At 38.7% G+C, this 72,089-nt stretch overlaps 1 long non-coding RNA gene and 2 pseudogenes across 1 annotated transcript; 2 read left to right on the top strand and 1 right to left on the bottom strand.

The window, feature by feature from the left end:
• Positions 1 to 16,622: 16,622 nt before the first annotated feature.
• Positions 16,623 to 18,772, top strand: LOC113832888. The gene is made up of 2 exons (XR_003480361.2): positions 16,623 to 16,673; positions 18,107 to 18,772. It is a non-coding gene; the product is annotated as an uncharacterized LOC113832888 (long non-coding RNA).
• A 4,176-nt stretch (positions 18,773 to 22,948) lies between these two features.
• LOC100772854 lies at positions 22,949 to 23,157 on the top strand (annotated as a pseudogene).
• Positions 23,158 to 49,976: 26,819 nt separating this feature from the next.
• LOC100773142 lies at positions 49,977 to 58,235 on the bottom strand (annotated as a pseudogene).
• Between the last annotated feature and the right edge of the window lie 13,854 nt (positions 58,236 to 72,089).

The following is a 72,089-nucleotide window of genomic DNA, read 5'->3' as shown; positions in this document are numbered from 1 at the left end:
AAGTGACTGTTTTTACAGTGCTTATGATTGTTTGAAGGTCTAACACTAATCTTTTCAGTGTCTTGATAGTTTCATAACTGTGCTATTCAATTTAGCTGTATATTAGAGCCATTTCATAGCAGCTTTCAAGAGCCAGTTTGGAAATATTTGGGAATTTTATATATGCTTATAATTAAACATAGCCAGTATACTAATTAGTATTACATAAGATTAATTTCATTAAACCAATACTAGAAATAAAGGTAGTGAACAATTAAAACATAATCGTTTCTAAGTGCCTTATTTAAGTTTTCTCTTCAGGGTTTATATCAATTGCATTGGTATGCAAAAGACTACATGATACAAAAATAGAAACCCACAGAAAAATCTGGCCTGAACAAGGGCTGATCACTGGGAAACCAGCATGGAACTGATCCAGACCCCGTGAATGTGGGTGTCAGTGAGGAGGCCTCGGAAATCTAAGTGGCCTCTTGTAGTAGATCAGTACTTATCCCTAGCATAGGAATGGACTTTGGGAGCCCATTTCATATAGAGGGATACTTCCTCAGCCTAGACACATGGGGAAGGGCCTAGGCCCTATCCCAAAGGATTTGACAGACTCTGATGACCCCCCCCCCAATGGAAGGCCTCACTCTCCCTGAGGAGCAGAAATGGTATGGGATAGGTAGGTTGTTAGTTGAGGGCAGGGAAGGAGGGGAAGGAAAGGGAACTGGGATTGACATGTAAAACAATCTTGTTTCTAATTTAAATAAAAATGGAGAAAAAAGATACATCAGGCTACAGAGATGGGAAAAAAATTGGCCATATAGATGGAGAACTTATGCCATGAAACCTTGCATTAAAATGACAGCTCTTTCCATGAGGAATGGGCATTCTATATTTACCAGGATTTGTGTATCTTCTAATCTTTACAAATGCATTTTTAATCATTTGTATTGCCTCAGAAAATGTCAATAAGGAGATCAGAGTGGAGGCATATCTATATATTTCCCCAACGTAATAATTAAATTCAGACTGTGAACCAGTGGGCACTGTAGAACATAGATGAAGTATTTCTTCTCTACTTAACTTTTACAACATCTTTCACTGTGGCAGTAAGTACTACATAGTCAGTATGCACTAGATATTTTAGGTTTGAGTTGAAGAAGCTTTTTTGTTTGTTTGTTTGCTTATTTTTTTTGTGTGTGTATATATGTGTTCTAAACACCTCAAAGAGATGGCAAATCCTTGGAGAGGTTGTCAAGATAAAGAATTTCTACATGTTTTTCTAGGACTAATATATTTTGTTTACCTTCTCTTGAGCTTCGGGCACTCAGAAAGGAAAAGATAGTAAGAAAAGAAACCAAAATTCTTTACTGCCACAATGTCACTCTTTGGAAAGTCAACGCAAATGAAGCATATTAGGGAAAATATGAAAAGTTAAACAGAAAGTAAACTAGACATTCCTAATATGGTGAAATCATTTTTTACACCCACAAATGTGACTTTTTCTCTCTCTAATGTTTTTAGAGAGCTTCTTGAATCAAAGCTAAATTTACCACCTCCCCCATAGATTCCTTTCTTTTTTTTTCTTTCCCCACAACCTACCTGGGGTTTGAAATGGAGCTGGACAGGTCTATAAGAGAAAGCAGTGTGGCTATGAAATTCTTTGGAGAGGCCATTTCCAAACTGAAGCCAAAAGTCTAGGCAAAGTGGAAACAAAATGGGTAGAGAAGGTGCAAAATGGGTCTGAGTGCCAAATGAAGACAGCAACAAACGAATAAGTCACTCAAACAAAACACAAGCACAGGGTGTTAGGGTAACAATTCACATCTTCAATGCATGTTTAAGTTCACATATGTGAGTATGTTTCTACAGTAGGTTCAAGATGGTTTCTGTATAAAGGCCCCTATGTTTATATCATCACCTAAGGCAAAGAATATATCTGGCCATCATCAAACTCAATCTTTCAATAATTCAGTTACTTAAATATAGCTGAAGCAAATGTATCTTTAGCTATTTAAATACTGCCTTTATTTTACACTGCACAAAATGGTATACAACTTACCTTAGACATATGTCATAGTTTCATTTCCTGTTTCTATAAGAAAATACCCTGACAAAAGCAACCAGTTACAGCTGTTACAGTTCTGTTTGTAGAGAACAGGTTTCCTGTAGCTCATAATTCTAGGTTATTGCCCATTGTAACAGAAAAGTCACATCATCAGGCACTTGAGAGAACTGGTCACAGCACATCCAAAATCAAGGTCAGAGAGCAATACATTTAAGTATGTATGCATCCACTCAGCTCACTTCCTCATTTTTAAATACAGTTTGTGACTCAGTGTTATCTGTCCACATTTAGACTGGATCTCCCACATCCATTTAGATAATCAAGACAAAAATCCTTACACACAACCTGCTCTAGACAATCACTGAGACACATTTTCCAGATGATTGCAGATTATTTTTATTGTCAAGTGGACAATCAAAACTAGCCATTAGAACAGTATATCAGGCAAACATTTGATTATAAAATAACTCAAGTGGTGGTATTCTTTACAACTCTGGCTTAAAATTTACCCTTTCTTGCTGGTGCACAATTTCATCTGGCTATTTAAATTCCTATCCAGGACAAAGTTCATTTCCCCTCTCTTTTTCTGGAGAGTTATTTCTTTAAGATCAGCTGAGAATGACTTCACTTTTCATGCAGCCTATTACAGCGCTGCTCCCTAGAACCAGTTGCTACTGCCTTCCTGTGGTTGTACTTTTTTCCCCCTCCACCATCCTCAAACCCTCTCATTACATTGAGTTCATAAATGGGTAGCTAAACTAACACAAGTAACTGTCTTAGAAATAATTATACAAAAATGATTCCTTTTCATTATTTAATTGGTGTCAAATTATGTTGGCAAGGATGGTCTCCATCTCCTGGTCTGAAAGTTATCTTTCCATCTCAATCTCTGGGGTGGCTAGGATTACATGTGCACATGAACCCATCTGGCTCATGCAGTCCTTAAAATAAACCCATTTTAAGGGGAGAAGTTCTAGTCCCCTCAATGAAAAATTAATGGATTCTCCAAGGCCTGAAGGCCATGATCTAAAGCCATGTTCAAACCACAGGCTTTCAAATTCCAAGTCTTCCTTTGTGCCATCAATGATTCATCTTCACTATCAGCCATTTCATTTCTCTTCCTTGGTGCCATCAATGATTCATCTTCACTATCAGCCATTTCATTTCTCTATCCCTCCATTATTGCCTAATGAATAATATTTATAATTTTGTCTTTGCTCTTAAAGGGGACAAGATCATGATGTTCTTAGAACTTAAAACTTTGATACTTGAAGATTAGCATGCTCGTGAAGAAAAGCATAAATACATTCTAGTAAAGTTATGTAATCATTGGACTAAAAATTAAAATGCCCACTCAATCCTTTACACATGTTGTTCAAACCATACAATACACTTCTTTTTAAATACAAATACTGGCATTTAAAGATGGAAGAAGTCTTTGGGAATAAGAAACAAACAGAATGTCATAACACTAGAAAACCATGTTTTGAATATATCATCAAACCTTGATGTCTCAAAGGAGTAGGAAATAAGATACCAGGATACTCAAAACAAGAATTTGGAATCACTTTCCACTCAAAGCTAACAGCTGTAAATTGTCCCATTATCAGCAAATGATAGAAACTGCTCACCAACTTAAAAAGCAGTAGGATGCTGAATCAGTTTTGGTGGACTCTCTGAATCAAAAGTAATATTTGACTTCTTTTCTTGGGCTATAGAAACCCAAGCTAGACAAATAACTGTGTGTAGCCAAGTAACTGTGCAGTAGTGATGCAGAATAAGTTAGCTATGCAAGTACAAGCACTTTTTTGAAGATGACAGTCTTGAGAGGCCACATTACAAAGTCTAATCTTCTGATTTAAATTCATGATTCTGAAATTTCCAAACATCTGAGGAATAGCAGTAAGAGTCAGGCAAATGAAGAAGAAACCAAATCGGACCACCTGGGGCCTCAGTTATTCAAATTATTGGGTACAGATATACATATATTTAATAGAAAAAATATGGTGGGATTTGACGTTTTCTGAATTGTTTTATGCTGAGTATAAGAAAAAATTGCTGAAGAAGAGATAGCAGCAAAGGTTTTGTCACACACAGCTCTGTTAACTAATTGATCTTTGGCATTTAAAAGCATTAGTGTGAAGGGTGAAAGTATTCACAAAACATATGGAAGTCATCTTCAAAATTGGAAATTATAGTTCTAACCCCAAATATAAATTTAATTTGAAAATTGTCAGTCTGTTAGCTGGTCTCTGGCTTGTCTTGTCTTATTGCCTCTGTCTATAAAATGAATGTTTTACATTATTATGTGGGAAGGAGAAATGCTTTTTTTTTTCTTATGATTTCATTCACAATCTTGAGGAAGAAAGTATTGAAAGTATTCGTATTTCTGAGAATTAAATGAATTTTCAAAGTAGCAATTTGAAAATTTTCAGATAAAGAGAGATAAATCTAGATTTGCTACATTAGTGTGGAATAATCTCCAAGATATATTGTTAAACAAAAACATAAAGATTGGAAACAGTGTTTAAATGCTCAGTTGGGTAGAACTCTCATAAACATATCTACATAAGATTGGTGACTACCTTAAATGCCATCCTAGAGCCTTCATCCAGTAGCTGATGGAAGCAGAAGCAGAGATCCACAGCTAAGCACTGAGCCGAACTCCTGGAATCCAGTTGTAGACAGGGAGGAATGATGATCCCCCATCAAAGGCCTCAGTCTCCCTCATGAGTGGATGGGGGATGGGATGAGGGACATGGGAGGATGGAAGGGAGAGGGAACTGGTATTGATATGCAAAATAGGATTGTTTCTAAATTAAATAAAAATTTATTTAAAAAAGAGTGGACAATTCTTGCAGAAATATGGAAAGATGCTATGGTATTTGTCTTAGTTTCTTGTTACTATAAAAAAATAAAAGGCTGAATAAAGCAACATAAAAGAGAAAGATGTATTTCAGCTCACACTTCAAGGTGATAGTCCAACAAGGCAGAAGTCAAGCCAGTGGGAGCTTGAAGAAGCTGGCCATATTATCTTCATAATCAGAATACAGAACCACGAATGCAAGCTCAGTTCACTTTCTCTACTTGCATAGTCTAGAACACCCTGCCTAAGGTATGGAGCCATTCGGAGTGGTGGCTCTTCCCTCGTCAATTCCTGTAATCTAGGTAACTTCTTACATACATGCCCACAGGTCTGCCTCCCACGTGATTCACTAACCATGACAATATTGCTTTGATGATGAAGTAAAGTGAAGTAAAGTGATGAAGTAAAGGCCACCATTCTAAACCTTGAGGCTGTATTAATTCATTTTTAGAAATCTAGTTACCTGCAAAATAAATGCATTTCCTGTGCTGTCTCCTTTTTGCTGTGCACTTAGGCTCTATAGTATTCAGCATGGATAGACACTGTACAACTGGGCCATGTCTAAATCCTGACTTCATGGCTATGGGTTGGAGGTTTTTTTTCCTTATTGCTTAATGGCCATAATAATAGAGTGATTTTAATAATTAAATGATACAATCCATAGAACTATTTTATATGGTAGAGACAGGGTGGGAGACTACTGAGTCTCTACTCATTTTGAGATTTTAATCTCCTTATCACTATTTAAAGTTCCTACATTTTAAACATATATATGTAATATAAAACTGAAATAAACATAGTCACTAATTAAAGAGGAAAGTTTTAATACATTCTTCTAGTTGATACTTACAAAATCTTCACTTTTCAAATTTTTTGTTGGGAATATTTTGAAAATAATGGCAAAGCCATGCAGAAATATCAGAACAAGACTGATACCTTTGACTGATGGAATATTGTCCCTCAGAAAACCATCTGACAAACACTTTCACAGATAAATTGTATCCCACAGTTTGTCAAATATTTCGTATGATGGCTGGGAGTGAAAATGAAAATAAAATATGTATTTTGCTTATGAAATCATATTCTGACTTCATTTAAAATCACACATATCTGAAAAACCTTAGTGCCAGCTGGAGAAGGCTTGGCTTCCAAAGAATTCCAGATTACTATTTTTCAATGAGAAATATGATTCATTATCAAACAGACCAAAATACCAGACTTTACTGATGCCTGTAATTATCATCCCAGGAGACTGATTGGCATTTGAAGCCATAGTATAAGTAGGATGTTCCACTTGTAAAGTGCATTGCCATGAAACAGGGAGTGGGCTGAGTTTTCATCTGCATGATTGTGATCACTCTGCCCTTAGCCATTCATCAGAGATGGACTGTGAGAATCAAATTTCGTCTGGAGATTTTGTTCCTATTTTGGCATTTGACATTAGTTAAAAACTGATGCTTTTGTACATGGTAAGGTTAGTCACAGGGTACCTCATGACCTTCCCAGCAGAACTTCAATAGATAATTGTTTTAATCAGAAATCTCATTGCTCACAATCCTTTGTTAGCATTGTATAATAAATTAATTGTTGTGTAATTTCTATTCATTAAAGACTGTAGTCTCACCTTAGGCTCAGAGAAAGTCTCTGATCTTTCTGATTCCTATCTTCATTTTCTTCTTTCAAGACTTTTCAAGAAGTCCAAAGCTTTTAAGGGTTTTCCATTCCACACATATCTCTCCACAAGATGGAAGATTGTCACTTTAAGCCATCAGGATAACATCTGTTACTGCTTGGATCCTCTTTCTCCCATCTGTCACTACAGATGCAACTTAAGTTCCAACCAATATAACTTAATCTCAACAAGGAATATCTTACTTTCTATTCATAGGTTCATCCTACCCTCATGGAGAATAGCTGATGCAGGCTCTTACAGGAATGGGAATCTAGGGGTAAATTTAGAATCCTGTCTACTATTTACTATTATGAAGGTGAGAGGCAAGGAGGGGATATTTATCTCCATGTTGGATATTCTGTTGGATTAACTGTGGCCATCTGTGCTAGTCCTCAAATAAAACTACATGAAACCTGTATTTGCAGAGCTAGCATTGAAGCTGTGATTTCACATGAGGCACAGGGCAAGGTGGTCGGGCTCCTAAGATTAGGATGACTTTGACTTGGAATCACTAGTGTCCACATGTCTTCCTCTTTTAGCTTCAGATGAACAAATCGCCATAACTGTGAATCAATGGTAGTTCTCTACATGTGCTCTTATTTTATTTATAAATTTTGGTTCTTCAGCAATTTCATGTATTATATATCTTGCATTGTTCTCCCCCAACTCTCTCTTCTTTCTCTCTACCTCTCAGCCCTCCTTCCTTCTGAATACTTTTCCTATATTTGTTCTTTTCGTTTTGTTTAATGTGGCATAGAGTTTAAAAAGGACCATGTGTGTTTGGAGGTAACCATCAGAGCCTGGTGGGCTGACCAGTAGGTATAGATAGAATGGGATACTGTGCTTTGTCCTCTCCTAGTACATTAGTTGCCAATAGATCATGTATAAGTGATAGGACTCATGAGCCCATTATCCACCCATTTTTGGTTGCTGAGAGGACTCAGACTGTGTGGGCCCAGTGAAAGCAGGCATATATGTTATGAGTTCATGATTGTCATGTTCATGTCATGCTTAAGTGATAACATTTTACAGACCCTCTCCCCATTTTGTACCTGTTCTGTTCTTTCTATTCCCCCTTCTGCAATGTTTCTTGGGCCTCGAGGGAGCAGTGTAAAAGTCATGTTTACTGCTGATCCATCTACTGTCCTTTACTCTCAGCACCTTGTGCAGCTATGGATCTTTGCATTCACCTCTATTCACAGCAAGGAAAGGTTTCTGTGATGAAGGTTGAGAGTAGCCTTAAGAAGATGGTTTTATGTTATGTCAGTTCATCTAAGAAGCTGTCTCTCAGACCTCTTCAGTCTCAGGTTTTGGATCATATCTGCAGTGTTAGGCAAAGTCGGCCTCCTGTTAGGGTGACCCTTGAGATTAATCATGGAACTGTTGGATACCTTCTTAGGAGTCATGACAGTACTGTGCCACTGGGACACATCATGCCTGGTGGTTAGGAACACAGGGTTCCTATCTGCTTAAAAGCATCATTGCTTTAATGACACACATAGCATCATGTAATATTAAGATTACTTGCCACTGGGAAGCATCACACCAGGTGGTTAGCATTATAGTTCACAGGGCTCATATCTGGTTAGTAGCATCAATGATTTAGAGACATGCATAGCATCATCTAACACCAGGAATACTTGCCAAGTATGAAGTATGCAGCCAAGTTTCTGCTTGATTTCTCTATACCTTGCATCCCAGGTACACATTCTTTCCTCCAGTCTTAACTATAGGGACATTGAAACTCAATTAATGTTCATAAAGAATACATGCTGAAAATTCTAAACTAATGAAGTCTCGACAGTGAGTGTGTATCTCAGCCAGGATTTCAAATCTAGTTTCAAAAGAGCATATTCTCTAAACCCTAGAGAGACTAGGAGACTCATATACTCCTATGCACTTGGTCCATAGCAATCACTGCGTATCTGCCATATGTCAGGTACTGTTATAACAACCCCATAGAACACAGGGAACATGACTTTTGCTTCTCAGAACAAAAGCTCAAGTTTCTGCTGGTGTCTGAGATACTATACTAATAAGAAATACCTATACTTGTAGGCTTGTGTTATTAGTATTATTGTTAATGCTGATTAGTAATATTAGCCACATGATTCCATACTAACAATAGATTGGATTTTATCTTTGTTCACAGTAAATCTAAATAGTTTCTTTTTTATAATAGTAGTATAGTACCACAACACCTAATTAATTACTCTGCTTTTACTTTAGTAGTCACTAAATAAAAATGTAACCCTTATTTATTTATTTCTGATGATACAGAATTACATCCCCCATCACTTAGCCCTCCTATTCCCCCTGCCATGTGCATGTGTGAATGAACCTATCCCAATATAAGCAGTCATATATAGGTCAAAGCATTGGGCGGAAGGTTGAGATCAAGAACTAAATTCATCCCGAGTTTTGAAGTATCTATTACTGTGTAAGGGTTTTTTGTTTGTTTGTTTTTGCATTTTTATGTCTTTTGGAACATGGCCTCATGTAGCCAAGTCTGGGCTCAAACCTCCCACTTCAACTCAATAGTTGAGACATCAGGCATTCATTACTTGCCAACCTAAGGCTTTTGTATTTAGTGTTATGTAAGTGTATATAATCAGGTGTAGCATAATAATTTCACTGGTCTAGGCATCTAAAATTTTTTTTTTGAGACAGAGTTTTTCAGTGTGACTTTGGCTGTCCTGGAACTCTCTCTGTAGACCAGGCTGGCCTCAAACTCAGAGATCCACCTGCCTCTGCCTCCTGAGTGCTAGGATTAAAGGCTTGAACCACCACAGCCCAGCTGCATCTAAAATTCTTAAGCCATTCTGTATATTTTAGATCAACTTTGTCACTTTGTAGTATGTCATTGAAACAAAAAAATATTTTTTATCCAGCCACAATAATGCACACATTTAATGCCAACACCTGGAAGGTAAAGGCAAGTAGATCTTGTATTCAAGAACAGCATGGAATTCATTCAGAAATCCAATGTCAAACAAAAGAAAAGGACAGAAGCAAAAACAAAGCTAAATATGGACTTGAGAAGAGGACTGATGCATACCAGGTTTCTCTTTTGTGTAACAGAGACAGTATTGCCACCTAATGGTGAAAATACATACTGAAAAAGAGTTCTCACAGAAAATCCTCTGAACCTCTCATTCTCACAATCCCTCACCCTCTACTTCTGCCATGTCCCCAGAGCCTTAGGTATGGGAATGTTCTGTAGATATTTCCATTGGGACTGGGATTCACAGTTCCGCATTTTGATTGGGTGTAGTTTTCTGAAGTGTTCAGCTTTCTCTACAAATGAGACCCCACTCATATGTTATTCAATCCAAAGTGGTCAACACTAAACCCATATACATATGAATAACACTAAATAGATGTTATATATAACATTATATATATGTATATATGTAGCTGTCTATATGAGTAACAATAATAATTAAATAGAAGATGTCATGAATTTAAGAGGCAGTTTGGGAGGACACTAGAGGAGTAGGGAGGAATGAGAGATAGAAATGATGTAAATACAGTACTTATATATGAAATTCTAAAAAAATTAAGTAAAATGGCATCAACATTATATGCAATTGGAACCCAAATAAAGCAACTGAACAATGACATGTATAAACTATGTATTGGCAATAATATACATATAATAATAAAAAAATGAATCACTTGAGTATAAAACTTAAGGTTTGCTAGTCAGGCTCCCTTCCCTGTGCCCTGATGCAGATGGTGGTTTCTTAAACTATAAGCCAACTGTCTTAGTTAGGGTTTTTCCAGCTGTGAAGAGACACCATGACCGCAGCAAATCTTATAAGGTAAAATATTTGATTCGGGTGGCTTATTTATAGTTTCAGAAGTTCAGTCCATTATCATCATTGCAGAGAGCAGGCAGACTTGGGGCTGGCTACATCTTGACCAGAAGGCAGCAGAGAGTTGACTCATTCACTGGGCAGTATCCTAAGCATTGACAATCGTAAAGTCTGTCCCCACACTGACATACTTCCTCCAACAATGCCAAACCTACTCCAATGAAGGCACACCTCCTAATAGTGCTATCGCTTATGAGACTATGGTCCACCACACCAACTTAAATTACTCCTTGCCAGACATTTGGTCACAGCAATGAGAAAAGTAACTATTCCAGTTGATCTCACAGCCTTTACTCAGTCATTTTTAATTCACCTACACATCTTGCTTTATGTATATAAACAGTGACTATAAAAACATCTGCCTAAGCGTGAACAGTGATAGGGTATGTCATAGATGAGTATTCCCCTTACTTTTATGAGTTAGACCGTAACTAACCTGTATATTGCCACAATGACTAAACTAATTACATTTCACTGTCTTATGTGAAGCCACAATTGGAGAATGACATGGGATGAAGAGAGTTTTTAATTATTTTTCAGGTGGAAACTTGCTGAATAGATGAAAATCTGTTTGCTACCATGTACAAGTTGGCATTGACTCATGTGGCTAAGTAATCCAAAATATAGTAAGCTGGAAAGGGTTTGGTTTATAGTTTCATCTTTTGTTTTTGCCTTTTGAAGCTACATTCTCTCTGCCAGGCTCAGAATATTTATTTGGATTTTGATGCACCTTGACAATCTTGGATAATTGTTGCCCCTTATATACTGGATGTTGTGTACCGGAAGCTGTAGCCATGCCTACTTAGGAGCTGGCTACAGGTGTGCCTGACCACACCCTCACAAGCTTGCGAGGGCGTGGTCAGGGGACGTAGGGTGACTGTGTTTGCTCTTTCACTTTCACTTTGCTTCTTGCTGTACAGACTGCTGCCATGCCGGCTGGCTAGGTGGCTCTGTAAGCAAAGCTTTTCCCTATTAAATACCCTTATATCTCTACCTGACTCTGTATTGGTAATTTCCCACTATATCTGGTGTCAGAAGTGGGATATTGGATACCTACACCCCATTTGGGACAGACTGTGGGTTCCATCGGTCCCGCATCCTAGGCCCGGAAAGCACCCTCTCTCCATAGGCGTTCCCAGCTAGCAGCTGACCTGCTGCAGCTGAGCTGCTCAGAACCATCCACCCAGCTCGGAGACAGTTTCTAGCTGCCTAGAGTTGAGGTAGGCCTCGGCTTTCAGCAGAGGCTTCCCTGGCCGCTGCTGCAGGAGAGCCACATCTGTTTCAGTGGTTGCGGTCACAAGGCTGTATACTCTCTAAGATAAGCGCAGCCGCTTTTGTGACCTCTCTCCACCGATGACCGACTGCTGCCAAATGCCTCAGACTAACTGAACGCCTGTGCTACCTGCTGGTCAAATATATTTACTGCATCTGGAGTAGAAATCAGGTAAAATCATGGTGGAATATTTATCATTTGCTAAAGTTGGTAATATTTTTGCTTATTACGTGGATTCACTGTTTGAGGAGGATGTTAATGTGCCAATTACTGGCCTATATGCCATAATGGCAGTTAGCTTGCTGGTACAAATAGTATTATTAGCCAGAGGACTCAGGAATATGGATAAGGATAACCTCACCACCTACTTACAGGAAATAACAGCTTTATGCAGTGAGGTTTTGGAGAACAGATTAGGTCAAACGACAATTGTGCAGCAAGTGAAACAGAAATTGGATGATAAGCTTGGCTCTGTGTCCAATACACTAAAGACAGAGCTGTCTGATGAGATGCAGCGTATTTATGATAAGATAAACACAGCGAGATCCTCCATGTCTGAAGCCTTAGAGGCTAGGCTGTCAGAAGACCATGGCCAGCTAAAAAATATCTGTAGCCAGCTAGAAACTCAGATAGGCAATGTTACTCATCAACTAGATGCAACGGTGCAAAATACCCAGCATAGGGTTGAAGAATTGGACAATGCCATTCAATCAGTTATTGAAGCATCCAAGGTAGCAGATCAGAAATTTGAGTCTAGATTTGAATGTTTGGAAGATAATTTACAGTACAGGGCTGACAGATTACATAGGTCCATATGGTCGATTGCTGAGGACTCAAAATCAGCAAATCATGACCTCGAATCTAGACTCCAATACCTAGAAGGGAGTTTCCATGCCATCCAGATGCTGCCTAAGGAGGATCGTATTAAAGACCTAGAAAAACATGTAGATGAGCAGTTAGAGCAATTTACAGATTCACTAACGTTCTTGGAATCTTTTATGATTAAGGAGATTGAAACTTTTCAAAAGGATATCATTGCTAGGCTTAAAGATCATTGGAATGCCTCAGAATCAGAATCACTCCAATCCCAGGCACCTACTCCACCTAGGTATCATGACTATTCTTCTAAGGTTGAAACTCGTACAACATTAGTGTACCCAGCTATCATGGTAGAAAAGCCAGCTTCTAAGAAACACCCTCATGGACGGATGGTTCATGAATGGCAACCTATACAGCTGAAGGATCTTAAGAATATTAAAGAATCAGTTGTCTCATATGGTCTCCATAGCCCATACGTAAAACAGCTATTACATTCATGGGCAACCTTTAACAGGGTGACACCCACAGATTGGGAACGATTGGTAGCAGCTGTACTTGAGAATTCATGCAAAATCCAGTGGAAGGCATTAGTAAGGGAAGAGGCAAAGTTCCTTGAGCATCAGGGCATAAAGGAAGGTTTTGAAGCCCCTCTAGATAAGCTTCTTGGTCAGGGTATTTATGCTGACCCACAGGTTCAGGCTGAATATGATGACGATATACTGTCTCTATGCAGGAAAGCAGCATTAAATGCCTGGGATAAGGTTCGTGAGCCAGGAGAATGCCTAGAAGCTTATACCAGAATAGAACAGGGACCTACAGAACAGTTCCAGGATTTCTTACAGAGGTTAACTAGGGCAGTAGAATTACAGGTAACAGATCCAGAAACAAGACAATCAATTATATATACAATAGCTTATGAGAATGCAAACACAATATGCAAAAGAATACTTTTGCCTTTAAAGATCAGATCAGCTCCACTAGAAGAATGGGTTTTGTATGCAGCCAACATTGACTATAATGTACAAGATACTGGAGCTTGGGTAGGAGAAGCCATTTCAAAAGGTTTAAAAAGGCAACAGGAAATTAAAAGTTCTAGAGGTGAGGATGTAAGGGCTTGGCAAGGAGAAGCACCTTACAGAGGTCAACATAGGTACCAAGAGGCTAGAGGTTACTACTACTATGAACCAGAACCTTGGGTAGGAAGAGCCTTCCCCTGGAGACCACGAAGGCTCCAGGAACCAAGATGTTTCAACTGTGGTAAAATGGGACATACTAAGAGAAATTGTAGACAAATGAATTCTAACAATGCCTCATACGGAAAACCACTGCCTTCTAGATTGTGTAGAAGATATGGTAAGGGCAGACACTGGACCAATGAATGTAGATCGACCAGGGACATACAAGGAAACCCGTTAAGGTCGGGAAACCCCAGGGGGGCCTCAAGAAGTCCCCCACATCGAGAAAGGTTGGGTCATTCCCAGTAGCAGTGGGAGACAATCTCTCACAGGAACAATAGATAGTTCTTTGCCTATTGTGAAAAATGATACTGCTTTAGATGGTAGTTTGAATAGTGATGAAGAATCAAGTGTGAATGTACAAAATGAGAAACGCATATTTTGGCAAGCTTCTATTAATGATAAAAGGCCTCAGTTGAAAGTAAAAATTAATAATAAAGTTATTTCTGGCTTAGTGAACACTGGGGCGGATGTAACTATTATTACTCAAAAGTCTTGGCCTCAGAATTGGCCTCTTAAAGAGGCAAATGTACAATTTTTAGGAATTAGAACTCTATCTAGAGTTCGACAGAGTGTAAACTCGGTGGTCTGCATTGGACCGGAAGGACAAAAAGGGATACTGAAACCATACATGACAGATGTAGCTATAAATCTCTGGTGTCATGATCTCTTACAGCAATGGAATACTCAGATTAATATTCCTCCAATGTCAGATACAAATTATGTACAATCTTTAGATAGTAGAAAAGATCTGGTAAGATGCTATGGAAAATGGTTACCAACCATCCATGCTGTACAGAAACTAAGTACAAATGATGGACCTTCAGAGGAGCCAAAGGCCCTGCCATTGAAATGGCTTACAGATGAACAAGTTTGGGTAGGACAATGGCCTATGACCTCCGAAAAGCTAGAAGCTTTAGAAAAGTTAGTACAGGAACAGCTAGACGCTGGACATATAGAGGAATCTACCAGTCCTTGGAATTCTCCTGTACTTGTTATCAAAAAGAAGTCAGGTAAGTGGAGAATGCTGACAGACCTGAGAGCTATAAATAAAGTAATTCAACCAGTGGGCTCTCTGCAACCTGGAATGCCATTACCTTCCTTAATACCTAAAGGATGGCCTATCATAGTCATTGATCTAAAAGACTGTTTTTTCTAGAGGTGATGGCAGTTATAAATAAATAAAAACTGACACAAATAAAAACTGACAATGCTCCAGCATATGTCTCTATAAAATTGAAACAATTTTTCAAATATTATAACATAAAGCATGTTACTGGTATATCACACAATCCTACTGGACAAGCAGTGGTTGAGAGATCTAATAGAACACTTAAGGAGATGCTCAACAAACAAGCTTGGAAGACTAAACCCCCCAAACATAGGTTCCATAATGCTTTATTAACACTAAACTTTCTTAATGCCAATGAAAAAGGACAAACAGCTACAGAAAGACACTGGACTACGGAAAAAACTGCTGAACTCAATCAGCCGGTATACTTCAAAGATGTACTAACCTCTGTATGGAAACCAGGACATGTGTTACATTGGGGTGGGGTTTTGCATTGGTTTCTACAGGAGAAGAAAAACTTTGGATACCATCAAAGTTGATCAAGATTTGAGTGGTAAAGGAAAAACCTCTTGACGAGGACAAATGACAGGTATTCTACTAAGGTATATCTTATAAACTAAATAGATACCCCCCAAAGGAAAGGGAAGTGTTTTGCTTTTATCTTCACAGGAAAACTCATCTCCAGAAGGCAAAGGACACTGCATGGGTAGATACTTGGGAAGAAAAAGTAGCTATAACCATCAAACAAAAGGAACGTGCCATATGGTAAACTTTACAGCTGTCTCTCAGAGAACTATTTTTCTTTATTTCCTAGTCCCTATTCAATTAAACCAATGCTGGGTTTAGAGGCTTTCCTCCTCTAAAATCCAAGCACATTATTTAACTAAACTTTAGTGTTTCTGTGTTGTATCAAGAAGCCAATTGATGTAATACAGAATAAAAGAAGAATTTGGGGACTGTCTTTGTCTTTTCTTGGATCTTTCGCTCAAGGTGTACACCCTCTCACAATTGTTATGCTCTCATGGTTGCATTCCCCAGCATGTGTACATATACAAGCAAACATTTCTCTGCTAACTGTTTATGTTTGAGTCCCACACAGCCAATGAAGACCTGCCTGACAGCAATCCCTGGATGCCCTGGAAAGAAAATGGGCCACACCTCCTCGACTGCACTGGATCCAACTTGCTCCATTTCAACTGACACTACGCCAGAGGTTTGGGTACTGACTTCAATCAAGTTGAGGATTTCAAGGGAGATCTTCAATCAAGTGAATCCCATCTAACATGGACTGGATACTAACATTTTCTTCCTACAGGACCCCACATGACTATCATCGTCCTATTTCAGCAGGAAGTAACTTGGAGAATGCTATGCCCCCTTTCCCCATTGTTGTCACTTAGGATAGTGTATATACCTAATTAGGAATAGCTTCCTATTGTTTATGGTTGTGATTGGAAGGAGGTGTTCTGGCTTGGACAACTCTTTCAGATGACTTTAGGGTTTAGCTAAAATAGATAGTTAGGATGTGACATAAGCAGATTGTTGTATCTTCTTATATTTTACCTTTATGATAATTTGGGTACTTTACACTGTTAAGTTTTAATCCTCTTTTAGACTAAAAGGGGAATTGTAGGGGAACCTGTAGCCATGCCTACTTAGGGGCTGGCTACAGGTGTGCCTGACCACGCCCTCACAAGCTTTCGAGGGCATGGTCAGGGGACGTAGGGTGACTGTGTTTGCTCTTTCACTTTCACTTTGCTTCTTGCTGTACAGACTGCTGCCATGCCGGCTGGCTAGGTCTCTCTGTAAGTAAGGCTTTTCCCTATTAAATACCCTTATATCTCTACCTGACTCTGTATTGGTAATTTCCCACTATAATGTTGTGCATGGGAATTGTGTTTGAGTATGTGGACAGCACAATTTCCCATTTCAAACTGGAAGGTACTTTCTTTTCCATGGGCAACTGTGCAATGATGATGTGCTAAATTAAAAGGCAAAGTTCTCATGAATTTTATTTCTACCTAAGTCATGTTATTGGTGCCTTTCAAAGTATAGGTTGCATGTTTTAAAATATATTTCATGAATTTAATCAGCATATGGGCAGAAAATTGATGAATAAATTCTAAGTGAAAGAGATCATGAAAAATCCCAAGAATGCATTAGTGTAGGGAGCAGATGCTATAATGTATTTGGTCATACTTTCTTAGTGGTCTTATGAGAAATTAGCATGTAGATTTCTAAATATCATCTCATATGTTTATACACAATTTATTTATGTATACTTAAATTGATATTTATATTGTTGTAAGTGTAGTTTTTCCATTTGCTACTTGATTGTAAGAAAACTATTGTATTTTCTAGATTGGTTTTCTAAGCAACCCATGAAAATTTAAGCTGTTGCTAATATTTCAAACCAGTTTTTAAATATCTTTTCAAGTATACGAATAAATCTATCATAGAAACAAAAAATAATCTCATATTTTCAATTTTATGCTTCCCATCTTTCAATGCTATTGTTTGTTGGCTAGTATCTCTATATCCTAGAAAGTTGCTTGTTGCTTGCTTTTTTGTTTCGTTTTGCAGTTGGTAGATTTTAATGCAACGTCTGGAGCATGCAAGCCAAATTCTCTACTAATGAGCTACATGCAGCACTTTGTTTACTTTTGATGTGGTACATATCTCTTTTAAGTCTTTTAGTCCAACAATGGCCTTGTAATGCTAATTAAATATATAAATTTTTGAAAGAACTCACTCCAATTAGTCTGTTTATACTGCTAAGTATAACTTCAGTGTTTGTACAGTTAGAACCTTGAGTATTCATCTATTTGAACTGAACATCAACTCTTTGTTGATAAAAATTGATCTAACCCTAAATTGGTTCTCAACCTGTAGGTCTTGACCCATCTGCAGTTTTGTATCATATATTTACATTGTGATTCATAACAATAGCAAAATTATTTCAGTTGTAAAGTAGCAACAAAATAATTTTATGATTGGGGTCACCACAAGAAAAAGAATTTTATTAAGTGGTCGCAGTATTAGGATGAATGAAAACCACTACTCTAAGCAGTCCTAACTTCCACTTGGATCAAGTCATACTAGCACCCATGCTCAAAATTTTCAATTTTCAAGAAAATTAGACTCATAACTCAAAGATGGTAATCAGAGAGCTATTTTTATTTTACAGTTTACCACATGACATGATGGTTGTGAATTTTCTTCCCATATTATTACTTAGGTGTAACGGTTAATACTTCCAATTTGATTGGAAAGATACCTCCTTGGAGAATAATACACACCCCTGAGTGAGTCTGTGAGGGTGCTTCCTGAAAGAACTGACTGCAGTGGAAAGAATTGCCTGAACATACAAGGCGTGGTCACTTGCAGGCTACAGGCTGGACACAGTAAAATGAAAACAGGAAAAAACCCACAGAGTGGCCACACCCCATCTCTCTCTGCTTCGTGGCTGCTGTGTGAACTGATTCTCTGTCATTCCTTGATGGCTACCATGGACTGAAACATCTGAAATTATGAACCCAACATTTCTTTCTTCCTTTTAAGTTCTTTCTGTCAGATATGTATCACAGTGGCAGTCTTCCTGCTACTGAGGAACTAGCCTACTATTTTGTTTTATATAAAGCCATGAAGATGTTTTTATACTCTGGATTCTGATTTGTTTGAGGTTTTATAGATCACATAGTAAAGGACTACCCTGGGAATGAGGATTTGGCTTCAGTTGGAAGCGTGTCGGTTCTTTTCTGCATTCTTGATCTCTGCTCATCTTCAGATGAATACTTACATTTCTTCCCATGTAGAGTATTGACTCCCTGTCAACATGACACCCTAAATAGGACAGGGAATAATAAGAATTTGGTCTAAAATAAACATCTTTGTTTCTTGGTGAGTGAGTGGAACAATCAATTTTATTGAAAGTTTTTCAATCATGTATGCATACAATGTAAGTTTAAATAGTAGAAATAGAATTAAGGACAACAATGAGTCTGATAGAATGGAGAAGTAAAGCATCGCTATCAGTTAAAGTTTGGTAGAGGAACAGGGATTATAGTAAAATAATAAAATACAGTAATAAATATAATATACATATATAATTTAATAAAATATAATAAATATCTAAATATAATATAATAAAATATAATAAATATAAATATAATATAATCTAATAAATATATAAATATAATAAAATATAAAATATAATAAAGGCGGGGAATATTTAAGTTGGCTTGTAAGAAGAAGCCTGAGTGATCCAACCTTGTGCATGCCGAAGAGACTGAGAACTTTATAATATCTTAGTCCACAAATCTGGATGCCTCAGCAGTGCCAATCTGGCACTGAATAGCTGCAGGACTCCTGGAAACCTTCTATACTTATTATAGTAAAGTATATGGAAGGCTGGTGTACTATGGGGAATGGCGGCTTCGGCAGCAGGAGCATAGATGCCCTCAACAACGAGGAGTGATGGTGGGCTGAAAAAGTAGCACTAATTTTTCTTCAGATCTCTTTATTTCTTGGCAGCTACTGGAAGGTGGCTGCAGATCTGGAGGAAGGTCATCCCTCTCAGTTAATCCTTTGTAGAAATCCTCTAACAGACACACCCAGAGGTTGGTCACTTTGTTGGTCCCAGATCCAATCAAGGTGACAATCAAATAACAGGAATCACACAAGATAAAATAATATTATATTGGTACATCTCTGAAGTAAGTATCATGATAAATGCAGCATAATGAAAATTGCATTGTAGTTATAAGTACACAATCACCTATGCCTTATTGATAAATAAAACATGGCTATCAATTACAGAATTGGCTATTAAATACAGAAATTTAGATAAACATGGATTTACATAAAATTGTTAATATGATTTTGGTATTATATAACCTTAGCAACATACTTGCAATATGCAAAATCAGTAATTAGAATTACAGCTTATGTGTGAGATTTGAATCTCTACTTATTCACTTTTATTTGTATTATTCTTTTTAGTATTTATTTTCACAGTTTAAGTTACATTTATTATAATTTGTGAAAACTCCAACTCCATATTGTTTCTATTATGAATATGTTTTACTGGAATGAATAAATGAAAACATGTTTTAAAAATTTCTTTATTCTTGATAAATTCATTTGTGTATACAATAAAATATGTCCATATTTAACTGCCTTTCTCCTCTCCAGCTTTCCCGGTATGCTCCCAAACACATCCTTCTCCCTACTTCATGTGATTTTATTTTCTTATAATCCACTAAGTCTAGATACTGTTGCATATGTGTGTACATTAATGCCTGTACAACAGCACATGGGAGGAGGTCTGAGGACAACTTGGGGAAGTCGGTTCTCCCTTTCTACCATGAATCCTGAAAATAAATCTCAGGTTGCACAACTTACATAGCAAATGCTTTCATTCATGGAAGCATCTCTCCAGCCCAGAAGATATAGTATTTTAATTTTATCTTTTACAAATATATAATTTTAAAATTGAAATAAAATCATGTTTAAATGTCTGCAAAACAGAAAGAAAAACCCCTACAAACCAAAGAACATGTCCTTATAAGCCAGAGAATTCTTTCTATCCTGACTCCTTCACTAACATGAATATAGAGTACCAGAATATATAATTTCATTGGGCCAGTTTCTTATGACATAGAATTATTCTAATAAATATACATATTTTCTGTATATTGCTTACTCAAAACTATTTCTCCCCCAATTCGATGAATTAAAGAACAAATAAGGAACATTGTCCTTCTGTCCTCAGATAATGATGGGTGAACAATGCACCTTTTCTCCAGGAGTGTGCCTGTTAAAGTAAACAAGAGATATTCATGTTTGGATCTGCCATGAGGTTCATGGTGATGTGACTCTTTTTAGTTTTTGTCCTCTGTCTCTTGGAAGCTACAAGTTCAAGTAAAACCTTACTGTCTCCCACACAAGGGAGCTGTACCTTTGATGGTCATCATGTCTGTTACTTGTTATTGTATAAAGATTTTCCCAGTGTACATGTTAAAGAATAATTCCTATGAAGTCGTTTTGGCAAGATCTATTTCCTTTAGAAATGAAATGCTGCTTAGATTTAGGATGAGGTTTTTCTTTCGAAAACAATGGAAATAGTTATGTTGCAGCATTTTATCCAGTGGTCCTTTCAAAGGATCCATCCACTTCTCACAGTGGCAGGGTCCTGTCAAATCTCTCTGTCCTCAACATTAAACATAATGGAGCAAGAAACTTGTGGGATATATGGTTCCAGAGAACAGAGGGCAAAGGGGAGTAATTCAGCCATTAAGATATGGTGGGATTCTCCAGAAGAATATATACTTAGTTTAAAAAAATAATTGGCCATTTCCCTGGACTGAGCCTCTTTCCAATGAACGTATCAAAACCATCTGTATGTCTAGACACACTGTTCCCAATAGTGTATTAAATAATAAAAATGAACAAATTAGAAAAGGGATAGATTTTAGAGAGTGTTAGTAGTCCTGCTAAAGAACTGAAGGGCTAGTTTAAATTTGCCAACTCCTTAGACTCCCAGCATAGCCACTATTCCAATATAAGTAAGTTATTAAAATATTAATTTCAAAGAAAAAGTTAACAAGATATAAAATTGAATGCCTTTTGATTTATTTAGGTACTCTAAATTTCTTCATTTTTTAATTTTCAGTGTGTAATAATTATATTTTGTCAGTTACACCTAAATTGTTTAATTATTTCTGATTCTTTTAAAACTTTAACTGTGTTCTTTTCTTATTTAGAAAATCATTTTACATATAAACCCACCATTCCCTCTCCCTCCCATCCTCCCAACCCCCTACAACCCCCCCAACTCACTCCCACCAGCTCACCAAGGAAGGTGAGACCTTCCATGGGGATCATCAAAGTCTGTCACATCATTTGGGGGAGGGCCTAGGCCCTCCTCTGTGTATCTGGGCTGAAATAATATCCCTCCACAGGGAATGGGCTTTCAAAGTCCATTTGTGCACTAGGGATAAGTACTGGTTCAACTGTTAGAGGTCCCATAGACTGCCCAGGCCTCCTAACTGGCACCCACATTCAGAGGGTTTGGTTCAGTCCAATGCTGGCTCCTCAGGTTTACAACTGGGGTCTGTGTGCTCTAACTAGGTCCAGTCAGCTGTTTCTGTAGGTTTCTTCAGCAGGGTCTTGACTCCTTTGCTTATCCCTCCTCCCTCTCTACAACTGGATTCCAGGAGTATGGCTCAGTGCTTAACTGTGGGTGTCTGCTTCTGCTTCCATCAGCTACTGGATGAAGGCTCTAGGTTGACAACTATGTTGTTAATTTTGAATCCTCCTTGCCACAATACAGAAACATTGCTATTTTGCATGTTGATACCTTGTGCATTCTTGATAGCCTTTTACTACTTCAAATAGGTTTTAGTCAGTTTCAGTTATTAATTTATTTTCTACAAATTGTCATGGTGCTAATTCTTTCTAGCATTGAGGTGATTATTTTTTCTCACCCAGATAATCCAGCAAGCTCTTGAAGCACAATGTTGACTAGAAGAGGTGAGCTCCATCATCCTCATCTTCCTTATGATCTTAGAAAATGTTCGGAATGCTAGCTCTTCTTAGAATAAGGAGATTCTATTATATCCCAATTTGCTAGGGATTTTCATCTTGAAGGTGTTTTCCATATCTGAGAAGACTGCATAGCTCTTGCTCTTTAACAATTGGCATATTATATAAAATGATTTGGATGTTGCAATAAACTTATACGCCTGGAATAACTTGTTCTAGTTCGTGACAGGTAATTTATTCATATATTGCTAAATCCAGCTTGCTAGTATTTGTTTGGAATTTTTGAGCCTATATTCATAAAATCTCTTGGTGTACAATTTTCTTTTCTAATATTACCTTTTACTTTTTTTTGAAAAAATATGTACTACATTCTGATGACCACTTCCTCTTCCCCAACTCCTCCCGGATCTATTCTACCTTCCTACCAACCAAAACCAAAACCCTTTCCTGTTCTTTCTGATTAGAAAACAAAAAGGCATCTAAAAATAATAAGATAAAGACAAGCAAACAGTTTCTCTGCCAGATCTCTGCCATCATGGACATGAGTAGTGTGTAGCCCATTAAGCTGGCTAGGGTAACCAAAGTGCTGGACAGAACTGGTTCACAGGGACAGTGCACACAAGTGCATGTGGAGTTTATGAATGATGCTAGCCCTCTATCATCTGAATTGTCAAAGGCCCCATTTGAGAGGATGATGTGCTCACCCTATTGGAGTCAGAAAAAGAGGCTCGAAAATTGCACTGACCTTGCTGCTGGGTCCTATATATCCACTGGTTGGCCGATGATGACCTGAAACTATTAAATAAGGATCTGAATTGTTTAAAAACAAACAGACAAACAAACAAACCAGAGTAGGGCAAAACAAGCAATAAATAAACAGCAATGGAAGACAGAAAAAAAGTATAAGAAACACACATAGGCACAGCAACACTCTCATTTTCACACACAAAAATCCCATAAAAACACAAAACTCGAAACCATAACATACAGGCAGGAGATACATAAGGTCGAGAGGCAGAGGCAGGAGGATTTCTGTGAGTTCCAGACCAGCCTGGTCTATAAGAGCTAGTTTCAGGACAGCCTCCAAAGTCACAGAGAAACCCCACTCAAAAAACCAAAAATAAATATATAAATAAATAATGAATAAAATGCACAGACAAAGTACTATGAGGCAAAAGAAAAAAAACAAACAAATGAAAAAGACCCTCCAAAAACACCATTGAGTTTGATTTCTGTTGGCCATCTACTACTGGGCATCAAGCTTGTTCTTGAGAGTGGTTTGCACATTCAGTGAGACTCCATTTGCAAGTGATTATCAACAAGAGATATACTGCCTCTGGATTTGGGATGGGGATTTATGCCTATTACCCCTCTCAGTGCTGGGACCTTTTCTGGTTGAGACATGTAGAGGCCTTGTGCATGCTGTCACAGTCTTGTGTATTCATATGTGTATCAGTCATGTTGTGTCTAGAAGACATTGTGTTCTTCTAGGGTGTGTTCCAACCCCTCTGGCTTTTACAATATTTTCTATCTCTGGGCCTGAGGGGAGGTATTTGATGGTGACATCCCATTAAGACTGAGTATTCCAAGGTCTCTCATTCTCTTCACATTGTCCAGTTGTGTGCCTTTGTATTTGTTCTCATATACTGCAGGAGGAAACATCTCTGATGTTGGCTGAGCAAGACCCTGATCTATGAGTACAGCAGAATGTTACTCTAGTAGAAAAATAATACTTGGTTTTCTTTTCTTGTTTTGGCAATATGGTATATTAACCTCAAAAATAAATTAAGAATTTATTCTACACTCGAATTTTTGAAAAAATTGCAAAGAATGCTGTTTAGCTTCTAGAATTTACGAGGGAAACCATCTAGTACTGAGCTTTCTTTGTTTGGAGATTTGCAGTATTTAAGTTTCATCATCACTACCACCATGTCTGTGTTTTGTGCAGGCATGCATAGCAGAGGACAAATTTAAAGAGTAGGTTCTCTTCTTCTATTATGGGCTCCAGGGATGATCCCGGATTGTCAGGCTGGAATAATAAATGCCTCTGAGCCATCTGACCAGGCTCAAACTTTTAAGCCATTATTTTCTTTATCCATTAAACAGTCGCATTCACAGTATCTATTTCTTCCTTTCTCAGTTGTTCTTTCTAGGATTTTGTTTACATAATTTAAATTACCTAATTGTTTTTGTATGATTATTTATAATACTTCCTCAAAATATTTTCCTTTCTATGTGGCTAATAAGATATTTTTCAATTAATATTATTAAAGTTTTATCTGTTTCTTCTTCAAAATCACCTTTCTAAAATTGGACTTCTGAATTACTTTATGTTCTATTTTTTGTGTTCCCTTTATTACATTTGCTGTAGGTTCAGTGTTTCTTTTTCCAGTATCCTAATCTAAGAGTTTGTCTTATTCATATTCCTAGTATGTCATTGGTTGCATATAGATGGATAGAGTTCCCCTCATGCTGAGGTGAGGTTGGTGAGGTGGGGTGAGATAAGCTGGGGTCATAACTAAAAGGGAATTATTAAGTGTCTCTCTTTGTCACAGTTTCTTTCTGTTCTAAACAAGCTTTAGTGTATTTTCTTGAATTTATATTTAATTTTTGGCCATATTCCCTTAAGAGAATTCTTTAAGAGAATTGATTTTAATAATTTGTGGCTAAAAGCCTATTCAGCAACATTGGTCTTCATGCCAATATTCATAATGTGATTCTAATTAAGAAGTTTAAACATTGCTGCATCTATATATTAGTTATTATGTTATGTTTTTAAAAATCATTTGATACAGCCCAGGCTGGCCTTGAACTTATGATCTTCCTGCCTTACCTTCATAGTGCTGGAGTTGTAAGCATGAACAACCATGCTTTGCTTTGTCACATTTATTAGCACTAATAACTAACCACAATTTATGAAAACTATTTTATTTTTTAAATTTTTAGTTGATCAATAATAATTGTACCAATTTATAAGTTTCATTATGAAGTTTCAAAACACATGTTCAATGATGTGATGATCAGGGTAACTAGAAAACCACTATATCAAACATGTATCATTTTTCTGTATTGGGAACATTCAAAATTCTCTTTGTTAGCTACTTTGAAATGTTCAATTAATAATTGAATTATTTAATTCAACTTAATTGTTGTCAAGCATACTTGGGGTACTAGAAATTATCCATTGTATTTACACCTCTGTACTTTTAAAACAAGATGCTTTCATCTTGCTGAAGATGAAGGCAACTCTTCTTCATAGTATAGCAATGCCAGAGAAGCAACAAGAGTTTCAGTTCTGGAATCTGTTCCCGAGTGACCTTTGACTTATAGAAAATAGCTGAGTCTCATCCTTTACATATTAACTAATAAGTCTAGGAAGGAGTTCCATTTCTCCTTTTCACACAACTAGGAAATTTAGTCAACTCCTGAATTGGTTCTGACTAAGAGAGCAAGATGCTGTGTTACACTCTCTTAAGTTACAAAATCACATTTTGAATCAGGACCACAATTGATAAGTAGATAGAGAAATTGACAACTTTATTCTTTTCTGAAAAAAAATATTTCAATTATTTTTGTTTTATGTGTACAGGTGTTTTATCTGCAGTATGGCTATATACCATGTGTGTGCAGTGCCCTTAGGGGCTACAAGAGGTTTCAGACCCCTTGGGGTTAGAGTTACAGTTTGTGAGCTACTATGTGGGTCTGGAAATTAAATCTGGGTCTTATGGGAGAACAAATAGTGCTCTTCATTGCTGAGCCATTCATTTCATCAGCCCCTTTGTTCATTTTTAAAACTTGTTTGTAACTTAGGAGTTGTTTCAAGAGCTAGAAAGTCATTAAAAGGTGTGTGGGGGAGGGGGTGTGTACACGCATGTGCATGCATGTAAATGAACCTATTTCAAAATAGGCAGTCAAATAATTAGTTTAGATAATGAACAATGACTTAAAGACAGCTAAATGCTCATGCCTGACTCACTAAGACAATGTCTTATTGTGATATTTAGTGTTCTACCAAAAAACTGAAAGCTACCACTGAATTTGTAGTATGTGTCTCAATGTTCTTATCCTGAATATAGCTGATCTTGGCTAATTTTTCAATATGTTTTCCTTACTAAATTTCTGTGTTGCTGATTGTGAGTTTTGTTTTCATTTCCATAACTTACAAAATTCCCAAACAAGTTCCTTTGAAGGGTGAATTATCTAATAGAATATTTAATTTTCTCCATTTTAGTTATTTTCTGAAAAGAAACCCAAGATCTAATTATGAAAATGCTTTACTTGAATTAGAAAATGGAGAATTTTTTTTTCTCAAATATTTTTAGATAACTGATTGGTGTGCTCTTTCCCTGGGGAAGACTATTTCAATCTCAGCATTCTTTAGTTGCTTGTGATTCCCTTGTAGGGTTGAGGCCTCATAAACTTTACCTGTCCACTTTAGCAGTCTAATGTTACCAACCTTACTAGGCTCATGTTTAGACAGTCATGTTAGATATACTTTAGAGTATAGCTTCTGACATTACCAAATGGCCAACCCTGAAAACATGTTTATGAATAACATTATACCAATGGGCAGCTTATATTTAGGAATGTATATGTATATACAAATATGAATATAACAACAATTATTGATAAAAGAGGCCAAGAATTTGAAAGAGAAAAAGGAGGGGTATACAGGATAGTTTGAAGAAAAGCAAAGCAAAGGGGAAATAATGAAAGTATATAACAATCTCAAAAAATAAGCAATAAAAATAAATTTAAAATAATTTAGATAAATTGACTAACAATACACCCCACAAATTATTTTCTATATATGGCAATCCTTTTAAAATGCATCATGCTATTTTAATTAATTAACTTAATTATTGTTCTCTGTTCTATTTCAGCATCATAAAAAGATCACTCAATAGGACTGATTTTTGCTGGAGTTTTAAACTGTAAGTTCTTGAAATTCTATTTTCTGAGAATACCACACTGTTCAGAGACAGACAGAGAGAGAGAGAGAGAGAGAGAGAGAGAGAGAGAGAGAGAGAGAGAGAGAGAGAGAAATTTTGCCCTGTAGTTGCTGGTAGTTGTAAACTCAACCATTGTCTGCCTTCCTCAGCATTTAGGTTCAACCCTGCTCTGCCCATTATAATTACCCTCAAATTTTACTTACTCAATATTGAAGAAAACAAAAATACATTATTTCAATGACCCAGCTTTATTTTCTTCTCAACATTTTCACTTTACAGTTTGTCTCAGGGATCAGTACAGATATCTTTTTTTTTCTTTGTGACAGGACAGTAGAAACTTGTAAGAGATAACTATCAGGCATGGATTCTTCCCTCCTCTCTTGAATTCTCATTCACTTCTCACTTCTGTAACAATCTCCACCATGTACCCACCAACAAGCTTAAGATGCTATTCCATACACAATATAAATTATGACTATCCAGAAGAAAACTCTACTCCAAAGTACAATCTTGGTTTTCATGGAACTTAGGACGCTGATTTTGAAACTTAGATAACAATGGTTCCAGAATATTCTGGACTTTTCCAGAGAAAACAACTGCTGTAGAAAATGATGAAATATTATACTGCAACTATTAAGCCATGTGAAGATCACCACAGAAACAGATAAAACAACCTCCTGGAATATACAGTCTTGAAATTCAGAGATCACCAGAGATCACTTATGCACTAGACTCCAATTGCTTTCTTGCCATAGTTGGTGTCACTTCCATGTTTTAGGGGATTATGGGTCTCTCTCCCCCTCAAAGCAGCCATATTTTTCAAAAGATACAGTCTGGCTGAGTCTTTTCTTTTGGTTCTCTGACTGGAGTGAGGAGTTTAAACATATTTGAGAATAAGATAGAGCTCATGTTACTGGGATCTCAGTGGGCCAAGACATTCAGTTTGTAGTCATTGCCCAAGGGCTAGCATTTCTACTGGGATAGAGAATGATAGCTGAGAACATAACATTTATTTCATGACTGTCAGAAAAGGAGTCATTATGAAATGAATTGGTTAATTTAATCAGATATTAGGCCAGTTATAGCTGCTTTGCCAGATGTGGTAGCTGGCATACTGCCTCTGGCTATTATTGTATAATGTTCAATTCTTGAGTCAGAGAACTCACAGGAAAAGTTGACTTTATTTAAAAAGGTAGTGTATAGTCAGTATTTTGTTTCAGAGTGATGATGGTGGTTTTGTGTGTGTGTGTGTGTGCATTCGTGCATGCGTGCGTGCGTGCGTGCGTGCTGCGTGCCTGTGTGTTTGTGTGTGTGTGTGTGTGTGTGTGTGTGTGTGTGTGTGTGTGTGTGTGTGTGCGCGCACACACACACACGTGCACTAATTCTTTCCTTTATCATAATATTGTTTATAGAACTCTTGATTGATTCCCTCTGAAAGATCATACTGGCTCACAATTAATGTGACCATGCTAGCTGGATTGGTGCTCAGTAGAAGCCATTACCTAGTCATGTAAGTAGATGTCAGATCCAGTCATATAAGCATATAAGTAGATATCAGACTCTGGCACTCTCTCTCTCTCTCTCTCTCTCTCTCTCTCTCTCTCTCTCTCTCTCTTTCTTTCCTGTATCCAGTGACCTGGGACATACTTAAAGATCACCATCTTGTGATCTGCACTTAAAAGAAAGAAAAAAGTGCATAAATTTTAGTTGTGTATATTTGATCCTTTTAGGTCATATATGCCATACTTGGAAATATATCATAAACCATATACCAGATCATATGATAGAGGCTAGTTTTAATTATGAACCCATTTTATGTGACTTTGTAGCAGATCCAGGATAGGATGAAGACTATGTGACCACTTATAGCCATGTAATCCTGTAGACCTGAAAGTACAAGAATAACAGGCACATGGCATCTTCCTGAAGACCTCCACAGGACAGAACAGTACAGGGGAACCCGAAGATTGTAAAACAATCTCACTTGAAGACAATCATAGTGGAGGAGAGGGGTGTTGGTGAAGATTGAAAGTTTGATTAAAATGTAAATCTAAAGCTTGAGTCATTCATCCTAAACTGAGCATTGTCAAATTTACTAAAACAAAGGTAGCACATGAAATCCATTGGGCCAGTGAGGTGGCTGACTGTGTAAAGTCACATGCTGTTAAGCTTGCTAACTTGAGTTTTATCAATAGGAGCCATGTAGTCAACATAGAGAACCACAAATTGTGTTCCCTGACCCTCCTACACACACACACACACACACACACACACACACACACACACACACACACACCCCACATTCACATGATAAAATCAAAATGTAACAAAAGTCAAAAAATTCAATATCCATTCATATATGCTAGAAATAGTACAGCTGCTATTTCCAAAGCAGGAACAGAAGCTACAAGTGCATCCCATTAGTAGGTAGCCTTGATGAGGAGTGACAATTAAAGAACACCAATGAAAAATCTTTTCAGTGTTTGGAGGTACATATAGTATGAAATATGCTTGTTCACTTCAGGTAGCTAAGACATAACTGGATACATAAAAATGCATTGATATTGATTATTGTTGAATTGGTTAGCAGCTCAGAAAAAAACAAAGCTGAAAGACAGGATGAGGATTTCTTCCAAGAGATGAGTGGATGTAGCTCAGAACTGAATACCTAAGTATCTTATTTCAAATTTGTGACTGTACTTCCCACTAGGTGTTGTGCTGGTCCTGTTCTTTGTGTCTGATCTGTTTGTATCATTTTTGTAAACAGCAGGGAACTGATAGACAACACACTTTGTCTTCTCCTGTAGAAATTTAATTAACCTCTCTCATTAGAGAAAAAATAGTTGTGATACCTGTTATGATTTAATGGTGGAAGGTACCTTGGTTGGTTGTAGCCAAGAGGCACCACAAAGTCAGATCACACAACAGAGGTCACATGAGACCTTTACTGGGGAGAAGGAGGGGTGCAGAGGTGGTTTCTGGGTGAGCATAGAAGGAAAAGTGTTGTGGAATATTCCTTTCCACTGTGTGAAGCTGTGTCACTGTGATTAGTACAATAAAGAGCAGAATGGCCATTAGCTGGGCAGGAAGAGGTTAGGTAGGACTTCTGGAGACAGAGAGGACATGGAAAGGAAGAAAGCTGAGGGAGTCGCCAGCCAGATGGAGAGGAAACAGGATAAAATAATGTAGCCACATAAAATAATGTAGATTAAATGATATGGGTTAATATAAGTTACAAGAACTAGTTAGGAATAAGCCTAAGCTAAGCCTGAGCTTTCATAATTAATAAGTCTCCATGTCTTTTGTTTGTTTGTTTGTTTTTGTGAGCTGGCAGACCAACGACTAACCCGTCCAGAGTGAGGAGAGAAGGTGCTTGCTTTTTATAAGGGGACACAGTGCATGCTAATATGGAAAGTCTGGGGACTGAGTGGCATCAGTAGTCATAGTCACATATTGGCTGCTGCTGGCATGTCCTGCTGTTGCTCTGTCCCTGAGGAAAGGCTGGTCTAAATGCCTGGATGCTAACATTTCTCCCTTTCATTTATTATAAAAGACAAGGAAATAGGAAAAGGACTGGTGAAGCAGGGATGGGGATGGCATTGCTCTTTTAGATTCCTGTTGTCTAAGGGCATAGACATCTTTTGGGATGCTGTTAGCCTCACCGTCAGAGCACTTTTGATAGTTTTGTACCTCTAGCTAGCAGTTGATAGTTTGATTAGATATTTTTGGATTTGTTTTTGGAAGATGCATTTTTGAATTTGGCACTGGAAGACTTTGTAGAGAAGAAATTGATGAAGCAGGGTGTGATTAGTAGCAACAAGAGAATGAGGAGAGGGGTCAGGAAAGGAAGTATGCACTTCCTTATGGGGTTTTCAGTCATCAGTCAGGCACAGCTGCTGGGGTGAAGCCTCATTATTCTGGAACCTGGGACAAGATGTCGATCTTGTTGTCCTCAAAAACTTAAGGGAGCAGGGTCCAGTTGGGGTTGATGTGTGCAAAGGAAAATTATCTTTAGGTGGGGGAGTAAAGGGACTAAAGGGGGATAGACAAATCCATTGAGGGAGGTCCTCAATATTATTGGCTGTAGAGTTATAAGAATTACTTTAAAGAGGCCCTATCATTTAGGGGGAAAGGCTGAGTAATGTTGGCTCAGAGGAGAGAGAAGGACATGATCCCTGATGTTCACTGTGGATGGAAGTAAAGACTTATTGTAACAAAATGTTGTCAGTGAGTGGGATGACCCTACACCCTGAGGTTCCCAGAAGTGAAGACCCTGCTGCCTCAGCCCACCCTGTCCAGCCTCTGCTCGGCATCAGAGCAGCTTCCATGTGCTTGAACTGTCCTGAGCACTTGGGGGTTGGACTCGGCACTCCAAAGATGGCCTGCAGCCCTTGAGAGTTCTAGGGGTTATAATTCTTTGCTCTCAGCTCTCACTGCCACGAGCCACCAAGAGACACCAGCCAACAGAGGCGGCAGAACCCAGGCAGCTAGCGGTAGTGTTACAAATTTCAATGTAAACTTCACAAAAGCTTAAAAAGGGATTTTAGCAGCAAAAGAACAGAGACAAGCACAAATTCTTGGTAGCAGCATTTTCTCAGGTGGGCCCTGTTTTGCTAGAGACAAACAGAGACTCGAGCAGTTCCCTTAAAGGAGGCTTCCTGACTCAGCATAAGCGGAAAAAACCACAGGGTTCTTTTTAAGAGGCCCAGCTAGCTCAGTCTATAGAGCATGAGACTCTTAATCTCAGGGTCATGGTGACAGCATAGACCAAGGCAATGAGCACAGCTCTCAGTGCTGATGATAAATCTCTGCCATTTTGAAAAGACAGTGGCTAAGAAAGCTGCCGCTTTAATTTTGGTGGTATTGTTTAACAGTTAAAAGACTGCGTGGCCAGAAAAAGGTAAAGATTTATGTAAAGACAGATTCAGATGAAGAAAAACCTCTAAAGGTTTACAGTGTGTTTAAAAATATATGTAGGCTTGTGAACGAAAAAGAAACAGGAGGAAATAGAGTAGCTGAGTGTGGTAGCACACAACTTTAATCCCAGCACTTGGGAGGCAGAGGCAAGCAGATCTTCATGACTTCAAGGCCAGCCTGGTGTACAGAGTGAATTCAAGGGCAGCCAAAGTTATACAGAGAAAACCCTGTCACATAAAAGGAAAAAAAAGTAAAAAGGAATAGAATAATAAAAAGCCATGTAAAAATGGAAAATACTCACAGAGTCTGGATACTATATGTTTTATTGTTGTCTTTAAATTGTTTAATTGCTGAGGAAAGAGTTATAGCTGCTAAAATACATTTGATTATAAGTGCTGATGAATTAATCCAGCTTATACATTTTAAAAATGCGTTGACTTCAAAATTTAAGTCTAAGGACAAGCTACTTGGGAAAAAGGCTTTTGCTTGTGTTTCCACAGAAAATGGAAAGCTATGGATTCCTTCCAGACTAATATGGTCTGATTAAGCAATAACCCCTGAATCAGTGGCCCAACTGATCCTACATCCAAAACAGCTGAGATGATGCAGTCATAGACCACTATAGCCAGGGTTTCGGTGTTATCATAATCCCCATGGTATGGACAACGCCCCCAACCAGCAGGAAGCAGTTTGGAATGAACGATGCCCAAATTTCCAAATATTGTTTATAAATGTTTGTTTTCATTTGAATGGGGTTGGTTATAAATGGTAATGATCACAGTCAATCTCTTTTTAAAAGGAAAAAAGGAGAATAGGATATGGAGATGAATAGTTTACATTGGTATGGATTTTCATCTATTGATACAAATATAAGGTCAATTTTGTGGTATGCATAATTAAATACAAATTATATAGTCACCTATAATAGTCAGAACTTATAATTAGGTTAGTTAGGCTTTCTAGATATACAGAGATGTATTTGAGATGGATAGATATTCTTCAAACCTTTCAAAGACCTACAGAATAAATGACATTTAAATGGTTTAGGGTTTTTTTTGGCAGTGAGACACAACTGCTCCTGGCACACCAATTACGTCAGAAAGGAGGATGGGCATTGAAGAAACTCCGTATAGAGTTTGCCTTCAATATGGCAAGTTTGGCAATTTGAGCAAGAAACTGCTCTTGTCTGTTCTGTTTGTTTACTATATAAGCTGGACATGCAGGACCCACAGGAAAGTGACTACTAAACTTACAAAACAAGGTTAACAGTCATGAAGGGTTCCTGCTGCAATGGAGAAGCATGCCAGACACACTGTGGCCTGCGGGCTGAAGATGGATGCCCCAACATTACAAAGAAACTTTGGGTGACTATCCAGGTATCGAGATGTCTCTGTCAATTCTAGAGTTTATATATTATCCTTCTATGGTCTTTGATGGAATTGAAGACATAGTTATGGTTATAGTTTTTTTAGTTGTTATAAAAGATAAGTAGTTACCCTTCTTTTTATTTAGACAGAAAAGAGGAGATGATGGGGAATGTACTTCTGTGTATATGTTTATCTTATTGGTTGTTGAATAAAGAAATGTTTGGCCAATGAGGCAGCAAGTTAGGTGGGACTAGGAGTCGAGGAGGATTCTGGGAAATGTAGTAAAAAGGAGTCTTTTGATACAGGCAGGAAGTGACATAGCAGGCAGACTCTTACAAGCAGGGACAAAGGAAGTGGTCCCTTTTCTCTTGCTCTTCCTCTTCCTCCTGTTCTCTTCTCCACGGAGCCACCATGTGATCCCAGGAAGAGGATGCCAGTGGAAGGTGTTTTCCATAAGTCTTATAAAATACATAGATTCATGATAATTAAGACTGGGCTAGCATATAAGAAATCCTAGTCAATTGGCCAGCAGTATTTGTAAACTAATATAAATCTCTGTGTGTTACTTGGGACCTTATCATGGCAGCAGATGGAACTCAGGAGGCCTGGCAGAAAGCACCCACATGGCGGCAGGACTCAGGCAAATGGAGTAAAGACTTAACAGACAGAATAAGGGAGTGAGTAGGTGACCAGGGAGAGGTGAGGGTTTGGCTGAAAGACTGGGGATCAGGATCATTTGTCGGCATATGAGCACAAACAGCAAGATGGAAAGAGGTCACATGGGGAGAACCCATAGGCTGAGAAAGGTCAGTGGCTGGAGCTTTACCCAGGTCAAGTTCTCCTGACAGTTTGTCAAGGTTTGTGTTTTGTTCTTTGTGGGTTTTTTTTTTTTGAGTGGTTAGTTCATTCTATCTTTCATGATGAGTGGGTATGGTATGGGATATGGAAATGCCAAGGGATGTTGAGAACTTTAGAAAGTGTTTAGGAAATCTGAGAGGTGAATTTAGGAGCATTGTCTGACTGGAGACAGACAGGGATTCCAAAGGGGGAAATAATCTTAAGGATGTAAAAGACTATCTGAGCCTTTTTATTTGTTGTGGGGAACTCCTCCACCTACACTGAGAATGTGTCAACCAAGAACAGGTGATACCTAACTTGTTTGATTGTGGACATGTGGGTAAAGTCAAGTTACCAGTCAGTTCTAGGGAAAGAGCCTCTAGCTTGGTGGGTAGGAAAAGTGGGGAGGGTGTAGTATCTGGAGGTGGAGTCTGACATTTGACAGATTTTACAGGAGGCAGAGAAATGTAAATCCTTGGGGGTGGGCTGCAGGCAAGCCTTGACAAAGACAAGGCTTGGCTATCGGGATGAAAGCTCTGGTGTAGACAGGACAGAATTTGTTGAGAGTCATGCAGTGACAGTGGGTATGTGGGCTGTAATGCAAGGATGTCCTGTGGTGTGTGATGGGTCTGGGGCTCTGTGGGCTACAGCTCTAACCACCTTGTCAGCTCCTTATTTCCTTTAGAGATGATGGAATTGTCAGTCTAGTGGGAACAGCAGTAGACAATTCTCATAGTTATGGGGAGAGACAAGGCTTTAAGCATGGTCTGGAAGTTCTGGCATCCCAGGGGCCATGGAGGACCAGAATAAGTGGGTACAAGCTGTCCAATTAGTAGTTACACATTGAGCAGGGGTCAAGGGCTAAAAGCAGAAGCTGGTACTGGGCTGAATGAAGCGAGGGGGAGAGGACCACACTCAAAAGATTAACCTTCACTCATGGGAAGTGGCAGAAGTGGGTGTCAGTGAAGAGGGTCAACCATAGCCTGAAAGACTGTGGCAAAGGTTCCTCTACTTACAAGAATACCAGAGGAGTGCTGGATGCTCAGCGATCACTCCTATATATCCAGGGAAGTTTTTACACTGATCAGCATAAGGGGGACTTACCAATTGTCACTGTTACTGGATGGAGTGCCTGGCAATAGGTTAGCCAGAAAGTGAGCTTGTAGTAGGTGGATTGCTACAGGGTCCTGGTGCATCTCAGATTGCTAACAGGCCACCAGGAGAGCCTGTCAGAGCTATGACACCAATGTAATGATTTAACTGTGGAAACTACCTTGGTGGGTACTTTGATTACATTATGTCTCTACAGCACATGCTGGCTGGGTTACTCTTTGAAGCCAGAAGGGGGGAGCTAGGACTGTAAATCTAGACTCTTGTGCACTAGAATGTGAATGCCAGACCTGGCTCCCATAGATGAGCAGCCAGTGCTTATTTTTTGTTTGTTTGTTTTGTTTTTGGCTTTTTGAGACAGGGTTTCTCAGTATTGCTTTGGAGCCTGGGATTAAAGGTGTTTGCCACCAACACCAAGCCGGCAGCCAGTGCTTTTAACTGCTGAACTATGCTCCCAATATGTACAAAGAAAAGATAATTTAAGAAGTGTGTGTGTGTGTGTGTGTGTGTGTGTGTGTGTGTGTTCACCCTCATGTGTACACACACACACACACACACACACACACACACACACACACACACACGTGTGGCTTGTGCAATAATGTATGCAGGTGCCTGAAGAATCCAGAAGACAGTGTTTGAACCTGGAATTACAGCTGAAGATAGTTTTGAGATGTGCAACATGGATTCTAGGAGCAAAACTTGGTTCCTCTGAAAGTGCAGTATGGTTTCTTAACTTCTAACATGTCTCTCTGCCTCTTGAATTCTTTTGTCTCTTCCTCCCTTTCCTTCCTTCCTTCCTTCCTTCCTTCCTTCCTTCCTTCCTTCCTTCGTTCTTTCTTTCTTTCCCCCTCCCTCCCTCTCTCCCCTCTCTCTCCAAAATCTTGCTAAGCTCCAGTGGGCCTGGAACTCATGATAATGTCTCAGCCTTCCAAGCAGTGGGATTATTACCACACCCAGCCATATATAAGGGATATGTTTTGCTGACTAGACTTACCCTCAATACTCCCCAAGTCTAGTTCTTTTCAGAGACTCAGTCTATTATTATTTTAATAGCCAGGCAACAGGAAATTGATTGGCTATCATACTGAATGAGGCTTGAGGAAAAGACCTCAAAGCCCACCCCCACAGTGACACACTTCCTCCAACAAGGTCAAATCTACTCCAACAAGGTCACACTGCCTAGTAGTTCCACTCTTTGGGGGTCATTTTCTTTCAAACCACCACAGGTATATAATCTCTCCCAGGCCCACTTTAACAAGGACCACCTTATTAATTCCCTCCAAAGAAATAATGTATAATTCCAATTCTTAAAATGAATGAATTCAGTCTTCCATAAAGAGTTAAGCCAACTGAGATACAGTTTATGCTACCAAAAGTGATCTTGGATTCATCTGGTATATGTATCGTCTCTTCCTCCACCGCCATTCTGTAGTTTTTTGACAAGCACTTTGGATGTATGCATTGTGTAAAGACTGGAATAAGTTTGCTGTCCACCCCAATTTGCCTGAGACTGTGATGAGCTGTCTTCAGGAAACAAGACCATTTTAAGCTTGCTTTTCCTCAGGCAGAAGATGGTCCTGGAGTGGAAGATTTCCAATGTTATCACTGTCTGCCTTTGGGAAGAGTGGCCTGAGGTACCATCTCCCTTAGCATGACTCAAATTGTCAACCCCAAAGTGTCTAACCCTTAACTTGCTATGATGGTTATTATGAGAGCCAATTGGTAGGTTGAGACATGCCTAGGACATTACCAAATTGCCACTTGGATAAACTGGGAGGTTGTTTCTGTCCATGATGCTGTCAAAGTAATAAGAACAGTTGCTAATACACTCTGGTTGCTCTTGTGGGGGCACAGCTATTGCCTCACAAATGTAATCCAACCCTCTGTCCTCCAGGCATAGGCTTTCCTTTCCCCAATGTTGGAATGCCCTTGTTTGAAAATGGGTCCCTTGTTCTGACCCATTGTTGTATGAAGTATCATGTTAAACTCAAGTGGCAAGGCTGGAAAGGTGGCTCAGCTCTTAAGAGCATTGGCTGCTTCTCCAGAGAACTCAGATTTGATTGGCAACACCCATGTGATGACTCACAAAGGTCTGTAACTCCAATTTCAGAAAATATGACATCCTCTCTCTGGTCTCTGAGGGCCCTGCACACACCTGGTACACAGGCATATATTCAGACAAAATGCGCATACACATAAAATACAAAATAAACCTATTGAAAACCACCTCAGGTGGTCTGAATTCTTTGAAAAGTTTTGCTGGAGGAGCTATTGTTGGGCAGAAGACTTCTAAAGTGTATATGAAATGCTTCCAGCAGGAAGTGATCACTTCCCTTAGGGGCTCAATTGGTCTCCATTGATTTATTGGAAGTGTCAACACCACTGCAGGTGTTCTTGAAGTGTGTCTCTCCACAGAGGCTCAGCATTAGTCTCTGTGGCTGGCTGGTGACCTAATAGTTAATAAGAGCAGCAAGATCACCTCTCCATGCTGTTGAGCTCATAGGTGATTCCTATCCTGCCAAATGAAGCTGATCCTAGGCCTGAGTGTAAAGCTCCAGTTGACCAATAGAGAGCCAAGTCATGCTGGCCCTGTGGCTGCTAAGAACATCAGCACCTCTGTCCTGCAGAGAATGATAATTGAGAGACACTAATACTTGCATGCTTTCTTCAGTCAATAAGATAATAATCTAGATTTAGTTAAGGAGAGATTTCAGGCAAGAAAAGATCCCAGTGCACTTAGGAGAATGTTCTGATCCACAGCATCAGCCAGAAAACCCACAAGAATCTTGAATATCACAACAGAAAATGCTTTCTTTCATGGAGAAGTTAAAATAGGGAAGGAAAAAAATCTTGTCTGCAAGGGACAGAATGGGAAGTGGCATCCCAGAAAGTTGACCAGTGAATGTTTTCCTCTGAGGTCAGCCTGTTCTTAGAGGGATAGTTCAGAAAGTCACCCTTGTGTTAATGCTAAGTTTATTTTCAGGGACCAGTAATAACTATTTTAGAGACATGTGGGAGATGGGGAAGTTGGTTAAATTTTGGTGAAGTTACCCAGTGACAATAAATAGTTCCTTTAATAATTTATGAGAAGACATGGAATGTGGAGATTCTGTATGCATTGTTGCGTTTGCAAGGAGTTTCCTGGGACCTAGCCTCTCACCCCTGGGACATGGATGGTTCTTCACAGCGAGTTGCTTACTGGAGTACTGGTGGGAATTTGCTAGATACCTTAGGATCAAGTGAAGTTCAGCATCCTTCCCCTCCCCCCCTTTTTTTTTGTTTGTTTGTTAAAAGTACTGCTGTGGTCCAAGGTAAGCAGAAACACCTGAGTGAAGCCAAACTTCTAAGGCTGAATCTCCCGAGGATTCTAGCAATAATTCTTGTAAAATCCTTGAAGCCATGTAGAGAGGACACGCTGAAGGTCAGTTGCTGGTTAGGCAGCTCGAGGCCTAACATGAGGGAGAAAAACTGTTATTATAAAAGTTTCTTCTGAAACAGACCCAGAAAGCTGAACCAGGCATATATGGTCCACCAGAACCCTAGAGGTCAATGGCTACACACTTGTCCTGTATGCAGCTCTGTGAGTTACTATAGACTATGAGGTCTGTGTTCTTGGCAATGATGGTCTCAATGCCATTACCATTCAAGGAGGTGTGTGGTAAGACACAGACAATGTCTTGTCTTGGGAGAAGTTTGGCCCAGCTCACACCATTTTTTCAGACCTAGATAGGAACCCAGAGTACCACTGAGGATCTTGGTAGTTGGATTTTAGTTCTGATGTAACAGTAAGAGTGGTGGGCGAAAAATAGAAATGTGATTTTGGAGATTTATGGGAAATATTGAAGGAAAGCCAAAGAATTGAAACTTTGTGAAGAGATAACAATTCAAAGGAACTCAAGTTCATAAAAGAAATACAACCACAGCTTAAATCATATATTGACACTCACACTCTGATAGTGGGAGTGCATCTTTATACAACAGTATAAAATATCTTGGGGTTACTCTAACCAAGCAAGGGAAAGACTTGTATGATGGGAGAAGTGCTTCTGTATATGTGTTTGTCTTACTGGATGACAAATAAAGTACTGTTTGGCCAATGAGGCAGAAAGTTAGGCAGGACTAGGAGTCAAGGAGGATTCTGGGAAATTTAGTAGAGAAGTGGTGATCCAGGCAGGAAGTGACATAGCTGGGAGACTCATTTAAGGAAGGACAACCAGGAAGTGCCCCCTTTTCCTCTCCCCTCTTCCTCCAGCTGAGCGATGTGATCCACCCGCAAGGTAGGATGCCAATGGAAGGTGTCCAATAAGATAAGTCTTATAAAATATATAGATTTATGATAATTAAGACTGAGCTAGCAGATGAGAAATCCTAGTCATTGGCCAAGCAGCATTTTTACATAATACAAATCTCTGTGCACTAATTTAGGTCCTAACTCGGCAGGCAGAACTCAGGCAGGTGGGGGAGACTGCCCACGTGGTGGTAGGGCTTGGGTGGCTTTTGGCGGAAAGATGTATCATAACACTTGCATGATAAAAACATTAAGACCCTGAAAAAAGAAATCGAAGATATCAGAACATGGAAATATCTCTCATGCTTATAGAGTCATAACCTAGAAACAAAAGAGATACAATGATCAGTGGAATCAAATTGAAGACCCAACCATAAATTTACATAACTACAGACGTTTGAGTTTTGATAAAGAAGCCAGAAATACACACAGGAAAAAGAGCATATTCAACAAACGATTCTGGTCAACTAGACAGCCGAAGATAGAAGAGGACAAATAGAACTGTATTTATCACCCTGCACAAAACTCAAGTCCAAGTGGATCAAAGACATCAGCATAGAACCAGATACACTGAAACCTGATAGGAGGGAGGTGGGAAATAACCTTGAACACATTGGCACAGCAGAAAACTTCTTGAACAGAACACCAATAGCACAAGCACAAAGTCAACCAATAATTAATGGGACCTTATGAAACTGGGGAGATTCTGCATGGCAAAGAACACTATCATTTGAACAAACTGGCAGCCTACAGAATGGAAAAAGGGTTTTACTAAATACTCATCTGATAGAAGGCTAATATCCAAAATATAAAAAGAACTAAAAAAAGTAGATATCAAGAAATCAGCCAGACGTTGGTGGCACACGCCCTTAATCCCAGAACTCGGGAGGCAGAGGCAGGCAGATCTCTGCGAGTTTGAGGCCAGCCTAGTCTCCAGATTGAGTGCCAGGATAGGCTCCAAAGCTACACAGAGAAACCCTGTCTCAAAAAAAAAAAAACAAAAAAAGAGAAATAAATCAAATAATCCAATTAAAAACGGTGTGTAGATCTAAACAGAGAATTCTCAAAAGAGGGAAATCCAATGGCTGAGAAAAACTTAAAGAAATGTTCAATACGTTTAGCTATCTGAAAAATATAAATTGAAACTACTTAGAGATTTCATCTTAATACCTGTCAGAATGGCTAAGATCAATAAAACAAAGACAGTTCATGTTGGCAAAGATGTGGAGTAAGAAGATACTGTGTCATTGCGATGGGAGTGCAAACAGCACTATGGAAATCACTGTGGCAGTTCCTTGGGAATATGGGAACTGATCTACCTCAAGGTACAGCTGTACTACTCTCTGTCCCCACATTGAGAGCCATCTGTCTGGACCCACCAGCTAATCTGAGTTCATACTTGAGAAGGGGAGTGTGAACTGAGGAAAGAAGCAAATAAGAAACAAGACATAGAGTTTGGAGGGCATTCAGTAAATACTAAATCCTGTAACATGAATAATAAAAACCTAGAGATAGATATTGGGGTTCAAGCTGAAGATCAGAATAATCAAAGCAGCCAAACCAGTAGCTCTTACCTCTCCACCCTGCTGAAAAGGCAACCTTGTCTCCACAAATCCTCAAAGGCAATGCTCTCCACAAATCCTCAGAGGCAAATTTTCTCCCTATCTGGAAACTAAATCTTGGCTTCTTCCATTTTACTTCTCTATTGCTTTGGATTAAAGGCATAATCTCTGTTTTTCTTTTAGAATAATTCACTCTTGTATAGCCCTGGGTGGCCTTGAACTCACAGAGATCCATCTGCTTGTCTCCTGAGTAATGGAATTAAAGGTGTGTGCCACTACTGCCTGGCCTCTGTGGCTGCTGGGATTAAAGGTGTGTGTCACAACTGCCTGGCTCTATGGCCATAGGTAGCTTTGCATTTTGATCCCCAGTGACTTTATTGGATCATAAAACAATATATCATCATGGAATCCACCCAAGTTTTAATGTTCAAAGTTTTTTATACCCCCACTAAAAGGGGGGAAGACAAAATACTTCCTTTCCAATGATACAAGGAACAGAGTAATTAATTACCTTTGCAATACCAAAAACATCAAGTAACTATATCCTGAGTTAAGTATTCTGTTGTTTAGGCAGAGCATGCAGCAACCACACCTTAGGCCAAGAATCATGTTTCATTTCCATCTTAAGCCAGACATCTTTGTTATTTCACCTTGAAAGAGCAAGGACATGTGAAAACTCTCTGATCTTAAGTTAAAATGGAATGGAGTCAATTCTGTGGCTTTCCACGTACTACTCTTGGGTTTATACCCATGGATGATTTCTCCTATCTACAAAGAAACCTATTTAGTCATATTCATTGCTGCTTTATTCATAACAGCCAGAAATTGGAAGCAACCTAGATGTCCCTCAACAGCAGAATAGATAAAGAAAATGTGGTACATTTACACACTGGTTATTATTTAACCATTAGAAAAAAAATGACATCATGAAATTTCTAGGTAAATGGACCAGGAACATATCATCCTAAGTTAACTCAGACCCAGAAATACAAATGTGGTTGCTTATATATGAATATCTGCAGTTAAGTCTTTGATAATCAAGCTGCAATCCATAGAATCATAGAAGTTAGGTATAGACTAAAGGGCTAGAGGGTACAGGTAGATCTTATTAGAAAAGGGAAACAGAATAGGTAGTGGTGGTAGATGGATGGGGGACTGGAATGGGAGTATCAAATGGGGAAGGATAGATGATAAGGAGGTGATGAAGGGAATGTGGTGAGAATCAGTTAAAACTAGGGGCCATTTTATTGGTAATATGGGAACCTGATACAATAGCAGCTTTCTAAAATATATACATATATGAAGGTGATCTAAATGAAATTGCCAAAGAAATGGGGAGTCAGAATCCCAGCTTGCCATTTCTTGTCACAGAATGAAGCTTTCAGTACTAGGTTTAGGTTTCATCTAATTGAGTTATTGGCTAAAGGGTCCCATGGGAATCTCAAAAAAAAAACAGGCTGTTTCCAAGTCTATGGTTTGCTCTTTACAAACTGACAGCAAGGCCGGTCCCATTGATGAAGACATCTATATAACACATTGAACATGAAGAAGTTAAACTGGTGCCTACATAGAGCCTTTACCAAGGACCTGGAGTGAAGCAAAGTAAGACTGGACTAAACCCATCCCCCAAATGACTCATATAATGACATTATGCTATATTTATAAATCAGTTGATTGCTCAGCCACCATCAGAGAAAGCTACCTTCATAGCAGATAGGAACAAATACAGAAACACACAGACCCAACTTAATGCAGAAAGTGAGAGACCTTGGACCACTCAGCATTAAATAAGATGTCTCTATCAAGTCCCCGTCTCCAGGGCTCAGGGAAACCCCATGGAAGAGTGTTAGCGATAGAGGTAATGGACAACATGCAAAAAAAAAATCAAGAACCTCTAAATTAACATGAGTGAGGCTCATATGAACTCACAGAGATTGAAGTAGCATGCACAGGGCTGCATCAGTCTGCACCAGGTACTTTGTGTGCATATTATGGCTTCCAGTTTAGTATTTTTATGGTATTATTAAGTATGCCAAAGAGTGGGCCTCTGATTCTTGTACCTTCTCTTGGATATTTTTCATTTTGTTGGTTTGTTTTGTACAACTGGATGTGACAGATTTTGTTTTATCTTATTGTAATTAATCTTGTTATATTTAGTTATTATCCCTTAGAAGCTTGTTTTTAATTTTTTCTAATTAGACACAGAAAGGGAGTGGATCCAGATGGAAGGAGAGGTGGGGAGGAACTGGGAGGAGTAAAAGGAGAAACATTAATCAGGATATATTAAATGAGGGAAAAAAATCTGTTTTCAATAAAACAAAAAAATAAGTGAAAAATAAATCTTAAAAACATTATCATTTCTTTCCATGTTAATTACTCAAGTGAAAACAATGCCATTTGTTAGTCAAAAAAGCCTAATTAATATATTAATTTCCGAGCAGCATCTGGTTTTTGCTCAGATTTTCTAGTAAAGATGCTTAATCTAAAGAAAAATGATTTAAGAACTCAGTAAAGGCTGGCACTCTGGTTCCTGCCATGTGTCATTTGCAGCATTTTCAAAAGCAGAAGCATTCCAAGAAAGGTTCACAATCAGAGTGAAAGTTCTTTTCCAGCTGCTGAGAAGATGCTTAATTAATTCATTCACTAATAAAAATTGGTACAATTTATCAAAGGACTTAGGTAGAATCACTGAAGCAAACCCAGAAATAAGAGATACGAACTCACTTTATGAGTTTCTGTAACTTCCAGCCCCCAACTCCCCTGGTCCTGGCAATAAGCCTAGCCAAAGGCTAATGGGCCATCTCCACTCTGGCCAGGGATTCTTGTTTTGCAGTTTCATTCCGGAAGATTCCTTTCTGTGGCCTGATGACATTTTGTACTTGGAAGGAGCGCCTTTGTTTTGGGACCTTCGGAGCTGTTTACATGCAGCCCCTGCTTCCCATCTGTGAATGCTCAAAGTCCACTCTGCATCTACTGTTGTCATTGCCCACCAGTGTTCTGGAGTTTCTATTGTGAACCATGAGAATGTAATTTCAGTGTCTGCTTGCAGTTCTCTGGCATATGAACATCCACTAGGCACAGGCATTCTCTGGCGGATTCTCTTTTAATTCTCTCCCCTTACTTTTAATCTGTTCTCTCCCATGCATGCCTAGTTTAGACAGGGTTACACAGTGCATTGGCTCATCCTGGCAAGATAAACTACTTTCTGGTCAAGATCTCCACTGATATACCTTTCTGTGTTGAAGGAGACCTTGGCATTTCTTCCCATAATAATTATACATTCCTGTGGCACTAATAGCCCAGACTTATTATTACATGTTCAGAAACTGTAAGTCACTTAACAGATTGTTTTGACTCTAAATAAAACATGGAATATATTATTTGAGGGTTTTTTTTTAATTCAAATGCTCTAGTTAGACACCCCAAACAATGCTACTTCTATGGATTAATATCTTGAGGTCTTAACCTATCATCAATTGTAGCATAAAAAATAAAGACCCAGGGACTGGTATTGGGGTTCAAGCTTCAAGCTGAAGATCAGAGAAGCAAAGCAGCCAAGTCAGTAGATCTTACCTCTACCAAGCTGAAATGGCAATCCTGTCTCCATGAATCCTCAGAGGCAAAAGCTCTCAGGTCCTGTGTCCTCTTGCCTTTCATTCCTTTCTCCACCCAGAAATATCATTCCTGTCCCACCTCCCTAGCGATGGGATTAAAGGCATATGATCCCAGGTGCTGAGATAGCCTTTGTGTAAGCTGTTTCCTTTAGGATTTTATCAATTGTGTATAGTTAGTGTGGCCTTGAACCAACAGAGATCCATCTGTCTCTTAATCCTGAGTCCTGGAATTAAAGGTTTGTACCACCACTGCCTACTTTTTATTGCTAACTGGAATGGCTGGATTTGCATCCTGAACCCTTAGGCAAGCTTGAATAAATCATAAATAATATATCACCACAATCCATCTCTCAAAATATGAACTTTTCTCCATCTCGCTATTCAAGCAGGAAATTGAGAGTGCATTTCCGACATTAAGGGACGCCCGTAGAAGGGTTCCCTCAGAATGTTGCTCAGTCTGAGTGGTTTAAACAACAAACATTTCTTAACCACAGCCTGGTGGTTTGGTATGTTAAGGTGTGAGCAGATTTTGTTTGTGGATTTTCTTTCTGCAGTGCAGACAGCTATAGCTGTATTGTTTGTTGTTTCATCCTCACTTGACAGAGGGTAGTGCAGAAAAGACAAGTTGTTCCTGTATCTTCTTCTTGTGAATGCAACAGTCCTGTCATGGGAGCTCCACCCTGTGATTTGGTGACATTCCAGTGGTCACACCTCTAAACCCATGACATTTATGCCTCTGAGTTCAACATAAGACATTTGAGGGGCCATACACATGTGGCCCATGACATGTCATTTCCCAGGTACCCTTGGGGGAGACAGTAAGAAAACAGCTACATCAAATTGCTGCAAAGTTCTGATACCTATACTGCACAGGGTTTGCAAAGACAAGCATTGTGCTTTCAGTGTCCAAGGTTCCTATATTTCAAATGTTAGCTCTAGCTGGTACTACTCATTTAGAATGTTGTAAAGTCTTTGGGATGTAGAAGTTTGAGGAGGTTATGGGGTTATGGGGTTATGGGGTTATGGGTGTTGAGCTTTGATATTTTATAACTCACCTCCACTTCTGGTCCACTTTATGACCACACAGTTGCTATGTGACCAGCTTCCTCGGGGTTCCTGCTGTTATGCCCTTCTTTCCTATGATCGCTTGTATCTGCCTCAGTTAGGGTTTCTATTGTTGTGATAGAACATCACGAAAATGACAACTCTTATAAGACTTTAATTTAATTTAATTGGGTTGGCTTAGAGTTTCAGAAGTTTAGTCCACTGGTGGGACACAGTGGCAAGCAGGCAGATATGGTGCTGGAGAAGGAGCTGAGAATTCTACATCTTGATCTGCAGGCAGCAAAAGGAGGAAATATGCCACACTAGGCATAGCTTGAGCATATAAGATCTCAAAGTCCACCTACATAGTGACACAAGGCCACACCTCTTAATAGTGCCACTCCCTATGGGCCAACACATAGTCTACAGGGGACCTTTCTATTCAAAGCACCACAATCTCTAAACCTTAAGAGTTGGGATTTGATGAAGATGTCTTATTTAGGACTGAGTATTCTAAAGTCTCTCACTTTATACCACCATGTTTTCTAAAAGCAACCTTATTGAGACATAGTTTTCATAGCATAACATTTACCCATCATAAGTGCAAGTCAACAATACCAGTGAATTTAGTGATTTGTGTCAAGAATCCTTACAGTCCAGCTTCACATCATTTCTGTCATTGCAGAATGTTTCACAATATCTCCCAATAGCCAGTCATTCTGGCTCCCCTAGACATACCCAAGCACTGATGTGTTTCCATTGCTATAGTGTTCTCTTCCCTGAATGTTTTGTATTATGTGGAATTACAAAATAAGTGGACTTTTGCATCAGACATTGCTCATTTAGCATAAAATATTTGACTTTTGCACATGTGTTGCAGGGAAGCACATATCTCATCTAAAAAAATGCACTCACCAGTTGCTGGACATTTGAATTGTATGAGTAACACAGCTGGAATACTTGTATCACTGTGTTTATTTAGCTATGTTTTTGAGAGGGTATGCTCCAAATCAGGCAGAGGAACTTAAGGAAGAAAGCCACATACTATCCTAGAATGTAGAAAGTAAGGCAAGCTTGTAGAATGGAGGGTGTTGTATATTCATAGTAAATAACAATAAAATGATAGGTTACACTTGTGAATAAGAAGAAGGAAGACTAGTGACTTGAGCAGGATATTCACCTCAAAGCACACCCTGCCAGAGGGTGTGCACATATAGACATAAACACCCCATGTCTCACTAACATTCTGAGCCTCCTGAGATCACTACTTTCTAAGACAATAGAATGCCCTCCTAGTCATCTCACTGATTCTGGAATTCCTAGTGAGTTAAGACCACATTCTGGTCATTGTCCATTACTCATGTATGAGTGGCAGGAGCTCCTATAACTTCTCTAACATGATGACATATTGATAGTAGTAGAAACCGGAAGAAAAAAAGAAACAACTAAAATCAAGCCTCATTCACAAACTTTCCAGTGCTTTCTCTGAACTTAGCCACAACCTTGTCCCTTGCTCTAGTTACATTGTCTACCAGCAGAGTTTGAGTCTGAGCAGATGGTATACTAAGGAAGGAAGAGTGACCTTAAGTTTAACATCACTCAAAAGGCAGGGCAGAGGAAAATCTCACATTTCTAGTGTTGAAAATGATCCAGAGTCCAGTATTTGTGATTCATCCCAAGAGTATCATTGGTCTTGAAAATCAGGACCATTTAGAAACATCTACCGGAAACAGCTGCCAAAAATTGTTTAGCATTTTTGGTGAATTTATGAACAGAATGAAATTGAGTCAGGAGCTCTGTACTTTCTGTATGCATGTACCCCACAGATAACACCTGCACTTAGGCCTGCCACTGACCTTCTCTGAGAATTCTAGGACCGATGCTGGATGTTCAGTAGTGTACCTTTTTTGTGGGAAGAACCTTGGTATCTTCATTACTTCATTAACCAGTAGAAGTCCAATGATTTTCTCTTAAGGCTAATTTGAGACTCATGGTACCCTGCCTCTCCTCCCAAACAATGTGTACTATTACAGGAGAGTTCTTTTTATTTTTTTTGGTCTCAGACCTTCCTTCATATTTTCCACTAGGCTCACGCTAATGTTGTGAATCTTTAAACATTTTATATGACTTCTTGCTATTCTAAATCATCCATATTATTCTAAATGATACACTTCATTTTACTGAATTTGCACTTTTATTTTGCACTTCAGCCATATTACTTGTCTCTTGGGACTTCTCTGTTAAACAAAATGTACCCTACAAAAATGAAACAAGTACATGCATGAGTCATAAATATGCTGATTGCAATAGATTGCAATGACAGTTAATTTCTTTTCTGAACAATTTAAGATAAAGTCCAAGATTCAAGAAGCTAGCTAAACACAAGACTAATGCCAACACACTTTTCTCTAATACTATATTTTAAGTCTAATTCGATGTTTGGCTTTTTAAATTATTTTTATTATTTTTTCCAATTTAACTTTTTATTGATTCTTCATGGATTTTATATCATGCACTGTGATCCCACTCATCTTCCTGTCCCTTCTCATCCTGCCTCTACCCTTGCAACCTCCCCCACAATATGAAGCAAAATAAAATTTAAAAAAAAAGAGAGAAAGGAAAGAAAAATCTTGTTGTAGAAGCTGAAATGTGGTAGAGTAAGTCACAGAGTTTATTATACAGTTCTATGGTGTTTACTGAATAAGTACAAGGCTCAAATAACAAATTAAATCTGAATGATTAAATCCAGTATTAGCACTTACAATATCTTTAAAAGTTAAACTTTTAACTTCTTCATTCATTCCTTAGATTTCTTAACTTTCTCACAAATACAGAGCTCTCAAACTCCTAAAAGAAAGGACATAAGAAATTCCAATACTAAGAGTATAGAGATAAAGAAGAGCTGGAAAAGTTGACTTGAACTTGCAAGTTTAATGTGGAAGCTAAAACTTACTTGAATCAATCAAAAGATTTCTATGCCCTGAATACTGTATATGAGGGTGTTATAAATCAGAGTTTATGAGTAGGTTACAGATTAGCAACATACAGTATAATTCCTATTAACTTTTTCTCCAAAGTTATATTTATAACAAAAGTAGAATTAATGTCACTTGCTTTTTACACACTTGGGACAGAGCAGGGACAGGCATATCTGATAGCTGAACATCTACTTATTGTGCTTACTTATTTGTGTAATGAACAAGCAACATGCATAACTTGTTCCCAACATTTCTAGGTATGCATATCAGCATAAATACTTTCAAATAAATAACCTGAATTGCATTAAATACTGCTCTAATAATAACTGTAACACCAAAACAAATAACATATATCATTCTCTCAGGGAGCTTCAGTTTCTGAAATTGAACAGCAGAAATCAGTCTTAAGATCAGAATCACATCAAGATCGGGAGCTTTTTGGAGATCTGGGTGGTGCATTGACCTAACCATAGATGCAACACACCCTCAAAGCCTGTCACTAACCTGGGGAGTAGCTGAGTTAAGACATGACTTGTTGAATGATAAAGCCACCTAGGGAACTGACCCAAGGAATGAACAGAACCAATGATACTGGTGTCAGGTAAGAAAATGACTTCGTCTTTGGCTGATCTACTGCCTATTATTTAAATGGCTTTGAAATTTAAAAAGTGAAATGCTAACTTGTATTTTCTTGGAAACAAATCAAAAGATTACAAAGTGCTACACAACTGGGAGACATGAAGTGGATGCTGAGTGATGAGAGGTCACTCAAGTTGTGGCACCATGGCTCTGGTAGCAGATAGAAGAGAATAATCCTCTGAAGAGGAGGTAGTGTCACTCTGCCATTCACCAGTGGATAGAAGGTTGCAGCTGGAGGCAGGATCTTTAATTCTATGGTTTATCTTCCACAGTTGACACCTCTGTCTTCATAGATGGTAATTTCAATCTAAATATTCAGAGTCCTCTCCCAATGAGGTCTGTTAGGAGGAGGCCTTGGGGAGCATATATCTTCTCATTTTGTTCTTGAATGTATTTGGAGACTTTCTTCAAGACCTTGTCCTGGACACAGGGAAGTCATTTTTATACACTCAGTTTTCCTTCTACTACTCACAAAGTATCATCAGTTAATATGAGCTCTTCTAGTATGAAGGGTCATTCTTGATGCTTAATAACTTCTTGCTTAAGAACTATTTTTTTCTCTTAGGGTCCTCCTTGTTTCCTAGCTTCTCTGGGGTTGTGGATTGTAGGGTGGTTATTCTTTGCTTCATGGACCTCTGCTTCCAGAAGGGGAAAGGTACAGGATCTCCTGAGTATACTGGGAGCGTGGGTGGGGAGGAAGAGGGGAGGTAGGAGAAAGAAGAGGGGAGAAGGCAAGGAGGGAGAAGAACATGAGGGATCAGGAAGGTTGAGTTGGGGGAAGAACAGAGAAAGAGAGCAAGGAAAGAGATACCTTAATAGAGGGAGCTATTAAGGGTGCTTAACAAGAAACCTGGAACTAGGGAAATTTCCAGGAATCCACAAGGATGACCCCAACTAAAAATCTAAGCAATACTGGAGAGGCTACCTTAAATGACCTTCCCCTACAATGAGATTGATGACTACCTTAAATGCCAGTGTAGAGCCTTCATTCAGTAGCTGATGGAAGCATTAGCAGAGATTCACATCTACACATGAGCCAAACTCCTGGAATCCAGTTGTAGAGAGGGAGGAGTGATGAGCAAAGGGGTCAAGACCATACTGGAGAAACCCACAAAAATAGCTGACCTGAGCAAGTGAGAGCTCATGGACCCCAGTCTAACAGCTGGAGAACCTGCATAAGACTGAACTAGACGCCCTGAACATGGATGTCAGTTGGGAGGCCTGGGCAGTCTATGGGACCTTTGGCAGTGGAACCAGTATTTATCCTTAGTGCACAGACTTCAGGAGCCTATTCCTATGGAGGGATACTATTTCAGCCCAGACACACAGAGGTGGGGGTTGGGGGGCTAGGTCCTTCCTGGAACAATGTGACAGGCTTTGATGATCCCCCATGGGAAGCCTCACCCTCCCTGAGGAGTGGATGGAGGGTGAGATGCTACGATGCTGGGGGTGGGGGGGTGGGGTATGGGAGGACAGGAGGGAGCGGGAACTGGAATTGGTATGTAAAATAATATTGTTTTTAATTTAAATAAAAATAAATTAAAAACCAAACAAAAAAAGAACTATTTTCTCCCCTTTGTGTGTTTTCAGTCATTTAAAGCAATGACTGCCTTCTCACAATGAGTTCCCATGCATAAGAAGATGTTTTTAAACAAGTCAAACATCCTTCAGGATATGACTGGCCCCCAAGCTTCTCTTCTGCATAGAGGTTATTTAGAGTCAGAACTGTTTCTTCAAACTCTCTGTCAATTCTCTTCTCCAGTTCCAGGGGGATCTTGGTCTGGAACTGGCAGTGTGCACCTCTGCTGTAGTCCCTCTGGACATCGGCACCTGCTGGACCTCATGGCAAGGACAGGACCAGCCACTCTGACTCTTCAGCCTTCAGGCTTCCAGCTGCTGTTCCACCACCTTCATCCACTTACGTCCTCAGACTTGCAACTTTTAATATTCCTTCTTTATTCTGCTTGTTTAATATGCCAAGAGGACTTCCTTTTGCTGGTCCAATCTATTTGGTGTTCTGTTTGTATCAGAAAATTTTTAGATTTAATGTTTTCTTTGACTAGTGTATCCATTTATTCTATCATATCTTCAATGTCTGAGATTCTTTCTTCCATCTCATGTATTCTGTTGGTGATGTTTGCATCTGTAGCTCCTGTTCAAATGCCAAAATTTTTTATATCCAGAATTTCCTCGATTTGTGCTTTCTTTATTGATTTTATTTCCATTCCCTTCAGCTGTTTACATTTTCTCTAAGGGATTATTGTTTTCCTCCAATTGTTACTTTGTATTTTCTGGGTTTTTGTAAGGGATTTAATTCCTTTCCTCTTTAAGGACCTCTATTATCTTCTTACAGTGGTTTTAAGGTCTGTTTTATTGTGATTCAGTTATGTTGAAATATTCAGGGCCTGCTATTGTAGGATAGCTGGGCTCTAATGAAGAGATATATCCCTGGATCTTATTGTTTGTGTTCTTATGCTGCTTTCTAGGCATCATGGTTTAGGATGATGACAGGTCTAGGCGCTAATTTTTGCTTTTGTTTTTGTTGCATGGGTGGGTGCTTTGTTCTTTTTTTTTTTTTTTTGTTTTGTTTTGTTTTGTTTTGTTTTCCTCTCTGGATTTCAAAGAGTGTGAGATGGCTTGTTCGCCTGGCCTGCTCACCTGGTGTGGGTTTGTTCACAGAGTATGTCTGCTGGAACTGGGAACTGCAATACAACAAGGAGTGGTGGGAGAAAGGGTAGGAGATGATGGTCTTTGGGAACCACAGGAGATATGGGCAGGTGGGAAGGGAGGCTGTAGAACATAGAGACTTCAGCATGTGTTCTGTTGCAGCACTAGCAGCAAGACTAAGGGATTGGATATGGAGTACCAGAGAGAGCAGAGAAGGTCTGTGGGCAGACTGCATGATTTTCTAGATGGTGAGGCCTGTGGTTGAACAGGGAGTACCTGCTTGAGTTGAGGCCTGGGAGACAGAGACAAGTAGGGGGAGAGAGGTTAGGAAAGGATGTTCCATGGGGTCAAGAATTATTTTTTTTTGTCTTCCAGTTTTACAAGAAGTTGCTATATACACCATGGACATTTTCATAACTCCTTTAGAAAAATACAAGTCTGCTTAGTTGATTTTTATTGAATCCATGGTAGGTTGCTTGTCATTTTCCTCTGCTAATTAGTACTTATTTATATTTGCCTAGAGTTGCTCTCAGCTTGTCATGTATACTTTAAGGTCTGCATCTTTTTTCTTTTTTCTTTTTGAAAACTGTAATAGATTTGCCTGTCTTATTTTGGTTTGTTCTTTTGGTAGCTTTTCACCAGCAATTTTTCTCTTTGAGTTTCCTCAGTACCTGGGGTGCAATGAATCTGAGGCAGGGGACTTGGACTAACTGAGTTGGCAAATGCTATCTGTTGATATCCTCAGTAAACTTGGACTTCGACTCCCTCTTGATATTTCTAGTGTAAAGAATGACTTTTATTTGACAAATAACATGAAAAAGAAGACACTGTGTGGTTTACTGATGCCTGTGGTTCTGTTCTCCATTCTGCATGCTTTCTTACTCCTCTGTTCCTTTTCTTAATATGTATACTTATTTTGTGTACTTTGCAGGGATTTTTTATGCCATAGCTTTCTCTAGGCTGATGTCTGTTGCTGTCATCTATATACACAAATAATCTGTTCCTGCTTTCTTCCTCCTGATGTACTTGTTTAGTGGATGAGGTCTTTGTGGAACTGTAGGGTCTGGCTTTAGACTTAGTATGACTCTTTTTCTTTCCATCGCATTTGGGCAAGTTTATACATATACTAATAAGATCTATTTCATGTGGCTATCAAAACCATCTGTTATTATACCTGTTTATTTTCTGAAATTTTGGTATCTGCCACCCTAAAATTAATTTGAATAATTCTTTGGAATTTAAATGAAATTTTATTAATATACTGTGCAACACTTTCCCACAAAAATCTAAAGAAAAAAAGGAAAATTGAGACACAGAGAGATACAGTAGGATTTGCAGACAAATGATTGGATAATGAGACTATGATGTTGAGTGACTATATAAAGACATGCTTTTGGTGAGATACGCCCTTCCCCTTCAGTTTCAGCAGAAACAGCCTATGTATGTCAAAGTTGGTTGAAAAGAAGAATTCTTTCACACTTTCATCATCCATATACACTGCCTATAACAGCTTGAAACCTGCAAACCAGCCTGTGATGCACAGGTGTGTGCCTGTGACCATTAAGATGCAGCTCCCTGGTCCAGGATCACATCTTATTTACACATGAATCCTTCCTTTCCCCTTTCCATATAGAGAGACAATTTCCAGAAGGCAGTTAAACAAACAATAATGATTGTGTAAGGAGGAGTGTGGCAGAATGGGTGACGTGGTTCACCTTGATTCTGCATCCTTTGGGTATATGCCCAAGAGTGGTATTGCTGGGTCTTGATGTAGATTGATTCCCATTTTCTGAAAAGCCACCATACTGACTTCTAAGGCACTCTCTATGGTGGGATACCTTGCTCAAACTTGACACAAGCTGTGGTGGTGGTGGTGGGGGGAGGGGCTTGGTCCTGCCTCAACTTGGTATTCCAGACTTTTTAACTCCCCAAGGAAGGCCTTACCCACTCTGAGGAGTGAATGGGGGTGGGAAGGGTGGGAGACAAGGGGGACAGGAGAAGGGGAGAGAGGGGGAACTGGGGTTGCTATGTAAATTTTCATGATCTCTAAGGAGGAACCAACCAGAAGCTTTCCTGTAGCGTATGCAGACAAGATTCCTAAGTCATGACTAATGACTTCTACTCTGGAATGCCACCCTTCCACTGGCATTCATAGTTCTTGACTGCTTCTTGACAACTCTCACTGCTCTGAGTCAACACATGACACTTGGCTTAATTAGTTCATTCATAGCATCTGCAATGGCAAGGCAGTAACATTATAGCTAGCTGAACCCAATCACTCCAGAATTTATACCATGTAAAAAATAGAAGAAATAAGTAAAATTCTACTGTATTATTACATTATTGAAAAATAGAACTAAGCTAAATCAAACAATTTTGAAGTAGGTTCATTTTTAGAGGCTAATGGGGTTATGAGGTTGTTAACAAACAGGTAGCTATAGAAAAATATGACTATCTGAGCACAACTGTTTGTCCATCAACATGTATATGGGAATGATTTCTAATTTTTATATACACTTATGTGAGACTACTCATCTGTTGTAGAATAATCTTTTTGTACACTGTGAAGATGTATCTTTGCCAAGGCACCTTCTGATTGGTTTAATAAAGAGCTGAATGGCCAATAGCTAGGCAGGAAGAGATTAGGCGGGACTTTTGGGCAGAGAGAGCCAATTAATCTAAGTTCAGGAGAGACACCAGAGAACATAAAGAGGAAACTGGAAGCGCAAGATAGAAAAGAGGTAAAAAACCATGAGGCAAAGTGCAGATTAATATTAATGGATTAATTTAACTTCTAAGAGCTAGTGTGACAAGCCTAAACTATAGGCCGAGGTTACATAATTAATAATAAATCTCCTGTCATTTTTGTGTGTGTGAGCTGGAGGCCCAAAGAAAAATCCATGTACATTAATCCATAGATGAGGGTCTCTCAGAAGTAGATGAAGGGACTAATACTTATGGACTGCTTACACTGACTAATGAGGAAATGGTAGGAAGAAGCAATCTTCAGAACAGCTAAAATACCAGTACTGTTCATGTCGTCTGGGAGAAATAATGGATGCTCGAATGCCACCATCAGTTTATTCAGGAACACAAAAGGATTAGGCAGAAAAGGAAGGATTGGGTTGTCCCCAGAGCACATTAATGTCACACCCCACTCTATATCTATCACTGAAGCTTTTAGAGGACTTTGAGGGTGGAGCTGCTGAATTCATTTTGAAAGTTAACCAGCTGTAGCAAATATAGTTACATTTTAGTTTTAAATCCATTCTTTTTAAAATCTCATTCCAAGAAGCAGTTGAAGAAAGTATGATGCATAGGTTCAATTACCTGTGTGTTTGTTCTCAGATACAATGAATGGTTTATTTGCCCTTACTTTCCTGTTTAACCAATTTAACACATATACAAATGCTCCTAGTGTAATGGTATAATGGAAATATATCTTACAGACTACCACCTTGGGAAAAACACTCAATTTAGATCTTGATGGAAAGAACTGGGTTTAAAATTCTATTTCATTTTAAAGGATTACTTCTATGACTTCAAACACAATTTTTCTTCATTTCTATAAGTCACTGTTTGCATGCCGTTGCTGTCAACACAAGTAACAGAACTCAAAGGGGAGAAGACATAGTTTATTCTAAAAGAAAATATTAGTGACCATGGCCTAGCAATAGATTAAGTTTGCCCCAAATTCTGCCTTACAGCAGGCTTTGTGCTCAGGACAACACAAAGGTACTCCATGTATTTTTTATATTTGGTTTGCTTGCTTTTAACTTTTTTTGTCTTTTTTGAGAGGGGAGAAAGAGAGAGAGAGAGAGAGAGAGAGAGAGAGAGAGAGAGAGAGAGAGAGAGAGAGAGAACATGAAGTTGGATGGTTAGGGAGATGGGGAAGATCTATGGATTGGGGGGAGGGGAATTTAAAGAATGATTATCATGTATGGGTCTTTGAATGCCATTCATTAAGCTATTTGAGTGGCTTGGGTGATGGCTCAGTGTTTGCCGAGCAAACAGAAATACCAGAGTTCATAGCTCTAGTGAGCACAGCAGCACATACCTATAACCTAGTGTTAAGGGGTGGTGGTGGAGGCATATATGTCCTGATGGCTCACTGGTCAGCCAGATTAGCCAATTATTAAGTTCCATGTTCAATGAGAGACCGTGTCTCAAAAAGACAAGGTGTAGAAGGATAGGAAATCATACCCAATGTTAACACACACACACACACACACACACACACACACACACACACACACACACACACACACATCAAATGGGTAAATGGGATGGTGCAGCAGAACTCTTCAAAAATAGACAAGGCTCAGAGCCGATAGTCTCTAGTACAGTGCTGCCTTCAATACCTGCATGGATAAAGTGCAGTTCTTGGCTGTGAAGACTATAGGGGCACTGATTGCTGCCTGAGGCAACAGAACAAATTCAAAGGTGAACCATTCTCCCTTTACAAATGTAGGTCAGACCTTTATCTCTTGTCAAGTTACAAGACAAGCTTGAAACTCTCAGGAACTCTTGGAACATTGTTCCAAGCTGTCTTTCTGATTCTCCTTTATCACTACTTCCTCATTCCACCTTCTCCTTGTAAGGGAGCAGAAGCCTGACTTCAGTCAGAAAGCCCTATTTGGAAATTTGTATGTGATGGCTCTTAATACAAGTCTACATAACATGTTCACAAAAATCTTTTTTATACAGAAAAGACAGAGTCTCATGCTCTGATGGAGTGGGTCCATAGAACAGTCACAAGGGAGCGATGTCCAACAGTCATGTGGAAGGCAGATGGGTGGGCATGCCACTCTACACTGCTCAGAAATCATACTTCCTTTAGTTTTTGCTTTAGTGAGGCTAAAAATATGCTTGTTGCTAATTATGAGAGACCTCTTATTTAGAGCATCTTCTTGTTTATCAATATGTTATTGTTCTGCCTTGTTCATTTTCATTGTACTGAATAAAGTTTTGGATTTTCAATATTCCTCTACAAAAACCAGAAGAGAGAAAATTTTCACAATGCTGTGATAACTTTATATTTTTGAATGTTTATATTTTATTTTTATTTAAATTAGAAAGAATTTTATTTTACATACCAATCTTGATTCCCTCTCCCTCCAGTCCTCCCATGCCTCTCCCACCAACCCCCCATCCCACCCCACTTTGTCCACTCCCTAGGGAGGGTGTGGCCTCCCTTGGGGGATCATCAAAGTCTGTCACATCATTAGAGGCAGGACCTAGACCCTCTCCATGTATCTAGGGTGAGAGAGTATCCCTCCATGGGGAATGGGCTCCCAAAGCCCATTGGAACACTAGGGATAAATACTGGTTCCACTGCCAGAGGCCCCATAGACTGCCCTGGCCTCCCAACTGAAGCCACGTTCAGGGGGCCTGGTTGGGTCCTATGATGGTTCCCCAACAACAGTTTATGCTGGAGAGGATGTGGAGAAAGAGGAACACTCTTCCATTGCTGGTGGGAGTGCAAACTTGTACAGCCACTTTAGAAATAGAGGATGACAAGAAAGGAGATGCCTTGATAGAGGGAGACAGTACAGGCTTGGAGAGAGGTCTGGCACAGGGGAAATGTTAGGGGATTCACAGGGAGCACCCCAACTAAGAATCTAGGCATTGGTGGAGAGGTTGCCTTTGATGCCATCCCCCTATAATGAGATTGATGATTACCTTGGTTGTTATTTCTAGAACCTTCATCCAATAACTGATGGAAACATAAACAGGCACCCACAGCTAAATACTGAGCCATACTCCTGGAATCCAGTTGAGGAGAGGGAGGAGGGATGAGCAAAGGAGCCAAGATGGTGCTAGAGAAACCTGCAGAAACAGTTGACCTGACCCAGTGAGAGCACGGAGATCCTAGTCATAAAGCTGGGGAACCAGCATTAGACTGAACCAAGCCCTCCAAATGTGGGTGCCAGTTAGGAGGCCTGGGCAGTCTATGGGACCTATAACAGTGGAGCCAGTGTTTATTCCTAGAGCACAAATGGACTTTGGGAGCCCATTTCCTATGGAGGGATACTACTGCAGCCCAGATACAGAAGGAGGGCCTGGGCCCTCCCCCAAATGATGTGACAAATTTTGATGATCCCCAAGGAGGGCCTCACTATCCCTGGGGAGTGGGTGGCGGTGGGTTTGGGGCGGGGGTCAGTGGGCAGCATGGGAGGACTGGAGGGAGAGTTTACAGGGAGACTGATATGTAAAATAAGAGTGCTTCTAAAATAAAAAATAAAAAAAATCAGTATGGCATTTCTCAGGAAAATAGGACTCAGTCTACCTCAAGATCCAGTAATGCCACACTTAGGCATATACCCAAAGGATTCACATTCATACAACAAGGACATCTGTTCAACTATGTTCATAAGAGCATCATTTGTAATAGCCAGAACCTGGAAACAACCTAGATGTCCCTCAACTGAAGAATGGATAAGGAAAATGTGGTACATTTACACAATGAAATACTACTCAGTGGAAAAAAACAAAACAAAACAACAACAACAACAAAAAAAAAAACAATGAAAAATTGAAATTCGCAGAAAAATGGATGGAACTAGAAGAAACCATCCTAAGCGAGGCAATCCAGACACAGAAAGACAACCATGGTATGTGCTCACTCATTAGTGGATATCAGATATACAACAAAGGATTGCCAACCTATAATTTACAACCCCAGAAAAATTAGGAAACAAGGAGGACTCTAAGAGAGACACACATGGTCTCCCAGAGAAGGGGAAAGGGACAAGATCTCCAGAGCAAATTGGGAGCATGGGGGGAGGGGGAAGGGAGAAGGAAGGGGAGGGAAAAAGAGAAAATGAAGGATCAGGGAGATCGAGTCCAGGGGAAAATAGAGAAAGAGAGCAAGAAAAGAGATACCTTAATAGAGGGAGCCATTATAGGTTTATAGAGAAATCTGGCACTAGAGTGTTTATATTTTAAAAGCCAGTGTATTTATGTGTATATGTATATGTATATACATGAATATGTACATATGTGTATATGTTTGTGCATATGTGTATATGTGTTTGTGTGTGTGCACATTTCCTCATACAACATAGCATGTATTTCCTATCCAAGCATGCTTTCTTATATTTTTCATTTACTATTGTGTGTTTATCCTGTTAATTTTTTTAACTTCACAGAATATTCTAAATCAGTTTTCCTATTTGGGATTTATACTCATTTGTGATTTATTAAGTAGCCACAATTAAATATAATTGTATTTTTATATCGCATATGGTTGCATTTTCTTGCCGTTACAATGATTTGTTTGCCCCACTCAGGATGATTTTGGAGACTGAATATTCAAGGGTAGGCTGAGCCATAAGATGATGGGGAATGTACTACTGTGTATGTTTATCTTATTGATTATTGAATAAAATACTGTTTGGCCAATGAGACAGCAAGTTAGACGGAACTAGGAGTCAAAGAGGATTCTGGGAAATGTAGTAGAGAAGTGCTGATCCAGGCAGGAAGTGACATAGCAAGGAGACTCATATTTAAGCAAAAGAGAAATAGGAAGGGCCCTCTTTTCCCCTCGGCTCCTGCTCCAGCGGCACGATGTGATCCACCAGCTAGGAGGGATGCCAATAAGATGTCCTATAAGATAAGTCTTATAAAATATATAGATGTATGATAATTGAGACTGAGCTAACAGATGAGAATCCTAGTCATTGGCCAAGCAGCATTGTAACTAATACAAGTCTCTCTGTGTATTCATTTGGGCCTAACTCGGGCAGGCGGCTGTTGTAAAGCTCACACGTGGCAGTGGGGCTCAGGCAGCTTTTGGCGGAAAGATTTATCATAACAATAAGAAATGCAGTAAGAAATTTTAAAAAATCAAGGCAACATGACTCCACCAAAAATTCCTAACCTTTCAGCTATGGGACCCATGATACCAAAACAGGTAAAATGATAAAAATTTCAAAAGCCTATTAATAGACTTGGCCAATGACCTCAATGGAGATAAATACAAAAGGCAGATGGATTCAACCTAGAATTTAATAAAGAAGTCAGCAACATAGTGTAAAAGTGGGTGAGAGAATTGGTGCTAAAGATGAAATTGTCATCAGCATGTGGGGAAAAATCAAGGAAACGTAAATCAAAGTATAAGTAACAAAAAACCATAATGAATCAAATGAAAGCCATGATGGAAAGTTCCACCAATAGACTGAACTAGAAGAATGTAGAACACCAGTGAGGAAGGGCAAGATTGAAGACATGCTAATTTCAAATATCCTGGAGGAGAAGAAATAGCCTGACCACAAAGTTGAGAGCTCAAACCTAAGGCTCAATTTGATTTGAAGAAAGAGATGAGGCAAAAACAAAGGCAGAGTGTCTGTTCCATGAAATTATAGCAGAAAACTTCCCCAAACTAGATAAAAAGGTACATAAGATACAAAATAGACATGAACCTTCTGTGACATAATGCATCCAGTGTATCAAAATTATAAAACAAAGAAATATTAAAAGCTATAAAGGAGATATGACTACTCATTTACAAAGGGAAACACACAAAGATAACACCAGATCTCATGATAATAGCAAATCTAGAGGTCAGGCAAACATAGAACAATGTTTTTGGAAGGCAAATAATTAAGAAGCAGGACTTTTGTTTCCTCAAGAACTTGCTACAATGGATGGATAAGAATATTTCAAGACAAACATAAACTAGGGAGTCTATGACCACAAAGCCATCACTTATACAACAGGAGCAGAGACCATTTCAGTTATAAGAGAACTTGTGAAATAAAATTTGTGAGAGGCATAGATGAGGAGATGAGCTCTAAAAAGGAGTACATCATACTCAACAAGAAAATAAATAAATCTCCGAGTAAACCAGGAAGAAAACAAAGAACAAACAATGAATCAAATAACCAGTAAGACAACAAATAAAATCACAGGACTCAATAAACATTTCTCAATAATAGCCTTAAGTATAAATGGCTTAACTTACCAATGAAGTGAAGAGATAGTGACTGGCTGAAAGGATTAAAAACCAAGACTCAACCAACTCCCTATTGTTCCCAGTATAGACACCCAGAGACAGAGTCAAAGGATGGATGTCAATCTACTTATTCAAAAGAAGCTGACATAGCTTTTGTAAAATATGTGCTAAACACAATTCAACCCAAAATTTACCAGACAACATTAAAAGGGGCTATTTCATGGTAATAAAGAAGATAATCTACCAAGAAGGTTTTAAGTACACATGTCCCTATTATTGGAGTTTTTTGTCAAATACAATCAAATAAGTCACAAAGATAAAGGTCTAATACAAATAGGAAGTTTCAAATCCTGCTCCCAGTCTTGAGATAAATGAACTGAACTAAAATTCTCCACTTACATATTTTAGTAGCACACTGTGTGCATGCTGAAGCAGATATTATACAATTCAGTGTGGATGTTCCTCAAAATCTAAATATTCAGTTAGTATATGACCCAAAAGTGTCTATTTTTTTGTGACTAAATGTATATTCATCTCAGATAGTTCAGCAATGACAGACTATAAAAAAAGATCCACCAAAGCTTAAGCTTAGTTGTGGTTATATTAAGGAGCATAGAAGAAGGTACTTGCAGGAATATTGACAATGTACACTTACAGCCAGTTATAGCACTGGAAAAATATCTATTGTTACCATTTTTTAAGATCTTATATATCATTGGCAAAAGTGAGGCCCATGCCTCAAGTACATTGCCTTGCTCATGCACTGCTTGCATCTCTCTTGTGGGCCACATAATGAATGCTTCATCCTTTCCAAGAGGAAATATTATTGGACCCAATTGTGTGAGGATTTCATGTGGATAATCAGTTACTCTGATTTCAATACAGCAGTGACCATGTCACACCCAGAGAAAAGCTTTGCATACACCCAGCTTTGCCACTATTTGGTATGTACCAAAGGACTCCAAGTCCACATCCTTGCCACATAAATGCTTGTTCACCTATATTTATTGCTGTATTTTTCATAATTGCCAAGAAGTGGAATCTGTCTAGATGTACTGTGGAATGATGAATGAGCAAAAATGTGGTATTCATATTCAGTAATGCAATTTTTCAGAATGATAAAAATGAAATAACAATATTAGCAGAAAATTAAGGGACCTGGGAAGACTATGTTAAATGAATTACTCTAGACTCAAAAAGACAACCATGTTTTCATTCCATCTTAGGCTTTCTATTGCTGTGAAGTGACACCATGACCATAGAAACTCTTAGAAAAAATTTGTGGTGGCTTACATTTTCAGAGGTTTAGTTCATTATCATCATGGTGCTAAATGGTGACATGTAGGCAGACATGATGCTGGAAAAGGAGCTGAAAGTCTTATATCTTGATCTACAGGCAACAGGAAGTGTGTAGAGTGTCACACTGAGAGAAACATGAGCAAAGAATAACTCAAATCCTGTACCCACAATGACAGACACACTTTGTCCAAGAAGGCCACACCTCCTAATAGTGCCACTCTCTATGAGCTTATGGGGGCCAATTACATTCAAACAACCACACCCTCGTGTGTATAATGTACATTTAGATGTGTGTGTGTGTGTGTGTGTGTGTGTGTGTGTGTGTGTGCACTTGTACATGCCTACATGTGGAGATGAGGTGTATGTCATGAAAAAAAAAGTGGTTTAACCAAGAGCGCAGAGGGAGAGATATGAAGGGAAACAGGAGGAGGATGAGACGGAGGACTATTTCCCACAGAAGGGGGTTGGGGAAAATGGGAGAAAGCAGTGGAGGAGGTAAATGAAAAAGAACATAGATGTATGAAAATGCCACAGTGAAAGTATTACCTTGGATGCTTATTTTCAAAAATCAATAAAATAAATGAACAAAACACCATGGAATAAAAAAAAAAGACATACAACGTCTAAACAGATTTACAAAAATGACCGCAATATTTTCAAGACAAGAGATTTTGAAAAAGCAAATGACAAATCTAGCTAAGTAGAATTTTCATACACAATTTGAATTTGAAGTTTATGCTGAGAACTACTTTCTATGTTACTTATAAAATGGGATTATATGTATTTATTCTCCACCTTTTATCATATATGCATGGTAGATTGCAATATGTGAGTTTTGTTCCCAGAACTAAAATATTACCTTGATAAATGTGTATAGCTCTTCCAAGAACTCACATTTCAAGTGAATGTGCATTTGGTAATGACTATGACTTAAGGTATTTTATTCAAGTGATTCTTCTACAGTACCTGGCATTCCCTAAAGTGCTTTCCTCCAGAGTCCACCTCCTGTATTGCACAGACTCCCTGCCTGGGAGAGATACAATTGGCAGTTAATGCCTCGTCTGAGAACTCTGATTTCGCCTGAAGGCTCTGAAGAGTATATACATGGATTCTTCCTTTGAAAATCATACAGAACTCCGAGAAAGATCATCTCTAAATAATCTTGAGCAAGCTTTCTATTAAAACACATTTGCTTTAACTAAGTAAATTATCTGATTTTACTGATTAAAATCTGATTAAAGACCTACTCTTGAACTTGGCTTCTCAGGTATGTGATTTCAGAAACCAAGAGAAGGAACTGGAGGAAGAAATTCCCCAAGTTCAACATCCTGGAGGTGATTTGGCAGAAATGTGTGCTAAGCAGAGGTAACATCACAGGAGACTCTGCTCCGCAGCAGCTTTTCTTTTTCTGATTCTGGGGTGGGTCAAGGAAGATACCCTGACTGAGCAGATCCAGGAATGGGGACCTGAAAGGAAACGGCTCACTTTTCTTTTCTGAGAAAGTCCCCCCTGTTGCCCAGGGGAAATGAGGAAGCCAGGCCAAGAGTAACGTCGAAGACTGACCTGAATGCCTAACCGAGTAAATTCTAGGACCATTTCCGCTGTGTCTGAACTGAATGAAAGGAAGAAAAAAAAATAGCGCCAAGAAGAAAAATTTTAGAAATGAAAGATAACAGCGTCAGAGAAGTCAAAATTCTTAAGAGGGAAGGAAGAAAGTGAGTTACTTGCAGAATTCATGAGTTCACTAGCAATATTAGTAAATATGACAAACTCCTGCTAGTGAACATGGAGGTGAGGCGAGACAGAAGGGCAGGCAGGCTGTGCCCTCTTGCTCCGTACGTTATTGAGGTACGGCTGCCACCTGGTGGCCAGTATCAATTCCTGTCTTGGCTTCTGTTAGGAGATGGTTCTAATTAATTTTGGGGAGGATACCCAAATAGTGAAGACGCTGCTTCTCTGATGACCTCCTGCAAGGCAGCGTCTCTGGATTTTTCTCAGTAGGAGGAGATAAGAGTTTATCTCCTAAGAATTGAATTTTGTGCTTTTAAGTGCACAGAAAGATCACTTTTTTTTTTTTTTTTTTTTTTTACAATTTTTACTTGAATAGTTAGATGGCAGCTCTATGAGGAAAACAAAGCACTCAGTTTTTCTTCAAATGTTTTCACCTGACAGAATTCCACCCACTTCAAGTGTTATTCATGCTGAGAAATGTTTTCTCAGAAGTACCGAATGCTAAAAGGGTCAGGTTTGTGATTTGACAGTCCCATTACGGGGAGAAACCATACATGGAAGGACAGACAGAATAAGGACAGAGAGGAAAAAGAGTGAAATGGAGCTTCCTGCAACTTAAGTCTTGTTATCAAAATCTTTGAACTTAACACAACTCCAGATTTATAGAATTTTCATGTATAGACTGTAACAGGCTGTCTCTTTGTTTTTATTTCCAATATTAATCTTGTTGCAGAAAACTAGTTTATCATTATTAGCAATGCTTTTGGAAAAGTAAACAACCTCAAAATACCACTGTGGCTGTGTCTTCTAACAGTGGAAGCGCACTGTGTAGAAGTGAGCTCCCGGAACCACATAGTGTAAGTTTCTGTATTCACTTGGTTCTTTTCCTACCTGATAACAGATTCCCAAGTGAACATCCCATAATGTGTTCTTCCTGAACTCTGGTAATTGAATATAGCACAGTGCAAACAAAAGGAAAAGTGACAAATGACTTCAATGTGACCCTCGCCATCTTTTTGTCAGAAATGAGCCCATTCATTTCACATTCTGTTTTACGTCTTCTTGGCTGTATTTGAAGAGGTCATCACTGTCTTTGTCCTGAACCAATGGAGGTAATTTGTAATTGCCAAAAAGAAAATAGAAAGCTGTTAAATATCAACAAACGTGAACCCATCTCCAGAGATTGGTATCAGAATGACCCCAAGTCTTTGTTTAGTAGTAGACAGATTATATAAAATAAAATGCCAGGACATAGGGCAAGAGCTGGCTAACAAGGACGTATAAACACAGTATTTCTAGAACGTATGAAATCAAGATGCTGTAAACTCCAAAGGAACGTGTTTTCATGAAATTTTCTCTGAGCAATTAACTCAAAAGCATTATTTGAAAACAAGACTCCAAATGATCAAACTGGTCTTTAATTTATCAATGTGACAAAATATCTTTAAAAAGAAGACAAGAGAATCCAAATACTCAAGAATGCAACAAACAAAATGCTCAATGTGCACTCAAAAATGACTGGACATGACAAGGAACAGGCAATATGATTCATACACAACAAGTGGAAAAGTAAGGGTTTGTGGTAGAGTGCTTGCCTAGCATCAATAAGGCCTTGGGATTGATCCTTGGCATTGAAAAATCATTTTAAAAAATAGTCACAGTAATAAAACAGACAGAAAAGGAATCAAAACAACTTCACATACATACTTCATTTTGATACATATAGCAATGGAATCATGACATTGTATAATTTAACCTAACTTTATAGCTGAGAAAACTTAGACACAGATAAAGTAGAAAATCTGTCAAAATACATCACCTTAATAGTTTCTAATGTTTCTAATAGCTTCAAACTGTAGCACAATTCTTCCAAATCCTTAGTGTTTTTCAAAAGATGTAACATGAACATAAACCATAATTAAAGGAGGTGACTGTTGGAAGTAGGCAGTTTATGAAACTAAATTTTCTATCCCATGCATCTGGCAACTGTTCAAGTGTAAGATTATAGCTCTGTGTATGTGTGTCTGTATGTACATAGCCACTGTGCCGCGCAGATTATGCAGTTTGATACAAGTTGTTTTTATGATCATAAAGTATAGTTTGCAGTTCTGTATGAAACCTCTGCATAGCTATTATAACAATGACTTGAGCAGAGCATGAGTGTTGTGGTGTATGCCTGTTACCCTAACACTCACTCAGAGGCTGAGGGTGTGAGAGCACAGTAGGAGGGTTACAAAGCCAGACTCTCTCTGAAAAAGCAAAAAACAAAAGACTTCTAATTTGTGCTTCTCACTACTTGCAGAGATCAATTCACACTAAATTAAAGGCTTAAATTTGAGCATTGGAAGAAGTTGGAAATGTTCCAGGATACTAAAATGAGTATATTTTTCAGACAAGAAACCAAAAGCACCAGGAAGAAAATTTTAAAAAAAAAATTGACAAATGGAATTACATCCAACCCCAAAGCCTAGAAAACAAAGAACCAAGCAGTAGGGGGCAGAAACAACCTGCATAATGTAGAAAATATTTATAATGTCCACAAAACAAGTGTTGACACCCAGAACAACAACAAAAAAAAATAGGCTCCAAAATCTTAGTAGCAAACACCTCAGAACAAACTAGCCCCAAACCAAACAAAATAAAAAAACATAGCCAGCTAAGAATGGGTGTTAGCCACAAAGAGAAATACCAATTTCTCTAAAACAGACACATCATAAGGTACATGAAACAATAATTAACCTCACTAGTTATCAGATAAATGCAAGGAAAGATAGCATCTCACCCCAGTAAGAAAAGCAATTGCCAAGAAGACTAAGATAATCAGAACTACTGGGGTGTGCATATTTATCTGGAAAACACTTTGGGAAACATATGGTACCTGCTGTTTGAAAGTGTTTGTGCTGACAAGTGGAAGCTGAGCAATAGAACGAGACCCTGACATTCTAAGAGAGGGAAATAGTAGATTATAGATAAAAGGAAAGTAGAGAATAGGGATAGTGGGGTTGGAAAGGCTAAAGTCAGGAAGGAATAGAAAACAATGAGATGGAGGACTAACCCAAAAGAAGAGTATGGAAAGCCATATGGGAGCCTACAATATCACAATTTAATGAAAAGAATGTAATTAGGAAGACAGTCAAATACATGGGCTATGAAAGAAGTGGTGATTACTGAGGCTAAAGGATTAAGTGGAGGTGGGAACAGAGTGATGAGAGAGATAAGCAAGTAGTTGTTGGATTAACCAAAACATCCAAGCATGCATCAAAAGCCTTGTAAAAACCCATTAGCTAATAAGCTAATTTCAATATACAACTTAAAGAAAATGGAATTCAAACAGAATTACCCTGCATGGGTGGACAGAGCTTTTGTCAAAATTCTTGAGCAGTTCAATGAAAACCATAGTGCAAGGTATGGGTTACCTCCTTAGTGGTTATTGTTCAGGGAGACTCTAGCTGTCTCCAAAACATCATTGGTTATTGTCATTGCCCTTGGTTATCCACTATAACTACACAGACCCTATTTCTAGACAATACACACTTTAGCTACAGGACATAAGGACATAAGTCTCAAGACAATGAGCTGGCTAGCTTTTACGGTGTGGGAAGGTATTGTGCAGGCATCTGGGGAGAAAAGACATCAATGATCTTACCTGGTACCAGATCCTGCATGCTACAGTACTGTCGTATGAGGTAATATGTGATCATTAATATAATTGCAACATAATTTTTATGGAGTAACTAACTAAATTCTGATTAGATTTGAGGACTACTCCAGAGAAGGTAATTTCTTCTCTGTTTGTTTCTTCTTCTTTTCTTCTCCTTCTTTATTTTTTGATGTCTTTGGGGTCTATAATACACAATGCCTTCTTTAGGATACCTCATTAAGACATGACTAAGGCTGCTGTACAGGTAATTTTAAAATGGGAAGTATACTCTTATTTTTTTCTTTGATTGAGCATAGATCATTTTCTCATATAATATATCCTGATTATAGTCTCCTCCCATCTATGCTTCCCAGTTTCTCCCTGTCTTCTCTCCCTTTTAGATCCACTCTTTGTATCTCATTAGAAAGCAAGAAACTTCCAAGAGATAGTAACAAACATAACAAAATAAAGCAAAACTCTCATATGGAAGTTGGGCACAGCAAACCTACAGGAGGAAAAGATCCCCAAGACCAGGTACAAGAGTCAGAGATTCACTCATCTATGTAGTCGGGAGTCTTGTAAAAACACTAAGCTAAAAGTTATGATACATACTCAGAGGACCTGGTACAGACCCAAGTAGGCCCTATGATTGCTGCCTCAGTCTCTGTGAGCTCAAATGTGCCTTGCTTATTTGATTCATAGGGACTTGTAATCCTGGTGTCCTCTATCTATCCTGGCTCTTACAATCTTTCTGCTTCCTCTTCCATGGGATTCCCTGAGCTCAGAGAGGAGGGGTTTGATGGAGACCTCCCATTAAGACTCTCTTTGTACTCTGGGTCTCTGTATCTGTTCCCATGTGCTGCCAAGGAAGCCTCTTTAATGATGACTAGATAAGGTACCCATCTATGAGGATAGCAGAATATCATTAAGAATCATGTTATTGATCTTTTTTTGTTGTTGTTTTAGACCAGCAGTGTTTGGTTTTATCCCTGGTCCTGGGCTGTCTAAGAAGTCTTTAGGGCTGAGCATCCAATTTCTTGCTGTTGGAGCTTCAGAGAATAGAGACTGAGTGCTCAGCCCTAAGGACATCTTTCTCATGCCCCAACCCAAACCAGTATTTCTTAGGGAACAAATTATGGGGAGGAGTCCTGCTGTGACATGTACCTGTACTGAAGGGCTATACACTCAGGAGCTCCTATCAGTCATGTTAACCAGCACATGGATCTAGTAATTTAAAATTCCAGCTTAGATGGGGGAGGTAACCTCCAGGCACCACTGAAGAGATATTGATAGTTGATAGCTGCTGGCGGAAGGAGACTTCCTTTTATTTTAATGAGTGGCTACATGATTTCCTATGCTCTAGTGAGTAGCCTCACACCCATACATATTTGGGCAGCACTAATTAAACTTAGCAGGTTATTTTAAAGGGGGGGCATGAAGTTCAGAGGATGTCATGTTCAGCGGGACAATTGGAGGGGAGCAGGGATGCATATGGTCACACTTGCATTATACATTTATGAATTCCTTAAGTATAAAGAAAACATAAAGAAGTGTATATGCCAAAATAAGACTTCCTAGTTATTAAAACCCTTGTTGTTGATAACTTATTAGTCATTTGGTCATGCTGAATCTTGATTCCTTTCCCTTCTATAATAAATAAAATAGTGAGAATATATCTCAAAGATTCTTAAGACAATTTAAATCACAAACCTTACTCAAAACTATCTGGCATGGGGTCAAAACTAAGTGTGTTGGCACCGATTTCATAGAAAAGATACATTTCCGAATGACCTCTTTTATTGAAAATTGTGAGTTGTCTATGTAAGAGAACTTGGAAAGAGACCACCATGAAAAGTCTTATCAATGCAACGTGCATTTTGCATTGCATATAACTTTTTTTCACATTTAAGCTAAAAACACGAAATGTAAAAACAGTGGCTCTCCCAGTTTCAGGCAAGAGATTTCTCTCTCTCTTTTCTTTAAAAAACATCAAAAAAGTGTCTCTTATTTTAAGTGGAGATGATAGGAAGCAGTAAGTACATGAAATGCAACTTGAAATTTCTGTTTCAGGTAAACTTCGCTGTTTTGAAAATATCTACTGTGCCACATAAATACCTATGTTAAGTTCTTGTCAGTAAAATCAATGCTCCTTAACAAGAATAAGACAATAAACAGCCATGTGCTTTAATTCAACATTATGGGTTTCCTGATGGCAACAGTTGTTGCCCAAGAAATAATGTCAAGGATATTTAAGATACATAGTGGGTGGTACTCATGCACACATACAGGGTAATTTTCAGACATACATCCTTTAATGAAGAAAATTTTCATAGAGGTTTACTGCATTCTTACCCACAGAGCCACACTCTGACATAGACCCTCAATGCATCACTTCCAAGAAAACCTCCTACCCTCCACACTAGTGTTGAGTATACTTTCAGAAGGCTCAGCCCTAGAACTGGACAAATTCCTCATCTTCACACTGTGGACATTTGGGGGAAGAAATTCAGCAATCCCATGATGTACTTTCTTTAAAGAGGGAAACAAGTCACCTGCTGTATGAGATTGCAGAGGTGAGAGGATTCAGCAGTGTGAGGAGCAAGGCATCAGTGTCAGCTGATGTTAAAAGTGCCCCTTCCTGCCAGTGACAGGAAGTGAAACATTTGGAAATCAAGCCACATGTTATTTAAATGTCCTGTATGACAGTTTGCTCATTCTTTGTCTTCACAAAAACAAGAAGAAAAGATAAACTGGTCTTTGCTCTTTGTTCCTCAAATGCGCAAAATTTCACACTTGAATGGTAGCTTGAAAACTCCTTCCTTTGGATCTTTCTCCACCATCAATTTTGGCTGAGGTGATCTTCTCATCTCCTGGACTTCAGCACTCTTATGTGTTCTGCTTTTTGGGTTTAGCTTTTCACTGGCTCTGCTGTTGATCTTACCATTCTGGGTGGTCCTGCTCAGCAAGTGTATCAAGAATAGTGTTTGAGAAAGTTTTCTGCACCATAAAATACAAATAGTTACTGAGACCATATTACATGGAGTTGTCATTTTGGAAACCATGGGTTGTGTTTTATACACATTGTAATATAAAGTATTACACAAATATTCTCTACACAGTCTAGATAACTGTAGTACTATATTGTAAATGCATCCTTGTAATGTTACAGACATTGGTGAACTCCAGTGCATGCCGTCTATAACTGCTTTCTACTTCGTTGTATAAAGAATATTAGACTGTCAAATAATACAGTAGCATTAAAATGATTATGATAGGAAATATGCTTCCTATTCCAGACATGAAAGACACATACATGTGTGTAAACGCACAGAGATATGTATACACACAATCAAAACAAAAAATTTTACAGCATAGTGATTTTTCTTACACTTAAGAGATTCTATTCTACTTTTATTTCATAGCATTTCAATTTTTTTGATGTAGATACTGTATGCTAAACTATCCTTAACCATTTCTTGAGTATTAGGAAATGTTTAAGTGAATGTGAAGTATCATATTATTCTCCTGTCCTTCTTGTACAGTTCCAGAACCCTCAACATATAAAGCTTTTTACAAGTGCTCTAGTTTGGTAGAGAAAAACATATGGATGTTGCAAATGAATAAATAAATGAATCCAGGATCTGGCAAGATGGCCTAGGAGAAAAAAAAAGTGTTATCAAGCCAGAAGACCTTAGTCTACTATTCAGTACCCACATAGTGGCAGGAAGAAAATGACTCCTGCAAATTGTCCTTTGATCTACACACACACACACACATACACACACACACACACACACACACACACACACACACACACACACACACACACACCATGATCTGTATACTCCTATAATACACGTGTCTGTCTCCTGTATAGCACACACACACAAAGATAAATGAAAAAACTAAACTGCATCATATAAATAAAAATCAAATATCTAACTAAGGACATGTTCAGTGGTAGATCCCTTGTCTAGCATGTATAAGGCCCTAGATACAATTTGTAGAACATAAAAACAAAATCAGAGGTAGATATGATCAAAATATATTAAATCCACATATGGAGTTCTCA

The sequence above is a fragment of the Cricetulus griseus genome, assembly GCF_003668045.3.
Source record: "Cricetulus griseus strain 17A/GY chromosome 1 unlocalized genomic scaffold, alternate assembly CriGri-PICRH-1.0 chr1_0, whole genome shotgun sequence".
NCBI classification, from domain to species: domain Eukaryota; kingdom Metazoa; phylum Chordata; class Mammalia; order Rodentia; family Cricetidae; genus Cricetulus; species Cricetulus griseus.
The sequence above is the reverse complement of the archived record's forward strand: the minus strand, read 5'-3'. Positions and strand labels throughout refer to the sequence as shown.